The sequence below is a fragment of the Gossypium raimondii genome, chromosome 7 (assembly GCF_025698545.1).
Source record: "Gossypium raimondii isolate GPD5lz chromosome 7, ASM2569854v1, whole genome shotgun sequence".
Classification (NCBI taxonomy): Eukaryota; Viridiplantae; Streptophyta; class Magnoliopsida; order Malvales; family Malvaceae; genus Gossypium; species Gossypium raimondii.
In genome coordinates, this window is record NC_068571.1 from 49003268 (window position 1) to 49064215 (window position 60948).

General features: G+C 32.3%; 6 protein-coding genes and 1 pseudogene across 9 annotated transcripts; 4 read left to right on the forward strand and 3 right to left on the reverse strand.

Moving 5' to 3' along the window:
* Positions 1 to 17281: 17281 nt before the first annotated feature.
* On the reverse strand, positions 17282 to 18645 carry LOC105784269 (transcription factor bHLH118). The gene is made up of 3 exons (XM_012610137.2): positions 18284 to 18645; positions 17780 to 18124; positions 17282 to 17661 (listed from the first exon to the last, which is right to left on the reverse strand). Exons 1-3 carry the CDS (start codon positions 18587 to 18589, stop codon positions 17569 to 17571), a joined length of 744 nt encoding a protein of 247 aa, XP_012465591.1. The 5' UTR covers positions 18590 to 18645; the 3' UTR covers positions 17282 to 17568.
* Positions 18646 to 25806: 7161 nt separating this feature from the next.
* LOC105784038 (cytochrome P450 704C1) lies at positions 25807 to 28311 on the reverse strand. The gene is made up of 6 exons (XM_012609843.2): positions 27844 to 28311; positions 27542 to 27754; positions 26943 to 27227; positions 26523 to 26858; positions 26232 to 26435; positions 25807 to 26160 (listed from the first exon to the last, which is right to left on the reverse strand). The coding sequence occupies exons 1-6, from the start codon at positions 28300 to 28302 to the stop codon at positions 25978 to 25980; spliced, it is 1680 nt and encodes a 559-aa protein (XP_012465297.2). The 5' UTR covers positions 28303 to 28311; the 3' UTR covers positions 25807 to 25977.
* A 1006-nt stretch (positions 28312 to 29317) lies between these two features.
* LOC105784204 (uncharacterized) lies at positions 29318 to 32351 on the reverse strand. Its single transcript, XM_012610039.2, has 3 exons — positions 31287 to 32351; positions 30657 to 30805; positions 29318 to 29798 (listed from the first exon to the last, which is right to left on the reverse strand). The coding sequence occupies exons 1-3, from the start codon at positions 32223 to 32225 to the stop codon at positions 29549 to 29551; spliced, it is 1338 nt and encodes a 445-aa protein (XP_012465493.1). The 5' UTR covers positions 32226 to 32351; the 3' UTR covers positions 29318 to 29548.
* Positions 32352 to 35243: 2892 nt separating this feature from the next.
* LOC105783910 (K(+) efflux antiporter 5) lies at positions 35244 to 42010 on the forward strand. 2 transcript variants are annotated; one of them, XM_012609654.2, is made up of 20 exons: positions 35244 to 35705; positions 36220 to 36263; positions 36738 to 36805; positions 36898 to 36982; positions 37119 to 37180; positions 37413 to 37488; positions 37656 to 37730; positions 38173 to 38244; positions 38345 to 38428; positions 38523 to 38591; positions 38695 to 38772; positions 38885 to 38973; positions 39106 to 39202; positions 39296 to 39349; positions 39454 to 39549; positions 39935 to 40123; positions 40217 to 40294; positions 40860 to 40904; positions 41016 to 41111; positions 41700 to 42010. In XM_012609654.2, exons 1-20 carry the CDS (start codon positions 35477 to 35479, stop codon positions 41739 to 41741), a joined length of 1728 nt encoding a protein of 575 aa, XP_012465108.1. In that variant the 5' UTR covers positions 35244 to 35476; the 3' UTR covers positions 41742 to 42010. The 2 variants fall into 2 exon arrangements, with proteins under 2 accessions (XP_012465108.1, XP_052489149.1); XM_052633189.1 differs by lacking the exon at positions 36220 to 36263 and having other exon boundaries at positions 35549 to 35705.
* Positions 42011 to 44889: 2879 nt separating this feature from the next.
* Positions 44890 to 47817, forward strand: LOC105784115 (probable aminotransferase ACS12). The gene is made up of 4 exons (XM_012609943.2): positions 44890 to 45410; positions 45507 to 45641; positions 46189 to 46349; positions 46437 to 47817. The coding sequence occupies exons 1-4, from the start codon at positions 45054 to 45056 to the stop codon at positions 47290 to 47292; spliced, it is 1509 nt and encodes a 502-aa protein (XP_012465397.1). The 5' UTR covers positions 44890 to 45053; the 3' UTR covers positions 47293 to 47817.
* A 3947-nt stretch (positions 47818 to 51764) lies between these two features.
* LOC105803361 (copper-transporting ATPase RAN1-like) lies at positions 51765 to 53253 on the forward strand (annotated as a pseudogene).
* Positions 53254 to 56498: 3245 nt separating this feature from the next.
* LOC105783698 (protein trichome birefringence-like 18) lies at positions 56499 to 60588 on the forward strand. Of its 3 annotated transcripts, none has more exons than XM_012609471.2 (5): positions 56499 to 56590; positions 57039 to 57726; positions 57964 to 58104; positions 58793 to 59067; positions 59458 to 60588. In XM_012609471.2, the coding sequence occupies exons 2-5, from the start codon at positions 57240 to 57242 to the stop codon at positions 60262 to 60264; spliced, it is 1710 nt and encodes a 569-aa protein (XP_012464925.1). In that variant the 5' UTR covers positions 56499 to 56590; positions 57039 to 57239; the 3' UTR covers positions 60265 to 60588. The 3 variants fall into 3 exon arrangements, with proteins under 3 accessions (XP_012464925.1, XP_012464769.1, XP_012464851.1); XM_012609315.2 differs by having other exon boundaries at positions 56528 to 56754; XM_012609397.2 differs by having other exon boundaries at positions 56536 to 56765.
* Positions 60589 to 60948: the final 360 nt, after the last annotated feature.

Consider the following 60948-nt stretch of genomic DNA (forward strand, 5'->3'; position numbering starts at 1 on the left):
TATTTCACATTTCATTATACAATTGCAATGTCCATTTCATAGTCATTTCATGAGTATATAACTCATATATTCCATATATTTACAACATATTTCACATTCTATTTTCAATTCACTATTTCACTTCCATTTCTCATACCATACTATTTTAATATCCAGTATAAAACTTTATTATTCATTTACCCTTATTAACACGACTAGACTCGGACGGCTACACAGATCCAACCAAAACACACCAGTTTGGCACCTAGTGCCTCATCGGATAATTCGAAGTAATAAATTGACACACAGTGTCTCATCGACTAAACCGAAGTAAATTAGCACTCAGTGCCTCCTCGAATTAATCCGAAGTAGTAAATTGACACCTAGTGTTTCATCAACTCGAAGTCCAAGAAATCCCTGAACTCTTCCAATCCTATGGCATGCCATCTATATCCGACTCAGCCCCATACAGTTAATAGGGTTTCAATTTACTTTTCAAATACAACTAATATTCAATTCAATTCAAATAATCAATATGTATTCAATATATATACCAATTCAATCAATATAAATTCAATAAATTTATCACATGCTAAATCAATCCATTTCAATTGCAAAACACGATAATTCTCACCTCAACACTTACCATATACAGTAAATTGAATTATAAGAATTAACAACTAAATTTGGATTATAGAAATACAAACCAGAAATTTCGAGCTATTCCTCGTCGACTTTATATTTCCCCTTTTTAGTCGAAGATTCTGGTACGACGTTAGCTACGGAATTAAAACAATTAAAATTCATCAATACAATACAATTCAATTTTATATTGCACAGTTCAATTTTTGCTCAATATTTGCCTAATTTTCAATTTAGTCCCTAAATCGAGACTAACTTTATTTCTGATGGGTGTCGAATCCACCAATATAAACCTACGCTTAATTTGCAATTTAAGTAGTATAGGGAGTAGGGTCGATCCCTCAGAGACTGGGTTTACTGCAAATTGTTGCTCTCTTGACCAGATTTATGTCAGGGCAGTTGTCGTGCCCAAGAAGTTCAAGGGGATAAAGTTTGAAACCTAAAATAAATAAATAAAATGCGTAAAAAGTAAAAGCTGAAAATAAAATAATAAAAAGCAGTTAAATAAATCTGAAGAAAAATGAATTAAACTAAGCTCAGCTTTAGGCTCGAATTTTTCTCGTCTTTGAACCGATCGTCGAAATTAGATGAACCCCTCTTTCTAATAAGCTAGTTATAGCTACCAAGGACGCCTCGGACACCAACTCTTCCTTGTGTAAATTAGTTATGGAACGTCCAATAACTAACCCTTACCGATCGAACAACCAACGAAATGCTCGTGAATTAGAACTCCGACAGCTTTGTGTTCTAGAAGAGCCTAGCTCGAACCAATGCCTTCAACTGCGTGGGACATTTAAATCTAGTTACTACTTCCCTTGATGGAACCAAACAGCAATCCCCACTTGGCAGGCCAATGTGTTCACGGAAAACCAATCAAAAATCGATCCTTTCGAAATTCCAACTGTACGTCTAACCACACTAACTCAAACGACGTCTTTTTGACTTAGTGTTGATCTGACTTTGTGAATTGACAAAATCATACTCTTAATCCGGAAAAATAATAAGCATTGGAATTTAGGAGTTAAATTGCTTGGGTTCGTAATTCACGGGTTTTGACGAGGCTAACTCCGACCTAAAGCTGAAAATGGATTTAGTTAACTAAGGTTTGGGGCATGTTGGTATTGGATAAATTAAATAAGGTAAAAAATGGGTGAAAAGGATGGGAGGCGTGATTAAGTATGGGGGCTGGAAATTTAGTAATATATTAAAGTGGGATGGTTAGCTATAGGAAATGAAAAGGGAATTTGAAAAAGGAATTGCAAATGGTTTAAGCTGGTGGCTAACTAGAAATTAATAAATTGAAGAAAAAGAAACTAAAAACAACAAAATGCTACGTGAGAAATGAAGAAAAGATGAAAGCTTGATTTCTGACTTGATGATTAAAATGAACAAAGTAATTCACTATTTATTCTAGTGGCTTTGCTAAATTAAGAGCCAACTAGTCATAGAAAATCAAGGAAAAAATATTTCATTATATAAAAAAAATCCCAACATAATCTCCCACAAAGTCAACAAAAATTTCAGCTAATTAATCTTGGAAAATTTTTGCTTTGGCCCATCTTCTTTGCTCATTTCTTCAATCTAGCCCAATTGTTTTCTTTTTCTTCTATTTAGCCCCAAATTGTACCCCTGCACAAAATTCAATATAAAAATGGAAAAATTAGTGGTGCACTCTCATAAAGTAACCAATTTAATTACATAAAATATGTAACTTTAGCATTTAATCAATTTCTTTACATTTAATCCTATATTTTCATTCAATTTCCACTATAAACTAGATTTAACTCTCTAATTTCACTTAAATCCCTAAATTTCAAAATTTTCATAATTTACTCCATATTACTCAAAATTTACAATTTGTTCTACAATTTAATCCTTTTTCATTTCTAGCTTAAAAATCTATCAATTTAGTCTCCAATACTAAAATTATTCAACATAGACAACATTTAAAAACTCAATAATTTCTAAAATTTTGACATGGGTCGGGTAGTATTTAACGCTGGAATTTCAAAAACATAAAAATTACAAGAAAAAGAGACTAAATTGACTAACCAATTGAACTTTGAACAATTGAAGCCCCTAATGCCGTGGCTTTCTCCTTCATTTCTTTCCCTTTTCTTTTCTTTCTTTTCTTTCTTTTTCTTTCCGTTTCGTTTCTATCTTGCTTTCTTTTTATTTATAATATAATATATATACTTAATAATTTAGCATAATATTATAATATATATTTTAACTTTAAATTTTACAACTATTTTCATCCTTATGTGACCTCATTTAATGCCAATGGCATAATTACTTATTTAGACCCTTAAATTTTTCTTTAATATATAATTCAACTTCCACCCTATATGCAATTTAGTCCTTATACTTAATTACTTTTAATTCAAGCAAATTCACTTAACCGAAATCTAATTAACTACAAAACTAGCTTCATAAACATTTTTAATAAATATTTACAAGTCGATTTACGGAATAAAGTCCCGGAATGTACTTTTTAATTTGGTCCTTTTAATTAATTAACCATCAAAACGTTAAAATTTCTTAACGAAACTTGAATACCACCTTAATGACACTCCCTAAATATTTATAAAAATATTTACAGCTCAGGTTATAAAAAAAGGTCCCGATACCTCATTTCTAAAATCACTTGAACTTAATAAATCACTTATATAACATAAATTATCAAATCAAAAACATTTTTAAAAATCACATTTGACTCATAAATATAAAATAATAATATTTACGATCTTACTCTTCAGATTTGGTGGCCCTGAAACTGCTGTTTCCAACACCACTAAAAAATGAGTTGTTACAATGTTAGTCTGATTTCTCCTGTTTCGTGCGAGGTTAGTGTACGAATCGAGTTGGAATTGCGTCGAATCTTTGGACATAATCTTAGCAGTGGGTTGATTTTTCTAAATATTGAAATTGATGGTGTGATTGGTTGTTGAATGATTAATTAGGTTCCGGGTAGTCTCCGTGTTGTTTCCCCGTCAAAACGAAATCAGGTGCTTCTCGAAAAATTTAATTTCACAGGATTAGGATTGCCGAAAATGGTGGCTATCGACGCCACACGGCCAACCACAAGGGCGTGTGACTAGGCTGTGTGAGCCACACGGGTGTGTGGCAGGTCGTTTGAACGGTCATGTAACTCACTATTTACTAAATTGGGGTCACACAGGAAACCACACGGGCATGTCTCTAGGCCGTGTGTGGCCATGCTAGTGCTGGGTTCACACGGGCAATAGACGTGGGCGTGTGTTTGGGTCGTGTAACTCACTATTTGTAGCACAAAAGCCATACGGACAGGGACACGAGTGTGTACCCGAGCCGTGTAACTCACTGTTTATGCTTAAAAACCACACAGCCAAAGCACACAGACGTGTGACCAGGCCGTGTGGTAGGTTATCAGGCCTGAAAACTGTCTTTTGAGGCTGAGAATGTTACTTAACCTTGATATCTGTTTCCTCAAAGTATGAATAATCGAATTTGATTATGTAAGAACTGTCTGATACATTTAGACTGATCCGTGAGTAAATAATATTATATGTGCACTGTGATATCTACTCTATTTTGAAACTATCTTAGTTAATTATATAATGAGTTAGAATGACTGATCATATGTTACGGGTATTTGTGTTCTGCATTGGCATGTGTTAGGAGGTTGTGAAGAAGGATGGAGTTTGTACTGAAATCGTGGCTATGCCAAAATGAGTATTACTCTGATTCTGGCGCTTGTTGCATATTAATCTAGCAGCTAAGCCACGTTTCTATGATAGTGTCAATGAACACTCTAAAGGTGTGCAGGGATGAATGGGCATTAAATGTCCATAATGGTGTGTTAGAATGGCTGAAGATGGTGTGTAGCGGACGAAAATAGGAATATTGCATCTGAATCAGATCTGGACCATATTTGAACTAAAATTGTATATATGTACATATGTGTAACATCTCTACTCTAAATCTGGACTGAACATACTTCTATGTCAAACCGAATCTCTGAACTGGAATTTCTTTATAACCAATCATTGTTGAATTACATTCCTTTTACACATTGAGTTCACAACTCACCCTTTTATTGACTGGATTTTTGGTGGTTCCAAATCTTGATAAGGTCAGTTTCGCGGAAGCTTAGTCAAACTATTATCTTTTCTTTTAAGCATTACTATTAGGGACTTATGTTCTATGATGTTATGGAATTTATGAAGGTTATATGTTTTAAATTATTGTTGTGATGAATGTTACGTAATGAATGGTTCAATTCGACTGCGTTATTGTAATATCCCGAAAATTACTACTGTAATACACCAAAAATTACTACAGTAAGAAAGTAGGTATCCTTGATATAGTAAAATAAGGAAATAAAGTGAAAAAAGGGGAATTTTTGAGTTATGGCAACATTGGGAAGTATATTATGATATATTAATTCAAGAATGGATTAAATCGCAAAAGTGAGAAAAGTTTTATTGATTAAGAGTAAATACTCAAAATTTGAGGGGATAAAGTGTAAATATGAAAAATTTGAAGGACCAATGGTGCAAATATTTTAAGGGTGGAATAATCTAAAAACTAAGGAAAATGGATGAATTAGGACCAAATTGAAAAGGTGAAGAATTTTGAGGACTAAATCATAATTTTACCAAATTAAGTGATGACTTAATAATGGAATTTTCAAAGATTATAAAGGGTAAAATGGTAAACTAGAAGAGAGAGAAATCTAGAAGGCAATGATGATGTTGGAGATATTTTAGATTAATTAAATAAATAAATATGAGTTTATTAATATTTTAATTTGATTTTAAATATTATTTTATTATTTTATTATTATTTTATTTAGTATATATATAAGTAAAGGAACATGAAGAATCTCATCCCACCATTTTTCCCATGCACCAACGTGAGAAGAAGAGAGAAAGAAAGAAAGTTTTGCTTTCTTTACAATTTGGTCCTTCTGCCAAAACCTCACCATTTTCACCTAGAAATAAAAAGAATTTTCATATCCATCAAGAGAGAAAGATAACAAGAAGACTATGGGGAGCTAGAATATCAAGTTAGATTCAAGAAAGGGAAGCTAGAGGAGAGAGAAAATCAAGTTAAAGGTTGAAACTAATAGGACAAGGTAAGAACATAAGATTTCAATATATTTTAAGTTTGATATTATTGAAAAAGCATGGAAATGATGTTATAGTAGAGTTTTCTTAAATAAGGTATTATGTTCTTGATATATTAGTGAAGGGAAATAATAGAAAGTGATGGGAGATATTATAGAAAAAAAAGAATAAGGAAGTTTAAACTCAGTAATCAACATCTTGCATTACAACAGTTTTGGATAGCAGCAGTAATCTAACTTTAAAAATCACCAAAATTGTGGGAATCAAATTAGAAGATTAATAAAATATGAAATTAAAGCTTAATGAGTCTAGTTTCTCATAGAAGAAACAGTGTAAGCAATGGAGTTTTAAATCATGAGATATAATAAATTTTGTGAAATAAGGTTAGAATGATTTCGGGTTCCCTTGTTCTGACTTTGGAAAATCATAAAAAATTTGAGAACAATAATTATGGGTTATTATTTATATTTTTAAAATCCTTAATGAGTATATTTTCAATAGAAATAAACAAGGACATCATCTGAATTCTTTACAAAGAGATAATTAATTTTTAGTGAAGAGGAATCAGAACTGCCGAATAGTGAAATAGGGGAAAATTTAAAGAATAAACTGTACTTATTGGGTAAACCAAAAATTTTGAAAATTTTACGGTAAGAAGATATGTGAGTCTAGTTTTATATAAAATTTACGGATTTCAATTCGGAGCTCTGTAGCTTAAGATATAAATTATTTAGTGACTATGTCTCAAGTGAACAACTTGTTATGAGTAAACAATTAAATAGTGGTATTATGTATATATCAAGGATGTGGAATGGAGTGGAGGAGGAGGAAAAATATATGTGAATATTCAGCTAATATGGGTTTATTTTTAAAATAGCTAATTTACATGTTTTAGATTCAGTGACTAAATTGAATAAAAGTAAAATTTTTAGGGTAATTTTGTAAAAATGTCAAAAAGTGACCAAATTGCATGAAATAAATTTTTTATTATTTAAATTAATAAATTGAATGAAATATTAATTTAGATCAAGATTGGGTGGAAATTTAAGGAAAATAGAAAATTACCAAAATGTCCTTAAATTTTGGTATTTCGCAATTTAGCCCGGTAAGTTCGTATAAACTATATTCGTATAATTTAATTAAAGTGAATGTTATTTGGTGATGAATATTATATAAATATGTGTTTTATTATTGGAATTGAATTCTTATTGGTAATATGTATAATTATTAGATGCATTGAAATGATTATCGGAAGTTCGATTGGGTTGGAAACTTGTCGGAGATATATTACACTATCCATTGGTTATATAGATAATTTTGAATGATTTGATTTTGGTTATAATGGCATGTGTAAGTTAAATTGGCCAACGTTAGTTCATTAATGTTTTGATTTTGATTGGTTATAAATATGAATGCTTGATGAAATGAATTCTCTGTAAATTAATTTGTAAACTCCGGTAATGCTCTATAACTCTATTCTGACGATGGATACGGGTTAGGGGTGTTACAGTTATGATAGTATTGATGCGGTCATTGAAAGCACCAAAAATATCCTACCCCTAATAAATAATGAAAAAGAATAGTAAAAGGGGAGTAGGGTCAATCCTCAGGGACTGGATTTGCATAATGTCTTGTTCTGTGAAATCCCAAGTAGAAATTTGCCTAAGAAAACCTGCATTCCTGGAAAAATAAAAAAAAAACAAAATTAAAGGTTTGGATCTGGAAACAAAATAAAATAAAATAAAAATAGAATTAATAATATTGAATCGAAAATTCGATAAATTAAAAATAGAGTTGAGAGAAAGGAAATTCTTATACGAGATTCCAGCCTCCAGTTGTCTCGTTCCACCTTGGGTTCAATCCTCGGATTTTAGATGATCCTTCCCAAACCGAATAAGCCAGTTATAGTGGAAGAGGACGCCTACGACCACCAGCTCAAATGATTTAGACTTACGATTTGGTGGAACCTGACTCTAGCCAACAATCGCTTCTGTGGGATCCTCTTATGCTAGATCAACGCTTCTCAATGGCGAATCCCACGCCATTTTGTCTCTTCGGCTCGCCAACCTCTGACGCAGTAAGCTAACGAACCGACTGTGCAACCTTCCCAAAACATACAAAGCGACCGCCTTTGCATACGTTGAAAAGCTTACTTCTTAAGGGACATGGACGGAAGCGTCAGCCTCGTAGTACGGAGAAATGATGAATACTCATTGAGAAGGCTAAGTACGGATTCTAAGCCTCATGAACCATTTTGGGGATTTTCAACAACCTTTGGCTAGATGGGTTTAGTGGCTCATGGTTGTGGTAGAAAAGAAAATAAATAAAATAAAACTGGAGATTTTATTAAAAGGAAATATGAAAAGAACAAAAGTCTAAACTTTTGTGATAGTGTGTTTACAGAAAAAGATGGATTCCCCATTTTTGAGTCACTTCACCCCCTATTTATAGTGCTAGGGGAGATAGTCTAATCCTACTTAAATTCCTAAAAGATAAATACATTTAATTGAAGATAAATAAAGATAAATAAAATAAAATCCTAAAAATAATCCTTAATAATTATCTCAATATTAATTATCCTAATATAATTAAAATAGAGTTTAATACAATAAAATCTCTACTTTTTTCATTTCAACCCTTGTGTTCTCCATGCTTGCACTTTTGGCACCAACTTTTTCTTGTGTCACACATTGGCCCATTTTGTCTCTAAATTCACGCTTTTGGCCCTTAATTTTGCTTTTGCCTCAAATTTAGTCCCTATGAGATAAAAGACCATAAATAGATCAAATTAGCAGGATCATACTCAGAATAAATACATAATTAATACATAAAAATACGTTATTCTAGAATGTTATCAAGTATGAATTTTAATACGGATGACGTGACTCTGCAAACTTGGTCTGGACATCTAGGCCATGTTTAGGGTGTTACATAAATGTTCTTAATTTTTTCTTTGTTCTTTTTTATTTGCATGTCTTTTGCTTGAATTACAATTGTTCAAGTATATTAAATATTTGACCAACATTTGATAGCTTAGAACAATTGCATTGTCAATTTTAAATTTAATCCATTGATTGATTCTAATATTTGTAATGAACTGCATAATTGTTTGTGTAATGTAGGCCTGCGATCTAACTTAAATAAACTCTGATTATGTGTCTGTTGGTTAGGATTAGGTTTTTTCCGTTCTTAATGCTATTGATAGATTAAATCTTAAGCGATCATTATAGGGTTGTTTGTCAATAAGGGAAGTAATTAATGGCGATTATCTTGACTATTAAGGAAGTAAGATGAGATTAGGTTGTTATGCAATCGTCTGAAACTATAACGAATTTATTAAAAAGCATTGTGTATTGATCCGGTTTCTAATGGTATGGGGAAAGACAATTTCATGACCTTATTTTCGTAAATTGAGTCTGTAAATATTTAATAAGAATATTTATGGAGTTAAAGTATAGATGAATTGAAATTTGAAAGGTCAATTTAGTTGAAATTATAGTTAATTAAGGCTCAATGATTAAATTATAAAAGTTTAACCGCTATAGATTTTAATTAGAAATAGGTTTGTAGACTTAAATTGCAATATACAAAGGAGTTAAAATGGTTAACAAACCGCTCTTATGGATGGTGGTGTATGTCTTAATTAAGTTAAAAAGTAATGATTAATTAGTTAAGAAAACATAATTAATTAATTAATTAAAGCTTAATTAATTATTAAGTCATGTATAAAAGCTAAAGATAGTGAATGTGCCATTTTCTTCATCTATTTTCCACCATTGTCGTCTCAAAAAAGGAGAAAAACTAAAGAAATTTTCATATCTTTCAGCAATAAGTTGGTAAGCAATTTTAAGTCATTTTCTTGTAATTTATATATATATTTTGTGAAAAAAACAAAACCTAAAATGAACTTGCTAAATTTAGCATTCTAACTCCCTACCATTCCTAAAATTTCCTAAAATACCTTCAAAAACTAAGCTACTATTCCTATAGAATACCCCACTGTTAATTGTACTATACTGTTTTTCCCAACTAATCTTCACTTTAATAGTTTCTGAAAGGCTCTAGGATAACCCTTGGAACATAAAAAGATTCCTATTTTTCCATAACAGCCAGGCTGTCAAGCCAAAAAAGGTCAACCAGGGGACCTTTAACCTCGGTAACCACCTAGAATTTCCTAGGTTTGTCTTGACCCATTCTAATATTGTAGGTTTGAGGTTTTGGGAGCTTAATTTAGCTAGCCTATGTACAAATTTATAAAATTGTTAGAGTTTTTGAAAGGTTCCATTGTTGAGAAATAGATGAAAATGGTGTGAAATTGTTAGAAATTAAGCTTAGTTTATAAAAAGGATTAAATTGTAAAGCTTAATTGTTAGTTTCATACATTAGGGACTAAATAGAATAAAATGAAAAATGGTCATGAATTGCTGGTAAGAACATAAATAAGAGGGTCCCCAATGAGTTTTGGTGAAATCGTATTTTAATTTGAAGCCCTAAATTGAAAGTTATGTTTCTCTTGATTTTAAGGACTAAATTGAATAAATTTCAAAATATGTGAAATTTGGTATTTGATTCTGATTTGACGGAGATTGATAGTGTGGTATATTTTTATGATTATTTTTAGCTAACGACAACACCGAATAATCGAGAGGGAAAGGAAAAGCGAAAATAATCAACGAGTGACGTACGAAACCTCGTTTTGTACATTTATGATTCGAGATAGAAATGTTTTATTTTGTGTGCATGTTTATTGATTATTGAATCATTGAGGTGAATCTATTATCATGATTTACTTTAATGAGGTCGAGAGATAAATTGGATTAAATCGTCTAATTGGATAAAATGGTGATCGAGAGGTAAAATTAGACCAATTAGGAGTTTAAGCAATTTAGATCTCTAATTCGAGAATGAATTAGTAACATGGATATTAATTCACCACTCTATTTCATCAAATTAATACTTTTGTAATTTTGACTTTTGTTCAATTTAGTCCTTTTAGGTGTAGTTTAGTTTAATCAACCTTGAATTATGTATTGTCCTAATATATCACTTAGTCATTAGCTAGCTAGACTTATTAATTGCATGTTTCGTTGCCCATTCACCTTATCTAACACACAAATACTACAACTGTCATGTCACATATACAATTAAATCTGATTTTATGCTAATCCTCGACTCAATGTTCATAAATCGACATGAGTGGTCAAGTTGTTGGTGTCGTTGCCGAGGAGATTTGGTGTGTGATAAGTTGAATTGTGTTGATTTTTGCATGCTTTGTTAGGGAGATAATTATTGAAAGCTAAGTTTATAAATACAACATTTTTTTTTTGTTTTAATGGTTTCCTTAATATTTCCTTATTGATAATTGATTAATAGTAATGTTTAATAATAACTATAAGTGGCCTGAAGATCAATTCGTGTTTGATGCAAATGGTATTTCAGTGCCTAGCTAGGGGTATGATGGCAACTATTGGGGACTAGGATATGAGTCTCCTTATGATTCTCATGGTTACACATGTGGAATGGATAGTTACAATCAGTGATGGTTAAGTAGTAGTTCAACATATGATTCATATTCCTCATATTTTTATTATGATGGGGGTATGTATTGTGAAGAGTCTAGTGAAGATCATTATTTAATCACTCGGGTTGGCACACTTGAGGATGACATGTCTCTATGCTACGACACTATGAAAATCATGCAGAATCAATTAGATTTATTGTTCGAATTTGTCTAACATCAAGTTGAAGAGCATGTTCCGGTGGAAGAGTTTGTAGAGCCAGATAATTTTGAACTTGAGGAGAAAGTCCCCTATACGATTGTTGAACATAAAAACTGATTTTCAACAAGTGATAGAGATCAAAAAATTGAGTGAAGTGTTGGATATCCCATTCAAACGCTCTCTAAAAGTGATGCCGAAAAAATTGCACAAATTTATAATAATAAAAATAAATAAAATTATAGATAGAATGAAAAGTCTCCTCATGCATCACCTTTAATTTTCTATAAAAACAATTAAAAATAATATTATTTATTTGGTACCAAAATCTGAGTTTGGATTAGAAAAAATAAATATCAAATTTATACATGAATTTTAATTTAATATGTAATTTAATACATGAATTTTGATTTAATGCAAGTATACACATGAAACTTGAATTGGGGTTTATATCTATATATGAAACTTTGATTTTGATTCAATTATACACATTTGAAAAAAAGAATAAATACATTTATTTTTATATTGTTAATAATTTGTGAAAATTTAATTAATTTAAAATTCCATGTATAAGATCACACAAAATCAAAATCCATGTATAATTTTAATATTTATCCTAAAAAACGAGAATGTTTTGTTCACAAATTTAGAGTTTTTCAATTTTTATATTAAATAATAATTATTTATTTAGATGTTTATTAATTTCTATATATTTATGTAAAATAATTATACCTTTGTTATAAAAATTAAATGGTTGCAGTTATTTATGTACTAATTAAATAAATTAATTGCATTTAAAAATACCTTAAAAAGTTCAACAATTTTATTTTTAAAAGTAATTTTTCGTTTTTAATAATTTTATTATAGGTTTTGATTATATATGCTCTTTTGATACAAAATTTAAAATTATTTATAATCTCTCCAAAATTCATAAATAAAAGGATAGTGTTTTAAAACACATTCAAACTTACATATTCCTATATTAATAATAATACTTATAGCAATCGAGGTATTTAGAAAACGAAACTGACCAACTACCTCTATCCATATATCTTCACTTAAAAAGGTAAAAGATAATTGGTAATTATAAAAAAGTTGGCATGATTGGTGCGAAGTGTCTAAAAGAAAGAGGAGGCCTGGTGGTATCGCATACCCAAAAGTCAGTGCAAGAACACTAAACCCAAGGACTCTGAAAAACAAGAGTCAACACACACAAGCCTCATACATTGTCTTACCACAAGCCCAACTACAAGCGCAGGCCAGCCAGCAGTCAGTATTTGAATTCTTACAGGATGATTTTTATATTTGTGTTAGGGTGAGTAAAATTCGATTTAATTAAAAAAGAAATTTTAAAATTAAATTTTAAGTTAAGTGAATTATGTTATTCGAGTTAATTAGAAGAAGTAGTTCGAGTTTCATGTTCGAGTCGAGTTGAATTTTACAATTCAAATAACTCAAATAATTTGAATAATAAATTGGTGTAAATATCTCTTTGGTCCCCGATAATTTTGAAAATAAACAAATTAGTCTTTCTCAACAAAAATTACAAAAATAATTTTTTAAATTTTAAAATATTTATAAAATTTCAAAATTTATATTTTTAAAAGAATTTTAAAAATTATAAAGAATATATAAAGAAAATTAAAATTTTAAAATTTTCTAAAATAATAATTTTGAGACTTAAATAAGTTAATTAATGATTCGAGTTTATCATACTAAACTATTTTTTCATTATTTTGCTTTGAAAAAGTTTTCAAATATATATGGTTTTAAATTTGACATGTTTAATTTTTAATTTAACTCAAATAATTTCACTCGATTCAATTCAACTTGAATTTTATTTCACTCGACTTGATTTGAAAAAATTCAAATTGAGTTATGATGATAAAATAGGAGTCGTCAATTCGATTAACTCAAAACTTTTTTATTCGATTCGACTTGACTCGATTCAATCGAATACTCACGCCTAATTTATATGGATATCTATATCTTACATAAATCATATCCATGATACATGGTTTGAAATATTATATCTCATTTCTTGAAAAAAATTATTATATCTTATAGTTTAAAAAAATTATTATCTTTTAAATATAGCAGAAGCACCCATAAATCTACCTTTTCTAATTCCAACCACAGTGCATTCGTTTTTTTTATTGAGAAAATTTATTATTTTTGGCCATCAAATTAAAATATTTCAATCATAAGTATTTTGAAAATTCAAGTTTGAGGACAATCTCTAGCCTATTAGGAATTTTAGGAATCAGAAATAAGGATGAAAATGAAGTAGAGCGGGACATGTTTTCAATCAACTTATTGTTCCATAGTTGGTATATTTTACTTTACCATCCGCTCTGTTTTATAATTAATGTATAAATTTGAAAACAATATCACCTTCATTGATGTTGGATGCATACATCATGATTCTATCCTGTCTTGCTCTACTTTAATTTAATTTTTACAAAATATTTTTAATATTTTTAAAGAGGAGTAATATTTAAACATAAAACTTATGAGTTACTTTATAACACATTAGAGTAAAATGATAATTTCATATACTAGGCAAAATGATTAATACAGGTAAGTTTGGTAACTAGATTTGAGGATTTATATTGAAGAACGGTCTCTCAAATAGTTTACAAGCTGAGTTCTAGGCTATCCATGAGAGCTTGTGGTGTAACACTTCTTACCCGTGTCTGACGCCGGGACAGGATACGAGGTATTACCGGTCTTAAACACAAGTCATATAAAACCGGGCCATAAAATTTCATTCAATTTAAAACTATTTATACACATGCATACCGTCCCTGATAAGGGCCTACGAGGCCCTAAACATACGTTGGAAGTGGTTCGGAACTAAACCGAAAACTTTGAAACACTAAGAAAATTTTCATGTTTTGGAGGGCCACATGCCCATGTGGCTCGGGACACGCCCGTGTCCTCAGCTTATGTAACTCTCTACTTATGACGTCATCAACAAATAAGGGTCCCACAACTCATCATGTATCATGCAAACACAACTCACATCACAAGACTTTGACAAATAATTAATATATATATAGGCTTACAACCAATTAGCCAATATAAGCCAATTTACGTGGCTACACATAAGTCAAACCTTTAACCCTTACAAGTCAAAACATTTGGCCAAAACATAATAACTCATGCACAAAATGACTGAGTCCCTACACAAAATGATTTCTTTGTCTTAACATTTATTTCGACACACATAACACCAAAGCATATCAATAACTAGTCATTCAAATAGCTAATCATGATCGTATATTCACATGCCATTCATTGGCCAATTTCACCCATACATCAACAAGAAAGACTTAAACTATCATGTCTCAATTTAATTTGGCCTAAAAGCCTCACACATTCATCAATCAAATTTACCACTTATTTATACCTCATAAGTATAGATCTATAATCACAAGGTCATCACAAGATCATTCTCATAAGTATGATTTACTCATTTACATTCTTGCCAAAATGTCCAAAATATATCGAGTTCATTACTCAAGAATTTTTCGCACATACCTGTATCCTTTCAACATGATCATAACTTGTCTTTTCTTTGACATATTCTTTGGATTACCCGTTGAACCACTTGGAACACTAAGGGTACTTGGGAAAACTCGTACATAATGTATCGTACCAATGCTATGTCCCAGACATGGTCTTATATGGAAATCTCGTATCGATGCTAATAGTCCAACTATGGTCTTACACGAAATCTCAAATCGATGCCAATAGCCGAGCTATGGTCTTACACGAAATCTCAAATTGATGCCAATAGCCCAGCTATGGTCTTACACGAAATCTCAAATTGATGCCAATAGCCCAGCTATGGTCTTACACGAAATCTAACCTCGGAAGTCCTAATATCATTACATCAATATCCAATACATTTACTAAGGTTCATTCGGAGCTTTCGACTTCGTAATTAAATCAATTCATACACGAAACTAGTCATCCAATGCTCAAATCAATTCGGCAATATATATCCATATACGAATCAAATTCGGCAATGTATATCTACATACAAATCAATTCGGCAATGTATAAAACATATACATTTAAATTCAAAAACGTTTAGTTACTTATGAACTTAACTCGTACGGAAACGAACGGATCGGATCAACTACTCGTCAACTTTCGACTTTTCCCGATCTAAATCCGATTTCTTTCTTTCTTGATCTATATGAATTCAAATTTAACTCATTTAATCACCTATTCATTCAATTTCATCCAAAAATACCTATTTGGACATTTTTCACTTTAGCCCCTAAGGTTTCACATTTATTCAATTTAGTCCCTATTCCACAAATACACAAAATTCACACAATTAAATATAACCCAAGCTTAGCCGAATTACTATAGTGCCCCTAGCAGTCCAAAACTTTCATTATTTCACATTTCAACCACTCAATTTGCATATTTTACAATTTAATCCCTATTTGACATTTTCATCAAAAAAATCAATTTATAAAATATGAAAATCTAACATCAAATATTCATATTTCACCATTAAACATCAAAGAACACATAAGCTCATCAATGGAAACTATCAAAATCTTTAACAGTTTTGAAATCGAAGACACGGGCTAGCTAGTACTAGTTGCAACGATCACAAAAACATAGAAATTATAAAAAATCGAGCAAAATTGCCCTTACATGCAAGGGAGAGAGATGGCCGAATGTTCAAGCTCCTTCCATGGAGTTTCCTAGGTCTAATTTCGGTGGTGGATGAGGGAAAAAGATGACAACCATCTTTTATTTTACTAATTTATCATTATTTACCTATTTACTAATTTAACCTTTAAAAACATTAAAATTTACACAAATGCCAAGCCATTATCATCCACTAACATATTAATGGTCTAAGTTATTTAATATCTTTAGCTATTAGAATTCAACTTTTACGCTTTTCGCGATTTAGTCTTTTTTACCGAATTAAGCATTTAAACAGTAAAATTTCTTTACGTAACTTTCACACATATATAATTACATGCTATAAATACCAAAAATAATATTAAAATAATTTTCCTCGTCGGATTTATAGTCTCAAAACTACTGTTTCGACTAAACCTAAAATCGAGCTGTTACATGTGGTAGCTATGTTGGTTGGTATCTAGAGGTTGATAGTCGAGATTGATGCAATGTTAGTGGTCCAGTTTTAACCAAACCACCTGATGAGTGTCATCCGTTTGGCACCCTTATTGATGACTATTTAACGCTGATAAATGAATGTTGGGTGGTCAAAGTTCGAAATATTCTTCGTAAGGGGAAAATGTGTGCTTATCACTTAGTGAAATTGGTACACAGGTCCAATGTGGGTTCGACTTGGCTCATTACTTCTCCAAAGAGTCTCCTACCCTTTCTACAAGTAGACTCTTATGGAAATATATATAATGGGCAGGGTAGAGCGGGGCAAATAATTACCGGAACTGTTTCATATTTACTGTTCCCTCTCTCATCTGAAAAAAAACTCTCTCCAATCGGAACAAATTGGTTTGAAATTCGGATTTTACCATCCCTAGCGATAATAAAAGCAAATGAAATAAAGAGTTACGTTCTGACCTTTTTCAATCTTCCTATCATCATATGCATAAAAGAAATCTGAAACAACCCAGTAAGTTCATCACAACTCAACACGTAAGATTTCTTTAAGGAACTGAAACTCAAACCCTCCCAACAGCAACCCGGAATTCCTTAATCCACTTTATTCTGGATTTCTGCTTCCATATTGTTCCTATGAGCAGCCCAGACTGCATCTTTGTCTTCAATTTAAATCCTACATTTCTAGTCTTATTAAACACATCAATATTTTCTTCCATAGCAATGCTGTCTATAATAGTACCAAGGCAAACACAACTAGGTTCGATTGTTTAACAAATGTTGTATTAGTAATCAACTTAACACAAAAAGTTACCATATCTAATGTCAGTTGAATACTTGAATACAAATCCTTGTTCCAAAATCCACACATAAGCCCCCACCAACAACACTAGTACCGAATAAGCCAAACAAAGCACCGAAGTGAACCCTAAGTTTATCTACTAGATATGGCAGTTCACAATACGGAACTCCCTTGCCACTTGCAAGCCAATAAATCAGCGACCGCAGCCAGCATTATCATAGTAGGATATCAAATCATTTAGCTTGGTTTGCAACCGGGATAGATCAATTTGTGTTGGATCAGTAACCTGCAAGACATGTTCAATAAAGATATTTGTGGTAAGAATTAGATAGTACTAGGAGTTAACAATGCTAAAATAGTACTAGTAGTTAACAATGCTAAAACTTGCATGTGTAAAAATACACCTCTGACTGAACAGTATGCAACAACCCTTCAATTGTTTGGCTGGAAACACAACGGACAACGTCAAGCCCCTCTTCAAGGATAGCTTGCAGGACCGTGGAGAGATGCCAGCTTTGGTCTCCAAAGCCACTACTTATCATAATCTCTACTCCGCCCCGGAAAGGATGGACTACAACACATGAGTTGATACCTGATGAACTAGCACTACTACTCCCTAGATCCAAGGCACTCCGATTAGATAATTTTTTGACCTTATCTCTTTTGATACTCAATTCTCCGATCCTCTTTTTCATATATGTTATGTAATTCACTGCCTCGTTCATGTGATCGGACGCAGCTCGCTTTCCCTGTAAAAAACCTCCCCATCAAGAAAACCCTAGCTAGCAATATATAATTATTTTCATTAAGAAAGATCAAACTCGAGAGAGTGCTACCTTATGTACCAATGTGCAAAATGGAACTAGTAAAATGAATAGACAAATGAAAAGGGGGGGGAGGGCATTGACCTTTATTGACTCAGGAGGGAGCAGTGATCTAAGTTTCTGATAGAGTTTGCCCATTTGCTGTCTCCTTTCCCGTTCGATTTCCTTGCGAGCTATCTTCTTAGCATCGTTGGCAGAAACAGCATAATTGGCATCATTATTGTTGGCCACCGCTAAACTTTTAAGTCCTCTGCCTTTTCCCGTTCTCCGTGTTAGATGACTTCCCTCTACGGATTCCCCAGATGTGAGATTTTGTCGCACAAAATCTTCATGATGGGGAATATCAGAGATTTCGTACAGATAGTCATCAATCTGATCCGAAGGAAACATTGAACAAAGACACAGTGTTTAAAGCCGTATCTTTCAGAGATAATGGGAGCTAGGCCAAAAACTTTGATTGTTTTAATACATTCTTTATTCTCATGTATTTATATATTCAGGTGTCGTTTTGTACATTAAAAAAGTTTGCGGTTTGGCCAAAAAAAAAGTGTTGAAAGGTTGGTGTTTAAATTTTAATATGATATTATAAACTAATTTAATTTTCTATTTTTTAAATTTTGTATAATTTTTATTCATTAAATTTTGATAATTCTCCTTTCTTTTCGTAAAAAAATTTTGAATTATTCTCCATCATCATATTTTTTGAAAAATGAAGGTAACACTAAATGGATCGATTGTATATTTTTATAATTTGAATTTAAATTCTCTCTTCAACAGTGCATTGCTTTGGGGTAATATTTTCTATCATTATTATATATACCGGATGGGTCTTGAAATTTTGGTATGGTTTTCGATCCATGCTTTGGGGTTAATGGTTTTGTTTTGGGTTGAATTACAGAATTAAAAAAATAAAAGTTAAAATATGCTCTAAGTCCCTAAAATTTTATATATTTGGAATTTAGTTCCCACTTTTAATTTCAGAAATTTAGCTTTTCTACTTTTTGGATTTAAAATTTTAGCTCCAATTGTCACTAACATTAAAACTCTTCTATTAAATTCACTAGTATGGCATTTTAAGATTAAAAATATTAACTCTGTGATCATGTAACAAAATAATAATTTAGAAAATGCTAAAGTTGATTTTTTCCTCAAAAACATATATTTAAACTCGTCATGCTAAAATAAACTTTTTGTTGGAATAGTGTTTTCTTTTTTAAATTGGCGTCAACATTTTGATTGAAATAGTTGAATGATATTAGCTATTTTAGACTAATTAATAATATTATAAAAATATAAAAATTAAAATATAAAGTTGAAATCACAAATTTAAACATAACAAAAGGACTAAATTTGAAATTTAATATTTTATAATATTAAAAGGAGAGAACAAATGAATTAGTGGGGCACATGTCAATGAAGGAAGGTCCTTAGAGCTTTGTATATGGATATTAATTGTATGCTAATTAATTTACAGCCATGGATGTTGGTACCTTTTCTTAAAGTTTCAGTACTAAATTGTTAAAGAATGAAAAGTTTTGAGTATTGAATTTATATCATTAAAAATGAAGGATTTACTTGTATCGATGTAAAACTATACTTTTATTACATTTTATACGATTAATATATATTTTGTCAATCTAACTGTCATATTTCATATTTCATTCATATAGATCATGCATGTTAAATTTGAAGTAAATTAATTAAAATTTTCTAACAAGTTGTTTTATGTATGAAACTATCAACCGTTCAATAAATAGTAATATATACACTATTTTAAATTGTTATGATGGATATATTAGATCGATTTGAAAATTTACATGCATGACAAATACAATTATATCAATAATTCAATAGCTGGATCGTTAAAATATTAATTTAACCAATATATGAGAAAAGTGTAGTTCTGCATTGGTGTAAGTAAATTTATTCCCTTTAAAAGTTAGTAAAAATATTTGATACACTGCCAGTGGAATTTTTAGACTACATAAGCGAAGGTAGGAGGTTGACAAGTATCCTATAGGGGTATAATAAAATACTACAAAAACATGTGATCATTTTTTAAGGCTACTTGTAGAATAAAAAATGTATGCTATCAATATATCAAATACTAACCCTAAAAAATATTTTAAATGCGTAAATATATGCTAGATTAGGAAAGACTTATAATGTGAATGAAAAGAATATAACAAATTTATAAAAAAAGGTTGATATAAAAAAATGTGTTTTAGTTGAAAGTTGATATAATGAAAATTATAAATTTTGGGTCAAATATTGTAATTCTATTATATATAATAGAAAAATATATAAAATATTTTTAAAATAATATTTATTATTTTATAAAAAATGAATTTTGAATTGAAAATCCATAGAAGACATTATAATTGTATACATAGATGAGATAACTATAATGGTGGAATTTTAATAATTATATTTTTCTTATTGTGTGGAATTATTTATATTAAAATTGGAAAAAGAATATATGATTTAAGTATGAGCCGACACTTTAATTTGAAGCCTTTTCATTTTTTGTGGACATATAAGAAAAAGATTCTCCACAATCTTGTCAATGTCAAGGTGTGAGATGGCATAACGTGGCAGTGGCGTAGCGTTTTTAAGTTTCGGTTTGTGCCCACTTTCTTTTATATATATATATATATATATATCTCCAAAATTCAAAAATATAATATTATTTTAAAAAGAAATCTCTCCTTTTGTTTTAACTGCAAATAAATTACATCAAATGATCAAATCCAAACCCTTTGTCTTTTATTTTAGAAAACAGTAAGTCGGCAGGTGTCTCTCTGTGCACCCTGCAGGTTTCATAACGATTCATTGGCTCATTAAAAGCTTTAGGAGTTCCCGCTTTGGCGGATTAATCTAATCTCTCTTAATTACAAGATGAATGATTAAAGTTGGTGGGACCTTCTAATTAAGTGGATAAAATTATAAAATAGACCATATGTAATGATAATAACAGTAAATAACTTTTTTCTAAAATATCAATTGAGTGAATCTTCTTCAGTTACAAAAAAAATTCACTTAGGATTGATTAGTTTAACATTTAATGAGTGTTGATATAATTATGGATGCAACAAATTGATATGAGACAACTATATTGATAATGTATTTGGATAAATGATCTTCATTTTATTTGTACGTGGATAATCATTTTGGACGTGTTTCATGATATTATAGAAAATATTGAAAATCTAAAATTATTCAAAGAATTAAATATTATAATAGTTATTAATAATTAGTAATATATATATATGTTTTGAGGAAGCAAAGGATAGATGAGTAAGGTTGATGTTTTGGTTTTTGTTGTTACTAGAAAAGGGATTGTAGAAAATAAACAAATCAAAGTAAACAATTTCGACCTTTTCAGTATTCTTTGTAGACATCTGAATTTCTTAGTTTTTTCTTGAATTTCTTTGGCATGTAAATCGAGAATTTGTGTTAATTGGGATACGGACTAAGTTGTATGAAGGGTTAAATTGAGGGTTTATTAAGGAAATGCAAAAAGGACTATTATTATTCCCTAAGAAAAAAAGACGTGGATTGTTCTCTTCAAACGATAATAAAGGAAAGGGGAAAACTATTGTCTGTTCATTCTTTGTGCCATTCAAGATTCATCATTTCTTATCCAATAAAGCGATTTTTGGTCATCATCTTTGCCATCCAATCATAGTAGGGAACGGAAGAGTCCAATTTCTACTGTTTCTTTGAGAATTTTGAGTGTCTTCACAATTCGTAGTAATCAGTTTAATGGAGTTTGAAAAGAAATTGAATGAGAATTTCGATGGGTTGATGGAAGAGATTAGTTTTTATTCATATAAGTTTATTAAGGTTTTTAGATATTAATTTTTGTTTGTATAGATAGTTTTGTTGTGATGTTGAAGTGAAAGTGATAATGATGTATGTAGAATCGGGTCGAAAGTTTGTTCAAATCGCAGAATTTAGAGTTTAACTAAACCTGAAATGTAGACAATCCAAATTAGATCTAATTACATAAAAGCGCAAGTACGCCGAATCAAAAGTTAGGGCTTTGAAGAGTCTAAGTCAGTTCATGAAAGGAACTTGTTCTTGAAGAAATCCAAGTGAAGTCAAGCTGCCAAGAAGGGAGAACAATTGATTAAGAACAGATTTGAAAGATTAGGTACTAAAACCGAATGAAATCAAAAGAAAAGGAGGAGGAGTGATTTGGCCAGCCAAGAACAATGAAGATCCAAGTATTTGGAGGTGTTTTGGTTCATTTTTTATTGAGAAGAAGCTACTGAATTTATATCTAAGCAAAACAAACAAAACATATTAGATTAAGAAAGAAAACCAAACAGCAAAGAAAGAGAGAAGCAAGTAGGAGAAAGTCTATGAAAGATTAGAATAGAGTTTCTTGGAAGGAAAGACATCGTTCTTTAACCCTAAACAAGCCTCCAACTAAATCTGAAATAAAAAAAGAATAAACAATTTGTTAAGATAAAATTTTAAGCCAAAATAAGATTATTTTGTGTAAGAATTGGCTCGTTCAAACTCATAAATTTAATCCATCATGCACCAGCTTCGAAATTTGGTTTCTTGGATCAAGAATTACAAGATTTGAAATCATGATTTTCTTAATTCTTAAAATCACTCAAAACAACAAAATTGAACTAAGATTCGGTTTCTTGATTTTCTTGATAACAAGAAAGTATATATTGATTTTGTTTTTGCCTCATGTGCACTGCTAAGGCCTTCGTAACGAAGTTTTGTACAGCCCCATTCAATCTTGTCTTGATCAACTTTGTTTTTCACCTCATTATTGGGCCTTGAGGTAAAGAAAACCTATCTCATCCGTTGTCCACTTGTTGGAGGAATTCAACTTTATCAAATCAAGTCGAGTAAAAATCCGTCAGTTATAGATTTTGTTTTAATCTCTAGATATCAATTGGGCTTCAATTATTAAATCAAAAAACTAGAGGAACTAAATTTCTCAGATTAAATATAGAGGGACTAAATTTCATATGTGCAAGGAGTATAGGGATTGAAAGATAATTAGACCAAATATAAATATAATAGTTACATTTTAGGGATAAATATCAAAGTTACATATAAATTTTGATTTACGTGAACTTTAATTTATTGAAATTATACTTATGAAACTTTGATTTTTTTCATTTAAAATTTTGATTTTGATGCAATTGTATTTTAAAGGGTAAACTACATAGATAGTCACCGAATTATAAAAAAAATCATTTTAGGCAGCCAAAATAAAAAATTTGCAATTTAAGAACCAGCGTTACATAATTCAATCATTTTAATCACTCCCGTTAAAATTACAAACAACATGTTAACATTACACTTAAAAATTCAATATAATAACAAATTTAGTCCACCCGCCCCTCTCCCCCTCCCGTACTGGACCTCCTCCACCATCTTCCCCGTCCCCCTCCCTCCCCTCACCCCCAAATTGAAAGGGAAAACATTTGCAGCAACATTGTGGAATATGCATATTTTGCAGTATAAGTAGCATCTTTGGAGTAATCTGGTTTTGCAATGGATAGCATCCAATAATATTCTACCTTAATTTACCTCATAATCTTCGTTGCTCCAAGCTTCCAAGGTAATATTTTCCTGAAGATTTTATATATACACATGTGTAATATAGATGCTTAAATTGTAATTAGATGACTATTTGTATAGTGTAACCTATTTTAGAAGAACAAATAAATCCATGATAAACATAAATGAAACCTGTTAAAAATTCAAAATCACAATATTATTATAACATATATATCAAACCAAAACTCATATATTATTTTATAAAATATATTACATTTTATATTAAATCAATTTTAATAGTAGTAGGTGTAATCCTTCTGTGTCTCATACATCTCTTTTACACCTACGTCCACCTCTAAAATTTATTATTCACGTGATGAAATATAAATAGAATAGCTGAGTTCAATTGATGATCCATTAAAATATATAATTAAGCACCTTGAAAGAGTGCACTCGAGGCTGATATATTGCTGAATTGTTTATATGTTCCCTTGTATTACTCTCCCTCCCTCTCTCATCATGCCTAACCCCTCACCTTTTCAGATTCCCTTTCCATATGTTACAAACCATTCTTATATTTTTGAAGTTAAAAATCCTCTCCTACTATTTTAAGTTGAAAATTATAGTCCGACTATTATTATTGTTAGTAATTTTTGTCAGATTTATTAACTTAACATATGTAATGTTACACGAGAGTAATCTAATCAACATGTCAAGTTGGTAAATTTTGATGAAAAATACTAATACTGAGATTTTTAAATCACAAAAGTATAAGGACTTAATTTTTAACTTTTTTAAGTATAGAAACTAAATTTCAAATTTTACCTAAAGACAAGGACTAATAACATATTACCTATTGTTTTCAAGTGTTGTAGGGTCTTTTGTAGGAGTGTTTATGAGTTGTTCCCTAACTGCAAATAAAATCAGGGATCATGTTGAAGTGGTAAACCCCCACATAAATTGTGGTTTAGGACCTAAATCTTGCTTTTTGGACTTTAATAACTTTTCTTTTACATGGATTGTTGGGCATAGCCCCAATTAAGGATCCCGTAATGGGGAAAGTAGGCAATTCACAAGCTTTCCTCTCTTTTCTTTTAGTTTTCTTTTTAGTTCTTTTAAAGGAGATATCAAATAATTAATAATTTCTTGCATCCAACTTTATCAAATCCTTTTCCTATTGGTAAATTTAGGCATACACGTTATAGATCGAATAGCTCATCTAACTCAGTAAACCCAATTTTTTTAGTCAAATTTTAACAATAAACTTTCTATCTGTGAGGTACCATTCGAATTTAAATTAAATAAATTTAATTATAAAAAATATATATTAATATTAATCAAACCTAAACTCGACCCTAAAAATGTTTTAAATTGAGCCACAATTTAGCACATAAACACCTAGTGACAAATTAACAAACTTTTCTATTTCATAATATTAACAAATTATTTCAAGTTCTCTATCTCATGTCATCCATAGGCAGAGTTAAGTTTCACCCACTGCTGTTAACGGCACAAATTGAACCCAAGAGGATGTGGGTATGTTCTTACGAGCAGCTTCCTAATTTTCGGATTTGAGACCTTATCGGGAAAGAGGTAACTTTAATCTCCAACTACAGAATGCCCCTCACTATGTTTACTGAAATTGTAGTGAAGTTTTGGATATTATATTTTGTATTAATATATAATGCATGTACTAACAATAAAAGCTAAGCCTAAGTTTAATGTGTTTGCTTTCGGTAAAAGTATTATGGAGGCCTATTATTCATAAAATGGATAAATTAATTTTTGTATGTTAGATTAAAAAGTAGATCAATTTTTTAATTAAAAATTTCATCCATTTTTATGGTTAAAAATTAGTTCTGCACGTCAGCACAAGGTATATGGCCATGTCACGTTTACCGTCTGGTTATTTTGTCAACTTAGCCAGTTTTTAACAGTACAAAGAGAGAAAAAATTTTAAAAAAATGATCAATTTGCTCTTTGATCTAAAGTATATAAACTAATTTACCAATTTTTTTTTAAGATTTCCATGGCACTTTTATGGTTTGCTTGGGGAAGACTGGGATATAGACTATTGTTAAGGGGTCATTTTATCATTAAAGCCATTGTATTTTTTCGCTATAGTACACAAGTTATATCAATATATTTTGTATGGAGTTTAAGACAGTTCACTTCAAAGTAGAGTATATTTGACAAAGAAAAGCAATGAAAACCAACAAAGATTTTCCCAGTTGACAGCCAGGTTAGGTCCTGGGGAATGCATATACATGGAGCCCATCAGCCATGTGAAGGGTGAACATGGTTCGATACGTAGCCTCCTTCCTCTCATCCACAAGTCGGAATTTGAACAAGTAAAGGAGCACAGCAGCCATGATTTTCATTTGCCTGTATGCAAATTCCTTCCCTAGGCAGATGCGAGGCCCAGCCTAAGCATATAGGATAAATTACAATTCAATTAAAGTCGATTTGAGAGTATTAATTCAAGGTATCCTCTTACCTGAAATGCGGTGAACTGAAAAGGACTCTCCGGCCGAAAAATACCATCCTCATCAAGCCATCTTTCCGGCCGATATTCAACGGCATCTTCTCCCCAAATATATGTCATTCTTCCCATTGCATAAGCCATGTAACTAATCCCCTCTCCTTTCTTTACTTCAACACCATCAGGCAGAACATCATCCTCTACTGATATCTTCCCATCCTGCATCAGAATCACAACAAACGAATGTATATGAATAACAGATATGCCTTCACCATGTACTAAATGTGCTTTTACTGAAAATATTACCGTAGGAACTGCAGGATAAAGTCGAAGAGTTTCGGTTATTGCTGCATGAATATAATGCATTCTATCTAACACATCATCCGTCATCAACCTCGACAATTCTTTGGCACATATGTTATCCTTAGCTTGAGTTGCATCTCTGATTTCATGGATAACCTTGTCTTGAACAAGAGGATGTTTGTGAAGCATGTAAAAGAACCAAGTGAGTGTTCCTGCTGATGTATCTTTGCCCGCTATCATGAAGTTGAGAATTATATCTCTCAAGTATTGATCATTCATGTTTTCAGGGTCTCTCTTGCTTTCCATCAAGAACCTTGACAGTATGTCTTCCTTCTCTCTCTGTTCATTAGGAAACAATTCACAAGTTAAATTACTCGAACCACAAGTTTCATGAGTTTTTAATCAATGGAGGAATTTACTCACCACAAGCTTTTCATTTTCCATCTGCTCTCTCTTGCACCGAATCAAATCGAAAATGAAGTCATCAATGATTTTGACATTTCTCTTAAGAGCAGCTTCTAATCCTATATTGAAGAACCTTTTAACTTTCCAAAACATATCAACATATCTTCGAAACACGATAAAATTGGAGTCATCGAAAGCCTTGGTGAATCGGTTTGCGAACTCATCAGAGCCACTTAATGCATTTAACTCGACTCCAAAACCCACCTTGAAGATTGAATCTAAAGCTGATTTCATAAACAAATCCTGCAGATGGTGTAAAATTTAACACAATCAACACAAGGGACACTCTCTCTAAATAAGTGCCTCAGCTTTGCCAAGCTCTGGTAGATTCAAAGAGTGGGAGTGCCTCAAAGTGTGAATCCGTGTGAAACCGAAGAATTTGCTATATATAAGTCATGAGTCAAGTTCATCCATATACAAACTCTTTAGTTTCACACAGTTTCGCCTGTTTAATCATTCCAAAACATTCTTACTATATAAACCCACTAGGACTCTTGGCAAAACCGGGAGATAAAACCATAATCGAACACAATACCGAACTTGTTAGAGGGTTTAACCTGCAAATCCATAGCACCGTTAGCTACAGCTATAGTGGAAACTTTTGCAACCAATTTTGCAGCATTATCCCGAAATACAGCAGTACTATATTCTCTCAACACTCTAGTTGAAAATTCATAGCTTGCAAGCTTCCGTTGATGACGCCATTTCTCTCCATCTACAGCAAAGATACCATCACCAAACAGATCTCTCATTATCTCAATATGGGCACCCTGTATTTCCACAACACCAAAAATTTCACGTTCTCATAGAAAGGAAGATAATAGAAATTAAAACAAGGCTAAAAGAAAGATTTATATACCCTTCCATAATTAGGGAAGTTGGTTTTTAGTATATATTCGACATTAGCTGGATCAGTAGTATAAATCTCACTGTGCAATGGCATAATCAGTCGGTAAGTGCGATGCTTCTTAGCTAGGGATGTTTGGTAATCAGAAAGTGTATTGAAGTATAGGAGCTGGTGTAGCATTGAACCAGCTATGGGAGGGCGTTTGGCCTTGGATTTTAATTCTGGAACATGGAGGAATAAGAATAAAGCTACAAATATTACCAGAACCGAAGTCAATGCTCCAAGCAGAAGTAGAACAAAAGGGGTTGAGACGAAAAGGGATATGAGAAGTAAGATAACAGCGGACGAAAGCAAGAGCGATCCCATGGTGAACTGGGGCCTGTCCTTATATATTTCTTTTGAGAGTTTTTCTGATATATTTTTCAGATGGGTGTCTGAATTTTGCATCAAAGAAGTACAACACGAATACATAATGATGGGCATTGGGCATTCCGCATATTTAATAAAAGATAGGATTGGATATTTATTGAGATTAGTTAGTGGAAATTAGGCATATCTGCCGTCTTCAATAAAATAATTAGTGAGATACAATTTTTTTTTGAAATTTAGGAAAATAGAAAAAGATGTATTGTTAAAAAAATAATATTATATAAAACATTTTTTCTCAAATATTTTTGAAACACGGTAATTATTTTTGGATGAAAGTTGTTCTTAAATAATAGTTATTTTGACTTGTTTTAAATATGAATTATTCTCGACATAGTTATTTTTAATGTAGAAGTTATTTGAAAGAGTTGTTCTATGATAATCTTTTTTTGGTAAAGTTTGTTCTAAATAATGACCCTCCCAATAAAATACAATTATTTTAAATATAAATTGTTTCAAACAAGGATTGTTTTAAAATTATTTATTCCTAAACGCTATTATTCTAAACAAGAGTTATTTTGAACTTTCACCTCCTCAATAAGAGTTGTTCTAGTATAACAACTAGATTATATAATAATTGTTCTAATTAAAACTTTTTCTAAACATAACTATTTTAAACATATTTACCCTCCAACAACATTGTTCTAAACAATTATTATTCTAAAAAAAATATTGTTGCTCCAGAAGAAATTAAAAGAAATGATGATCTATTAATATTAGCACAATTTTTAAAAATATAATATTATTTATCTTAAAGAAGACATTTATAAACTATTTTAATGTCACATCAAGATCCCGTCGCTCAAGTATCCTATTACTTTTCAGCATTTGGCATTATTTTAGCAAAAGGTGATAAACGCTGTTTGTTGTTTGTGCTTATCGAGCTCAGCATGTTCAGCGGCAAGGTGATCCATCTTTTCAAAAGCAACACGGGGAAGACTGCAAACCTAGTTGGGCCATGATTTTATGTTAAGATCCTCTAGGAAGCGATGCCATGGCAACAACGTGCCCTGAGATTTAAGACCGCAAACCTCCTAACTTTTGACTTTAGCATGCACTGTTAAACAGGAAAAAACATGATTCGTCTAACAGGCTTACAACGTTATAGAAAAACACCCATGTTTCCAATTTCATTTACAGCGGGGAAAAAGGGAAATAGACAAGGATACTAAAAATAAATATTTCTGACAAAGATAAATACAAGTGAGAAGAATGGAGCTCTTAAACTTCAGAGGCTGGTCTGGCTTCCAAATGCACGAGGGAAGTAGCATCATGGTAGCAATGTGTGATCCTAAAGAAAACCTTCAACCCCACGTCCTGCACTAACTTCCTGATAGATCACGAGTGCTTCTTCCATTACTTGAGTTTGAGCCAGCAACTGAGCTCTTTTCCTCCCAGATGGATGTGTGGAGAGATAATCTTGCATCGGTGAATCCCCTGCAACCTTTCCTAACTTCTCAAACACTTTGGGAGCAACTCGAGGATCATAGCCAGCACATGCTAGCAACAATAGCCCAATGTAATCTGCTTCAAGTTCCATCCTATCAGAGATGATATAAGGGTTAAGTACTGAGAATGACTGTTTAAAACATGGTTGCTTTCAGAATATTAGAGTAATTTTACAGGTCAAGGAAAGATAGAAGGCAATAAAACTTTGAGAAGGGAATTCTTTTGAGTAAATAAATAAAACATAAACAACCTCACAAAAGCAAGAAATCCTCATATGTGCTTATTCGTGTTTTTGGTGGGATTTATGTTATCCAGACTCACACAAGTATCAAATATCAGTATGTGTCTTACATGGATGTACTATTTTTTTTCCTTTTTTTCATATATTTGGAAAATCATACTCTCCTTATCTAGATACAAATATGTTTCATCCTGACTCCAGAGTGTTGGATAGCAATACTTCTAAAAAGAACAAGAATAAAAACTTCAAGTAACATAGGTGAGGGATGACGGAGTAGATCAGTTGTATTTCAGCAAATCCAATTGCGTAGCCTATCGTTTAAGATAACAGAAAGAATGAAATGATCTTTCACCAGTCGTTGGCACGTTATAAAGAAGATAATGATGATGAGGTCAAAAGAGAAGTCATTCACAAGTAAAACCCTCAGATTCCATTTCTGAAAGAGATTCTATTTGCTTTGCAATTAAGCATAGTAGGATGCCGATGACAATTGCAGCATTTACGCCTTGGGAGAACTAAACTGGACCATACATTCAAGAATTTAGGCAGACAGGTAAAGAGGTATTGAATTCCGGGGGTTCCAATTATAGCAACAAGTTTTAGAGAAAACTCGATGTTTTCTCAATCCTTATTGAAAAACTCCAATTTCTACTTGTGTACTACATAATTCAATCAACATTCGACAGAAGAACTATAGGAACATACATACCTCCGAGAGAAGGGGAGCCTCAAGAGGAGTGCAGACATTTTGTCGGCTAAATCGGGCATAATGAACTGATAAAGTATCAATTGTAGGATGTCAAGCCACAAATCCTTTGTTATTGTTTCGGCTATATGTCGAGCCACGGTATGTCCAACCTAATCAGACAAACACAACAAACAAACATCATCCCCACATCCATAAAAGAAAAAGATAACAGCAATAAGGCTCTGCTTGGAATGGTGGGAAAAAATCGAAATGATGGAAAATTGAAGAGTAGAAAATTAGAAAGATGGAGGTGTGCTTGGTAAGAGAGAGAAAAAGGGAAAGAAATATACTCTTTTTTTTCTTTACATCCAAAAATAAAACTGAAAATGTTATAATTTTGAACTAACATCCATATCTCTATCATTTTCTCTCTCTTACCATTCCAATTTGTTCATTCCATTTTAGAAAGATATTTTTATGCATTGGGATGAAAATTGATTATCCTTCTATTTTCTTTTCTCTCAATTTTCTTTCCTACCAATCATAGTCAGAATTTATTTTCCTATCACTTTTTCACTACCTCCTCTCATCCCTCCACTTTTACACTCAACCAATCACACCCACACATATAAGCAATATATAGTTATATACCTCATGTCCAATTATGGCTGCTATCTCGGCATCAGTTCTCAAATGCTCAAGCAACCCCCTGAACACGACAATCTTCCCACCAGGCAAACAAATAGCATTAACAACAGGCTCGTTGACAACCAAAACTTCCCAATTCAATCCTTCCAAATGAGATGTTGTCGGTTGTGATCCTTTCACTTGGCTTGACTTCCTACTTCGCTGAACCCACTTATCGTCGAGAATCTCATCTTCACGAGACCAGTTAATCCCCAAGTTGCCTTCCTTCTCACTCAATGCCGCCATTGTATCATGTACACTCTCATGTTCAAGTGAACTCTCCGGCGATGCATACTCCAAATCACTCCATATTTGATCATGGCTCAACCCTCTTTGCAACGATTCAATAATATGCTTAGCTATCAGCGTCACTCTCACGCTTTCCGGGTGTATTGCAGGCAATATCTTACCCTTAAAAGCTGCTTTCAGTTCCTCAAACTGAGATTCCCCCATTTGTTTCTCCGTTTCTTCAGACAAGAGCACTAAATGTTTTCGTTTTGTATAAGGAACAGTTTCTAAATTCCCAAAATACACTGTGACCAAAACCCCTGAACCAACCAAGACAATAATCATCGCTTTCCTTGGATTCCAGTGGATCCACCTTCGCTGACCCCGTCGCCTAAAATGTTGAACACCGTACCAGTCGACATAGTAAAATCTCTTGGCACCATTAAGAAAGGGATCATAGGTATAGTTATTAGAAGAAATTCCTAGTCTTCGTGATATAGAAGAATATGAAGATAAGCCAGAAAACTTAGCTCTGGTAGAAGATGAAACCGAAGAGCCAAGGTTCCGGCTGATTATTGAAGACGAATCTCGGATCGGAGAACTGAAAATAGGCCGTGAAATGAAACTACTGCGCAGAGTATTAAACATAAGTTTTGCCCTTCTGCAGTATGGCATGAGGTTGGAAAATGGTAGTAAGTCAAGCCATTCGACGTTTGTTTACTATTCTTGAGAGGGGAACCGGAGAGAATTTGCTGAAAACTGAAATGTCGACTGTCTGGATCATGGACAATAACAAAAGGGCGATATGGATGAAAAAGTAAATAAATAAAGCGTCAATACGGTTAAGCTTAGTTAAAAAAAAATTATAATTTCATCATTAAATTATTTTAAAAAAATTATTTAAATTATTGAGTTATTCCTAAGTTTTTATTTAATTTATTAGGTTATTAAGTTTTTTTCTTTTAAGTTTTGCTAATAAGTTTCAAGTAATGATTCAACAATCGGTACGGTGAATTAATACTCATCAACGAATAGAATAATTTAACTTAAATCTAAGGCAATCTAATGGCTAATGTCGGGGATTGAAGAAAAAAATTATTTGAATTTCAGTTCGTAAATTCGTGACGTCCAAATCTATTTTATAAAAAAAATTGAACTGTAAAAAAAACGAAAAGAGAGATTTCGATTTGTGCAGACAGTGCATACAGAAAAAGTCATATAACATTAATTTTAATAGCCAATGGCTTAAATAAAAACTTTTAAATAGTTGAATAATTAAATTGTAACTTTTTAATTAAAGTAACCTAAACAAAAACTTACCCGTAATTTAGTGATTAATGGTATAGTTTACCATAAATAAACTATACCAACATAGCTTCAATTTTATTTAAATTTAGATTTCAATCACTTAATTTTTAAAATTATGTAATAACCATTAAAGTTATTGAATTCTCACCTTGGATCATTCATCCTTTAATTTTGGTTACAGGGATTAGATGCCATGTTGACTCTTGAAATCTAGTTAAAACTAGTTTTCATTCCCGTTCGATGCATGGGTTATTCTTGTGTTTTATAAAATTGTTATTTAAACAACAATTGAATAAACAAAAATTACAACGTATATTATAAGCGATAAAATATAAATTAGTTAAAAATAAAATATAATTATTATAAATGTAAATTAAAATAACTATTTATTTATAATGTTAACGGTTGGATGATAAAAAAATCATGATCTCAAATAGTTCAATGACCATATTGTAACTTTTTATAATTGAATGATTAAAACAAAAATTTATGCACATTTAAGTGACTAACCGTGTAGTTTAACCATCCAAAACAAATTTAGATTCAATCAATATTTTCTCAATTTTTATTTTTCAATTTTTACTAGTTCGGCGCTATTGAAAGATCTAATTAAATTATAATGATTAAATATTGAACCAATAAATTTTAATTAAACCGATTAACCTAATTAATTTGATCTAATTCTTACAACTATACTAATATTACATTAGGAAAGTAGGAAAGTTTTGCGTTGCTTTCTTAATATTATATTAGATAGAAATGTAAACAATACGGGTGGTCACTTAACTATTAATAAATTTTTTATTTTGTTTATCAAAATATAAAAATTACAAAATAATCATTAATATTATTAATTTATTATGTCTTGGTGGTTCACAAAGTCATAATGTGACACATTAACTCACTATTATGTAGAATCAATATCTAATTTGGCCCTAAACTATAACTAAATCATTAGTGACTAAAATGTAAGAGAAATAGTAAAAATACAAAATGAAACTCGACACATGTGAAAATCAAGGTCCAAAGTTAGTCTAGTCAGTTGAAATTCTCTTTCCTTGTTTAGTTCTTATTTCTGAAAAAGTTTAGGGTTTAAAATTTTATATTAAACTCAATACCTACCTATTGATTGTATAAATAAATAAAAATATACTATTGAAAATATTTTAAAAATAAATTATTTTGTAAATAAATAATGCCTTTTCACAATATTCCTAATGTAAACCCTTCATATTTTTTTACATAATGTCTAAAATTATCTATAACCACTTTCTTAATTCATAAATAAAAGAATAATATATTTTAATATATTCAAATTTACATTCTCCTATATTAATAATAATACACATACAAAAAAATTACAGTTGAATAGAGGTTTAACTCGAGGAAATAGAAGTCTAATTGAAGCCATTATTGACCTTGCCTTGTCAAATCATAAATGATAAATTGACTTTAATAAAAGCAACAAAATGTCCAACTTTTGAAATGTACATATTGTAAAAAGAATGTTCCATCTCATTTTCTTACAAATTGATTAACCTTTTCGAAAAAACAACCCATATTTATATTTTTAAAATAATTTATTTTATATTACATTTTAAAGATATTATTTCTTCGTATCATATTTAATTATCTATACTATATATTATGTCTAGAGTTACCTATGGACCTGGACAGCTTACTCGACTGATAAGCTCAACTTATTAAATTTATCTCTTTGACTAGATTGACTCGATTCGAGTTTAATTTAAATAATAAAAATATTTATAAAATTAAGTTTGATTAAAATATGTAAAATATTAATATAAAAACATTTTATTAAATTTTAAACAATAAAACAGAATTTTAAGCAAATTAGGATAAAACGAGTATGAGTTTGAAACTATTTTGAAATTCGACCGTGATCTAATTTATAGACAGGTCTAATTTAATCTTAATTGGATAATGACTAAAATACTATTATTTTACAAGATAAATTATATTTTTTTTGAAGGTGTTAATAATTATTACATAATTGTATTATTTTACATTTCTCATCTGTAATTTATATTATTAATAAACATTTTATTAAAATGATGTCGTAAGTTAATTGAACACAAACTAAATTAAGAAAATTATAGAAATAAATATTTCGTATTTAAAATAAATTATATTATTAAGTTTACCACATGTATATGGTGTAATAATTTTTATAATTAAGATAAAAACAAAATTATTAGGGATTGAATCAAAACTATCGTGCTAAATCAAAAGTGTGATAGAATTAGTTTTACGTAATTATATTATTACATAATAAATTTTTTTTTCATCGGTAATTTATTTACATTTCCCGTTGTTCTTCGTATCTAGTAGTAAACATAATACGCCGTAATAATAGTAAGGTCTTTTTATTATTGACGCGCCCGGCTATTTTCACAAATATGATCTCCGCCGGACAGTTAAATCCCAATTAACGAACCCCACCTACATCTATAAACCTCCCTCTCTTCATCCAGATTTCAAATTCCCAGAACATCCCCTTCTGCATTGTTTTTGTGTTTTTTAATCCTGCAAATTTGCTTTAAAAAATTTGAAAGAAAGGACAACAAAAAAGGAAGAGAGAGAGAGGGATTTACAGAATGGCGATTTGCTCCTCGAGACGTGGAGTGCTTGGATCCGTTTATTGTTTGGTGGTGGTGCTATCATACGCGAGGATATGTCTATCGGCGAGATCTGATAATGAAATCCGGGAAAGGTTTTACGGTAACCTTGTGAATTCGTCGGCGACGGGTACCGGCGAAGGGAGTATTGCCAAAATGTTCGATCGGGTTCTTGAGAAGGAGTTCTCCGAAAATGATCAAACTGAAGGTTTGCCTTTTCTTTCCCTGTTCATTATTTTTATATGTTGGAATCCTTTAATAGGCCGAGAAAGCACAGGGATTATTTTTTTTTTTTTGAAAAAAAACGAATTGCTGGATCTTGATCTTTATGCTGGAGGTCTTGTTATTTTACAAAGCTGCAGGCTCAATTTTAAGTTTAAACGTTCAGTAAAAGCGCAAACATATTCTATTAGTAGTTAAAATAAGTTCCACATGAAAGGACACTGAAGTAAAAACAATATAGCTAGAAGACTAGTTTGCTTGCTTTTGTTTTAATTATGAACAAGAAGGAAAAATATCACAATATTTGTAGCTTGACTTGTATGGCATCGAACTGAAATTTAAGCAAATTAGAATCTTCATTTCCCTTTTTACATGAATCTTCTATGATCATCATTTAGATCTCTGAATGATCTAGGAGTTGCGGTTAATTTATGCACAATTTATTGGCTCTTTAATTCTTTTAGCTGATACTCTATTTTCCTTTTTTCTTCTTTTGTTAGGAACTGATGCAAGCAATTTCAATACTAGTGTAGCTGATCAGCAAGTAGGTTTGGCTCTCTTTTGAAGCCCATTGCTCCGACTGAAATTCTTTTTTTTTTTCTTTTTATTGTTTTGATACTAAGGAAAGCTGGATTATAGTGTTTCCTCTGTAGGTTCACTCTTTTACGAGTATATTGTTGCCAAGGCCCAATTTCTCATTTTGATTTTTAGTAGATTTATGGTTTTGGCTTGAGCTCAGATATATAAGCCTGTTACATTTGTTTTCTTCAAAATCTTTTTCCAAACTTTAGTAGGCATCCGATTTTAAAGGAATAAATAAAATAATCTACTGAGTGATCTTGGTTATGTGTATGATCACTCAGGATCCTATAATTATTGAGGAAAGGTTGGGTTTGGATATCATGCATATTGGAATTATGTGCCCTTTATTACCTTTGTTCCTAGGTGACCCGTGTGCTTACTGTGTAGTTTTCCTTTTGGTGTCTGTTTTAAGGATGCTTCCTTATATGTTTTTCAGGCTGTACTGGAGACTGTAGCTAAAATCACTCATGAGAAGGGGAAGAGAAATGATACACAAGAGACAAAGTATGAGAATACATTTATTTTTGGAGGAATAAAAATTTAATAAATAATTTTTTTTTTTGTGAGTTGACTTTTTTTCCCAACATTATCAACAGTGGTACAAGAGCATTCCAGATTCAAGATGTCTTTTCCCTGGAAAATGAAGATTCTGATGAGACGACAACCTTGATTGATAAAAAGGTGGGTCAAATGTTAGTTCCTCCCCCCGGCCCCCCTCTCTCTCTCATGTGTAGCAGGATTAACTATGCAGTTTTATGTTGATTGCTTTTGCTTTTAATTGAATCCATTCTAATTTGCCTTTCTCATTTGATGTTAGGATAATGTGTTTGTAATGTCAAATAGAAAATCCAAGTATCCAGTGCTCCAAGTTGATTTGAGGTTAGCATCTTTATCTCCTTTATCCTTGCACTATCTGATACAGTCTCCGGTTCCATATTACTACAAGTTGGTTGGCATTGTGATGAACAATTGAAAACTATTCCTGTTTGGTTCTGGTGCTGCCATTGAGTTTTGATTATGAATATAACATACAACTGAGATTTATGGTGTAGTAAATTGTCCTGTTATCCAATAAAAATTATTTGTAACATACTGTATCACCCTTGTGCAGATTGATATCAGATTTGGTGGTTGTCATAGTCTCTGCTGCCATTGGTGGTATTATCTTTTCATGTCTGGGGCAACCGGTATGTTTATCTAAAATTAGCATTTATTTACTTTGCGTTCAACAGTTGTTTTTCTTTTTCTTGAGTTTGATATGCAGCTCTATCACGAAAGTTGCAAGAAAGAAGTTGTCTTTTTGCAAGAAAGAAGTTGTCTTTCTTTACTTTTCCTAAACCTATGCACATGATAGGTTATTGTGGGCTATCTTCTGGCGGGTTCACTTATTGGACCAGGGGGTTTGAAATTCATTAGTGAAATGGTACAGGTATGTTGTTTATAATAGCTCGAGCTTCTTGTTTCTTAATAATGGAGTTTTGTATGACTTAATGTTTTAGTACACGTTATTTTCTAGTATTCAGATAGCTTCACTGATGGTACCATGGAGGGGAAACATGCCTTATGATCCATGTTAAAGATTTTGTCTGGGAAAATATTTTATTTTTCTTTGTTAATAAATTCCTGAGACTTGCTTGGAATTATATCCCAAAAATGTGACTTTTCCCTGTTCATTTATTATTTAAAAAAATTTCAGCTGATAGCAGGTAATAATGCCTAAATTATATCATCTAAAATTCATTCTCTGATGTCTTTTGCAAAAAACAAAACAAATAAGAAAGAAAAAATAAAGAAAGAAAAGAAAATGCAATTAGTGATATGATTTTCTATATTTTTAATATTTTGGCGATATGCTCGTTCTTTTTTCGTAGGTTGAAACTGTTGCACAGTTTGGTGTTGTCTTTCTTCTTTTTGCTCTTGGGCTGGAGTTTTCTTTGGCAAAGGTTGGATGTTTTGGGAGTGAATTCTTACTTTCAGATGCTTTAGCATAGAAATTTCCGTATTTTATTTAATGAAAGCTGTTTCAACTAATTCTTTCTGCAGTTAAAAGTTGTGGGGCCAGTTGCTGTTTTTGGAGGACTACTTCAAATTGTTATATTTATGTGCTTGTGTGGCATAATTGCAGTGGTAAGGTCTTCCTAGCACTTTGGTCATGTCTCCAACTAAGAGCACTTGTAATTGTAAGATGGACACTAAAATAAGATATCTCTTAATCTTGCAGTTATGTGGAGCAAATTTATCTGAGGGTGTATTTGTTGGCTCCTTCCTCTCAATGTCATCAACAGCAATTGTACTTTACTATTCTCGATTATGTTGCGAGTATTTTTCTTTTATTTTTGGTTGCTGTTTGATGCACTTAATGGTCATCCATTCTTTCTTTATATTTTTATCAGGTTGTGAAGTTTTTAGTAGAACGAAGTAGCACTAATTCTCTTCATGGTCAAGTTACTATTGGGACTCTAATTTTTCAGGTTGAAGAGAAGTGATGACCTATCAAGTATCTATAATTTATTTACAATTTGGATTCAGAAACTTGTTCTTGTTGCTGCATATCCATTCATCCCTTACCTCTGGCCGTTTCAGGATTGTGCTGTTGGTTTGTTATTCGCTTTGCTCCCAGTTTTGGGTGGTAGCAGTGGCTTGCTACACGGGATGGTTTCAATGGGAAAGCTGTAAGTTCCTTACCTATCCTCTTTTACTTTTTGTTATCCTTCTGTTTCTGCCCTTATTTCCAAAATTAGCTTTTGAGCTGTTGTTGGTGGTTGACTTAAATGGATCTGACTCTTGCTGATGATCAATGTCAGGATATTGGTATTATCAATTTATCTTACTGTTGCATCACTATTGTCTTGGTCATTTGTTCCTCGATTCCTAAAGTTAATGATGCAGATATCATCTCAAGTAAGTTGTTAACATATTTTATCTCTTTTATTATGTAACTTGATTTGAATAAGTTCAAAATTTTAGTTCATTTGGTTTCATTTTGTTATCCAGACAAATGAACTTTATCAGCTTGCTGCTGTGGCTTTCTGCTTATTGTCTGCTTGGGTAAGTTTTGTGCTTGAAATGATTACAATACAACTGCTATATCGCTGCATGCAAAATTTCCCCATGACCTTTTTAACACTCTTGAACTTCTGTAATCCTCACAGTGCAGTGATAAGATGGGTCTCAGCCTTGAGTTGGGTTCATTTGTTGCTGGAGTTATGATATCTACTACTGACTTTGCGCAACATACACTAGACCAGGTAATCACTGATTATTGGCAAGGCCTCTTACCTATGTACTTTAGTGTATATTCTTATCTTTGCCTTGAAGGGGTTTATTCTATTTAACTTTTCAATTAGTGTCTTAAGAATTTTCAAGGCTTAGCTTGTTTACATTCTTATTTAGTCTGTTTTAGGTCATGCATTGTTAGTCCATGGGGGCATGAATGAAAATCTATAAATGCAAGGTCTATTCTATTTTGAGTCAAGGCTCAAGGGTTCATTCTTAATATTGGAATTTATGTACTGGTTAACGTTTTGTTACGCATTGGAGAGTGTGCTGTAGGAGATTTGAGCCTAAAATAGGCTAAGTGGATATATTTCTTTGTTTTGCCAGATTATTTTATGAGCTGTGTTTCTATTCTAGGTGGAACCAATTCGTAACCTATTTGCAGCACTCTTCCTTTCTGGTATTGGGATGCTCATACATGTACATTTTCTGTGGAACCATGTGGATATACTACTGGCCTCTGTTATACTAGTTATTGTTGTTAAGACTGCTGTTGTCTGTGTGGTTGCCAAGGCTTTCGGATATAGTGTTAGGACATCTTTCCATGTAAGTTTGTTTTCCCACTCTTATGCACAAATAGCGTCTTGTTTTCTTTACATAATTTGTGCATTCTATGCACTTTGTACTTTTATCATATAGGTTGGAGTGTTGCTTGCTCAAATTGGAGAATTTGCTTTTGTTCTTCTAAGTCGTGCCTCAAATCTTCACCTTGTTGAGGTACCTCTTTCTTCCTTGCCTTTTTAAAATGTGAACGTTTGTATCTCTGCATGTCTACAATAAAGTTTTTTGTTTCTTGACGATTGATCTCCTCATCCTTTGAACATTATTCTCATTTTGTCATGCCCTTACAGTGGTTTTCAAAAGAATGTTTCTTAATTCTAGAAAAAGGAGGAAAGATATCATGTGCATGAATTGCTGATGTGCTTGTTGGTCTTCAGTGAAAGAATGATATGCTGGTTAACAAATGTAAAGTATTGTGGTCTCGTATTATTTATTTCTGAAGCAGGTGTGCTTGGGTTGGTAGGAAAAAAAGGGGGGGGGGGTTCTCGCACAGAAAGAACAAGAATGACTACTTTCTTGTTGCTTCAATTATGGATGAAACAGTTCAGCAACATTTTCCATTTATATGAACGCATTTTGCCGTAAAATTCTTAGCATTAAATATCTTTTCCTGTTGCTTCAAGCTTGAAATTTCTGATGCTTTTAATTTGTTTGAGCATGTTTTCATCATCATTGTAATTGTTTTGTTGCAATTGTTGACTTCATTTTGGTTGACATGAAGGGAAAGATGTATCTTCTTCTTCTTGGAACGACAGCTCTCAGTCTGGTAGGTTTCACTGATCTGGAAATTACACTTTGAAGGTTTATAGTATGCTTTTCTTTGTCCCTTTCATGGCTGGAAGCCTGCAACATTAACAATAGCAAACTACTTATGCAGGTAACAACACCTCTTATGTTCAAATTGATACCATATGTCATGAACTTGGGGGTTCTTTTGCAATGGTTTCCCTCAGAAAGCAGCTCAACAAATGAGGTCTCTTTTTCCATCTTCATGGAAATACATTATTCTCACATATGCATGCACATAGCTTTGCATATAGACATGAGCGATCATTAGCAATCTCTAAATTACCAACCTTCTCCCTTAGCTTATAGACTTTTATCTAAACAAATTTGAACCTTACATGGAAAGTGGGCGTCTTTTCAAATCTGTAATGGCATCATGACACTCATCTACTCTTTTGTCTACCGAAGTCCTCATGCCACTAGTCAGGCGAGGAACCATATTAAGAGAGCAGTATTTGAAACATGCTAAGCTAAAGCGGACATAATGTTTTTAATGCATTTGTAATTATCGCATTGCAACCATTTTCGATGTAAACATTCTCTAGCATTGAAAACCTGAGCAGTTGCACAATAACTGAGACTTTACTTGGTATGATGGAAAAGAGCGAGGAAGGAAAATTTATTAATCATTTTATGAACAAATTTTCCATCCTCGCTTTATTTCATCATTCATACAAAGCAAAATCTAAAGTTGAATATTCTGGGAGGGGTGGGGGGGGGGGGGACATTTTGATGTAATACTAATTTGTTTAATTTTGTTTTTTGTTTTTGGCAGGAGAAGGTTTCCATAATTGAAGCACATAATAGGTTACACTGACCTTCAAGTGTTATGGTAGTCAGGTTATACGGGTATTACACTTTGGATCATAGTCATTTGCAAGTATTAGGGTTTAATATCGCGCCAAATGTAATTGCTGGGGTCTCTGTTAACACGTGATAGTGTCAGTTCCATTGAAAGTCAGCTGAAGTCTCATGCACGTTCATATATATATATAATATTCTTTGTGATTCTTTGTATAGTATATATTGATTTTGTATTTTGTAATTTGTATTTTGAGCACTCAAGAGCCGATTCTAATCTTCTCATGTTGCGAGTTGTAACCCTATACACTAATTTTGGCTGGAAGGTTGATTGAGCTTTGCATGGATTCATGCCCCTTTGGGGCCGAAAAGGAGAAGTCATGAAATCTCTATCTTGATGTTGCTACATAAGACGTTGTTTTTCTTTTTGTACTGTAAAATTTTAGAGTATTAGTACTCACAAATACTGTGCACACACACGGTAGGACACACGCACTACGTCTAAAAAAAACAATTGCCTAAATAAAGACCTGTTACTTGTTTCGAGCTTGGCGGCTCAAAATCAGGGTAGTTTTATAAGTGAACAGCTTTTGGCCGCCTGACCTGACATGGGAGTTTTAAAGGGTTATTAGTTTTTGATATTATTTATGTCTATTTTATAGTTTATGCTTGGAGTTCGTTCTAATGATATTGTCTTTAAGGTTTAAATCATTGCATCTAACACTTGTTGGTCCAAAGGGTTATTTAATTTAAATTGGTTTTATAAACTTTTTTTTCGAGTGCAGGTATACAATTTTTTTTATTCTCAAATGAAAGGGAATTTTATTTCAATAATACAAAAAATTTTATTTATGAAATTGGAGTGGAAAAAATTATTTATGAGAATGGATTGAAAAGAACAGTAACGCCACTAATACTTGTAATATTTTGGTACATAGCCTATGGAAAGAGGCTAAAATATTGGAGGAAGAAGAGTAAGGGTATTTTTGTCTGTTAAAAATACCAACAGTTGAAATCTCCATTGCTGTTGAAATCTCCAGCTGATTTTCAGCTGACCAGCGTGGTGAAGATGCCTTCTCACTAGACTGACCTGCTGAACCAAACAACATACCAATGAGGTTGGCACCATATTTTCCCCCCAACTACACCTTACTGGCATTAAAAGCCAAATCAAAGGAAGCATTAATTTAAAGCCTTAATTTAATCACTTTAAATAAGACAATTGATTTCTTTCAATTAATTGTTACGTAATACATTAAGTGATTGACATGGAATATTTTTTAATAACTTTTACTAAAATTTAAGGATATCTTTATAATTAGTATTCTTTCTAGAAAGCTAATGTACGTACACCAAAAATTCTGCATTAAAAAAATCAACACTCTTCGGATTCTCGCCTTTAGAGAGTTGATGAATAAGCAAAATGCAGTTGTAGAAGAACCACGAGCCCACAGAAATCATTCTCCGTAAATCCACCGAATAATAAACTAAATCAAATATAAACCCAGCTTTATGCTCACCTTTTGGAGACGTCTCCATAGTGACAATAGAGTTGGTTCCATAGCAGCGAAATGAATCACCCTTTCACCGGCCAATCAAAGCTCATAACTGATGTTGTCTTCCAGAGCCTCATCCGACCCAATAACTAATTCTGCCTCTTGAATTGAAAGCCCTTGAAAAGCCGTTTCCATAGCGCAAAATCAAAACTGACTGACGCAAGACTCAAAACATGCAGGATAAGCCGAGAATAAAAACCCTCAGTGGCGGCGCCAATACTTTTTAGAATTAACATTATCAAAAATACATTAAATAATATTTTTACAGTATTATTTGATAGAATTTGTTATCACCAAAAGTTCATAACATTCCTTATTTAATTAGATAAAGTAAAAATACTTATGTGGAATATAAGCAACGCACGTGATTTTAAATTAACAAAAAATAATTAATCACATATTTTTAAAGAAAGATTACTAATATTAATTAAATAAAGGATAATCTATAAAAATAAACACTTTTATCTACTTCAGGTTAACATATTTTAATATTTTAGTCACTGAGCGGTTAATTGCCATTAACGGTGTAACGGTAAACTTACGTGGCACGTTAAATCATCATTTCAAATAAAAATTTTAGGTTAAATTATATAATTGGTCCCCATATTTTTTCGTTTTGAGCAATTTAACTTTTTTTCTTTTATGTTCTTTTAATTTTCTTTATTTTCCATACTTTCCTAATTCTCCTTTATTTTCCTCCATTCTCCATCTCTTTTAACATAATTTTTCTATATTTTCCATTTTTAAATCTAGTCCCTATACTTTTATTTTTGAACAATTTAATTTTTCTTTTTATTTCTTTATTTTCCTTTTCTTCTTCCCTTTAGTTTTAACAGATGGAAAACATAGAAAACCACATTAAAAATATGGAGAAGGGAGGAAAACAGAGAGAGAAGCAAATGAGAACGAAAAATAAAGAAAAAAAAGAAAGTTAAAGGAACATAAAAAAATTTAAGTTGCTCAAAACAAAAAATATGGGGACCAATTGTATAATTTTATCTAATATTATTGTTTGAAATGATGATTTAACGTGCCACTTCAGCTTACCGTTAACGATAACTAATGGCTCAAGAACTAAAATATTACAATACATTAGCGTAAGTGACTAAAATATAACCTAAGAAAAATAAAAGTGGCTATTTTGATAATTTACTCTTAATTAAATAAAATTTAATAAATACATTAGAGATTAGGTCTCCATAAAATATAATGATTTGACTTGAAAAAGATTTAGAAGAAAACGTAAATAAAAATATACTGTAAATTATAGTAGTCTATCGATAATTTTGTCATCTAATTATAAAAATTATAAAATAATCATTAATTATTTATAAATTTTATTTGATCACTCAATTATAAAAAGTTAAAAATAATCATTTAATTATTTAATTTTATCTTCTTCTTTTTTGTTACCGAACTATCTTGAATTTTTGAATATTTTCATTTTATGAAAAAACTAAATAGTTTTAATGATTATTTTGTAATTTTTATAATAAAATGATAAAAAATAAAATTTATTAATAATTGGATGAGCAGTAATGTAATTTACCCAATAATATATAAAAGAAATTCAGACAGACTCGCTTCAACAAGAAAAGAATACTAGAATAGAACAGAAACAAGAAGAAAAATATGTTTTGGTTTCTCATTGTGTCTTCCAAGGTCTAACTCTAAGCCATCAAAACAAAATCTATTCTGAAACCACAAGCAGCTGCTGTCGGGTGGGTGGGTCATAACCCTCACCCGTAGCTCGTACCCGAGAACCCACCGCCATGCGTCTCGTTGTACCTCTCCAAGGTGTTGCCCAAGGAAGAGGAGGCCTACTCCTCGGATCTCTTATCCCATGCGCCCTCTTTTACTTCCTCCAACTCTACCTCAAACGACGTCGTTCTCCCTCCGATCCTTCTCCTCCTTCCACTTCCTCATCCAACCAGCCGGGGATGACCAGACATTCTTCACTCTCCAATTTGCTTTCACGCGGACCGCTTCGGATATCTTCCCTCGCCACTTCCATTGCTAAACCCGACGACTCCCCTTATTATATGGGGTTGGATAGGGCCTCGGGGGATCCCTATCACAGAATTGCTAACCCTGATGGGGTTATCCAGCTCGGCTTGTCCGAGAATAGGGTAACCCCTTGCTTTTAAAAGATGCTTCCTCTGCCTGCCCTATGTTACTTCTTCAAATATTTATGTTGCTGTTTCCATGCTTTTTTCCTTTTACAGTTGTGTTTTGATTTAATTGAGAAATGGACGTCGGAGAATTTGAGGGATTGGGTAATGGGAAGAGAAGTGGGCGATTTGAGCATTAGCGGGATTGCCACTTACCAGCCTTCTGATGGTACAATGAAACTCAAAATGGTATTCTCCACATCTGTATGTAATTTAAGTTTCTGTTCATTTTAGAGTGAATTTGATGTGTGGTGCTGAATTATCTGTTGTCTGTTTGTTGGTGAAAATGTTATCAATCACAAGTAAAAATAAGCAATTTCTGAGTATTTTGTGTGTGTATCAACGTTGTGGAAAAACAGAGTTTCATGTTTTCATGCCTTAATTGTTATCATATAAGGCAAATAAATAAACTTAATTGGTTTAAGAGCTTAAGAGTCAGAGATGCCATGTAATCTTCTTAGTTTCGGACTATACGGCTTTTTTTCCCTTAACTGTGAGGTACATACTATTGAGTGCTGTGGAGGCGTGGAGCTAACTTTAATCTCTTTTTTCTGCACATTTGTTCATATTGATGGTGCAGGTTAAGAGATGTGGAGCTACGATGGGAGCTCTATGCTTTTGTAGTTTATACTTTTTGCTATCATATTATCACCAAGCATAATGCAATTGGAATGTCGTATGCCTTTTTGAGACTGTCTGATCTATTTCTATGTATTCATTTTTTCGTATTTTACAGGCTATGGCAGGTTTTATGTCACGTGTTATAGGAAGAGATGTGTCATATGAACCATCGCAGATGGTTTTAACTGCTGGTGTGACTTCTGCAATTGAGACGTTATGCTTCTGCTTGGCAGATCATGGGAATGCGTTTCTTGTTCCCACACCTTACTATCCTAGGTAATTATTCGTCCTTCATCCCCCCCCCCCCAACGCACACACAAAAACAATGGTCCTATTGGTTTAATTAGAAAAGAATGTCTTCAGCTTTGACAGGGACATGAAATGGAGAACAGGAGTGGAGCTAATACCTGTTCATTGTCGGAGCAAAGACAATTTCGTGTTAAGTATCAGTGCGCTTGATCAAGCATTCAATCAAACAAGAAAGCGAGAAACAAAAATTCGGGGAATTCTCCTTTCAAACCCTGCAAATCCTGTTGGCAATCTACTTTCTCGGAAGATGCTTGAAGCTCTTTTGAAGTTTGCCGAAGAAAAGAACATCCATATCGTATCAGATGAAATATTTGCAGGGTCTATTTACGGGGAGAAAGAGTTTGTCAGCATTGCTGAAGTTGTTGGTTCTGAGGATTTTGATAAGAACCGGGTTCATATTGTTTATGGGCTATCAAAGGACCTCTTTCTTCCGGGAGTTAGGGTTGGAATGATCTATTCTTTTAATGAGAATGTTTTGGCTGCTGCTAGAAAGTTAACTAGGTTTTCTTCTGTTTCTGCTCCGACCCAAAGACTACTAGTTTCAATGCTTTCAGATACAAGATTCATTGTGGAATATATTCAGACCAATAAAAAGAGGATACGGGATATGCGTGATCTATTTGTGGCTGGTCTGGAAGAATTAGGTATTAAATGTACAGATAGCAGAAGTAGCTTGTATTGTTGGGCTGATATGAGAAATTTAATCCCTACTTATGGTGAGAAAGGGGAACTTGAGCTATGGGAAAAGCTATTAAATGTGGGTAAGATTAATTTAACACCTGGTTCAGCTTGCCACTGCATAGAACCAGGATGGTTCCGGTGTTGTTTCACAACCTTAGATAAGGATGATGTTCGTGTAGTCATGGAACGGATTCGAAAAGTTGTTGGTAGTCGTACATCATGCGGTTGAAATTTCATTGTCTGTCATGCTCAGATGGACAGTTTCTAAGTTGGATTTTAAACATGGAACAGCAGCTTAATTAAGACATTGTTGCATTGGAGGCTTGTAAAATCATTTGGAATGGTTTTCATGGTAGTCTCTTCTTGGCCTGGTTCTACAAGGATTTTGGTCTTGGTTGGGGAATTACTTCATTTACGTTGCAATCCTTGAATCAAATTTATGGTTGTTCCAAAGGCAAAGATACAGCAGCATGAAGGAGGTCTTTCCTTGAGAAAATCCTGTCACACATTCAGCCAGGCAGAGAGTAGATGGAATAGCATGGTAGATAGATGATAATGTTGGTTTTTTTATTTTTTGGGCAAAAGGAAAAGAAAGAAGATTATTTGAAAATTACGTAAGGAAGAGGAATTGGAAGATGAATTTTATTTCAATCATGACTTTCACAAGGATAACTTGGCTTTTACTTCAATTGTGAAATTAGGTATTTGAACGGTTATGAAATTGAACAAGTTTAAAATTTTCGATGACTCGAAATTATATTGAATTTTATTTTTATTTGATATATAATATAATTAAATTTATTTTATGATATAAACTAAATTTTCATATTTAAAGTTTTAAAATAATTTAAAAGTTCTTGAAAAATTATTTATTTTAGAAATATTTATGAGAAAAGTAGGAATCCAAATTATAACAACGATCCAATTTCCGAAATTTAAATGGAGGAGTTTTCAAGATGAATACGGAATTAATAGAATTATGAAGTAATTAGTTGGATAAATTAATAGTTAGTGAATTAGGACTAAATTGTTGAAAGGGAAAAGAAATGAAGGAATATAATAGAGAGGGACTTGTAGGTAATTAAAACAAGGCCTTAATTATAATTTGGCCATCCTTAATATATGGTTAATGGATGAACTCATTTTCATCCATTGATTTCCACTAAGTTTAGTAACCATAATTCATCACCATTAGATTAATATTATTAAATGTAATTATAGTGAAAATATAAAACAAAAGATGAAAGATGTTAGTCGATTATCATCTTCTTTCACCGTTTGAAGAAAGAAAGAAAATTCTCAACAGTTCTTTCGTTGTGTTGGCTTTGAATTTTGTTAAATTATTAGATACAGCAGATGCGAGAATTATGAAATTCGGTTTAGTTTATCATTGTTAAATGTTTAAAAGTTAGTGAGAGAATGATGATAATTTTGGAAAACACATCCTCGAGACTCTTAGATTATTCATTATAATTCCAATATCATAATTAGATTGAAATGGGAGAATGATGAGTTATACAAAAATCGGATGTTAGGGTTCTAAGGGGTTAAAGTTTATATATATAGGGACAACGTAGAAAATTACTTTAGGAGATCATAAATGAATTATAAATTATTGGGGGTTAAAATGTAATTTTATTATTATACTAACATGTAAATCCATAAAAATTTAAGGGACTAAATAAAAAATCTACTATTTAGGGGAGGGGAGCAAGGCCACTGCTTGCCTCCCTCTATCTTCGTCCCTGTGCATATACATGACGTGTTTAATTTAAATGACATATATGTATGAATGTGCGAATCTAATATTAATCCATATTTGAATTATCGCACGTAACTAAATATAATGTAGATAAATCAAAAGGCAAAAGAAAGAAAAAAGCGACGCATAACGATCACAATTTATGTTAATATAATCTGCTTTTCTTACACGATTCTATTGAATAGTTGTACAAAACGAATATGAAAAAAAAAACTATAAAATTTAATATTTCTTTAATAATTTACTTTATATTTAAAATGTTATTTTGACCAAAAATATGTCATTAAATTTCTTTAATAATTGAAAATGGATAGGAGTGATGTGAAATCACAGTTTCGTATAATCCATTCTCTGATTACGAGTGTGTTGGTTTTTAAAATTGTTTTGATTTTTCTATTTTTATAATGCTATGGGTGCAGTTGATGGGTTTAATAATTTGTATTGGGCAATCCGAAGAGTCAAAATCGTAGGCCTAGTAGTAAAAATGTGGTATTAGTATTAACCTGCTCTACAACTAATTCATGTTTCTTTTAGGACTGCTTTATGTGTTTTGATTTGGACTCAAATTCTATGAAGACCAGTCAAATACTGATGTGTTAGACCAGTTTAATATATATGATTTTAAATTAAATACAAATAATTTTATTTTTTTTAATAATCTCATTACAGATTTTAATCGTATCTGTTGTTAGTATAACTAATACACAGTTAGTTGGTTAATAGTAGTTAGCAGTTAGCAGATATTAGTTAAGTTGGTTAGTCTGTTATAAGTCTACTACTATAAATATGCTTGTTGTAAATGTGTTGAATATGTGAGTTTAATAATACTTCTTGGTATTATATCATAACATGGTATCAGATTTTCTTTTATTTTTGTTGTTAGATCCTAGAGGTCCTGTGTTCTTTATGGCTACCAGTCCGTCTGTTGTGCAGTCTGGGATGGCTTCAATTGTGTCTGAAGCTGTTGTTGATAGTCGATTCTTTGCTATCAAGAAGATTAGTATTTTACTTGATGATACTAATTACCTGCTATGGTGTCAACAGGTTCTTTTGGCTGTTAAAACTTACAATCTGCAACAATTTCTTGACTCTAGCACGGTTCCTCCTCTTCGACAGGTTGTGAGTGAAGAAGGAATTCTTCAGGATAATCTTGCGTTTTCAAGATTTCAGCAGCAAGATTGTGCTTTGGCTTCTTGGCTATTGTCCTCTGTCAGCCCAACTGTTTTGCCGCATCTAATCGGGCTGGAGTCTAGTGCGCAAATATGGAGTGCAATTGTTGCTTTGTATGGTAGCAAAACCACTTCTCGGTTGATGTTCTATCGAAGGGCTCTTCATTCTCAGCGAAAAGGTGAGCTATCTATGAAAGATTTCTTGATGAAAATTAAAAGCTATTGTGACAGTCTTGCTAGTTGTGGTGAGGTTATTAGTGACCATGAGCATGTCACTGCCATCTTTAATGGTTTGCCACTGGATTATGAGGCAGTTATTGCTATTATTACTGCTAGTCAGGTGCCTTATAGTGTGCAAGGAGTGACCACAATCTTGCTTGATGCGGAAGCCCGACAAAATGTTATTGTGTGTGAGACATCTAGCTCTGCTAATCTAGTATCTCATCAAGCTCCAACCTTGGTGCCTGAGCCTGTCAATACACCTGCCTATCGTCCTTCGATAAATGTTAGAAGTAGAGGGCGTGGTCGCTCATTTGGATCACGTGTACAGTGTCAACTGTGTGGCAAATCAGGACATCTTGTTGATCGGTGCTATTATAGATTTGATGCCTCATACAAAAATGTTGGTTATAGACCCTCTATGGCTCTTCAAGCAAATCTCAGTACGTTTGGACATGGTGCTGCAGTTGTGTCTTAGCCACCATCTGTGCCTGCTGCATATGTATCTAGTCAGAGTTCACCATCTGTGCCTACTGCATATGTACCTAGTCAGAGTTCATCATCGGGTTGGTTGTGTCCACTTGTTTCAACGATATAATACCAAGAAGTATTATTGAACTCACCTATTCAACACATTTACAGCAAGCATATTTATAGCAGTAGACTTATAACAGACTAACCAACTTAACTAATATCTGCTAACTGCTAACTGCTAACTGCTAACTACTATTAACTAACTAACTGTGTATTAGTTATACTAACATTCTCCTGGTTTTGTTTATTTAAAAACTCGAAGAACATTCATTAACTAGACAAACTCGCAGACTTTGTTTGAACCCAGTAAACCGTTTTGGTGGAACAGCCTTGGTGAGACCGTCAGCAATTTGGCTTGCTGATGAAACAAAATTAACTTGAAGAACACCATCAAGAACATTTTCCCGTACAAAGTGATGATCAATCTCCACATGTTTCATTCGAGCATGATGAGTTGGATTTGCAGCCATGCTAACTGTGGAAGTATTATCACACCACACGACTGGTATCTGACACAGTGACAGCCCAATCTCATCTAACAACTGTTTAATCCAAAGTAACTCTGACATACAATTTGCTAGGCTTCGATACTCAGCTTCAGAGGATGACCTGGAGACCACTGCTTGCTTCTTAGAGCACTAGGCAATCGAATTTCGTCCCAAATACACAACATAGCCAGAAGTAGACCTCCGATCTTCAACAGAAGTAGCCCAGTCGACATCAAAATAGCAGACTAACTGAAACTGCCCTTCCGTGAAACATAACCCATGATTCATAGTCCCTATAAGATACCGTAGAACGCGCTTAACAGCCTTCCAATGATCCTCACTAGGAGCATTCATATACTGGCTTAGCTTATTGACAGAGAAAACTAGGTCAGGACGTATAACACACAAATATTGAAGCATACCGACTGTGCTGCAATACAGATGAATATTCGCAAACAACGATCCACTATTTGAAACAACAAGCTTTGGAGTACTCACCATAGGAGTAGGTGTGGGTGACGGACCCGACATGCCTGTTTTATTAAGAATCTCTTCAACATATTTCTTCTGAGTCAAACATAAGCCTTGACTTGTGTGTTGAACCTTAATGCCCAAGAAAAAATTGAGTCGGTATGCGCTGATGATCCCGACGACGTAGAGGAAGGTACTCGACTCTTAGATTCATACGAAATAGGAGATTATAAGTTGGAAAATATTGAAGAAGGTAGTATGCGGAGAATTTAGGTCACTGTAACGGGGATGACATGTGCCGCCTATTCCAATTCCGTTGAGGCTGCTTTGAAGAACATCAATGGGGTTTTAAGAGCATTCGTGGCTTTGTTGCAGAACCATGCTGATGTTGTTTTTTATCCTACTTTGGTTAAGGATGAAGACATAAAGAATGCCATTGAAGATGTAGGGTTTGAGGCAGAAATTCTACCTGAACCCAGCAATGTTGGAACAAAGCCACGTGGAGTGCTTGTGGGGCAGTTTACAATAGGAGGTATGACCTGCGACTGTGTCAACTCTGTTGAAGGCATTTTGAGAGATCTTCCGGTGTTAGTAGGGTCATTTTGTTGCTTTAGCCACTTCATTAGGGAAGTTGAATATAATCCCATTGTAATTAGTAAAGATGATATAGTCAATGCAATTAAAGATCTGGTTTTGAAGCCTCACTTTGCGGGGTAATGAGCGAGGATAAAATCATACTTGGGGTTGCTTGATGTTTTAACGAGCTAAATGTACTGACTTATCAAAGGCATACTTAGCGACTTGAAAGGGTTCGACAATTTCGTTTTGTGAAGTTCGGAGAACTTGAAGTTCTTTTTATCTGAAGTTGTCAGTTCAAGATCCTTGGTTGATGGAATTGAAGGAGGAAGTAAAGGGAAGTTCAAACTACGTGTTATGAACCCATATGCAAGATGACTACTAAAGATGAAGAAACCTCAATTATGTTCCAGTTTTTTACTTCCAGTTTGTTTCTCAGTATTCTTGTCTTTCTGATTCGAGTAGTTTGTCCCCATATACCCTTGTTAGATGCCTTCTTGCTCTGGAGATGTGGACCTTTCTTAATGGGTGATTGGTTGAAATGGGCATTAGTAAGAGTTGTTCAGTTTGTTATCGGGAAGTGCTTCTACGTGGTAGCTGGTAGAGCTCTTCGAAATGGTTCTACTAACATGGATGTTTTAGTTGCATTGGGTACTTCAGCTTCTTATTTCTACTCTGTTGGTGCTCTTCTTTATGGTACCATAACTGGGTTTTGGTCACCAACATACTTTGAAACAAGTTCCATGCTGATAACGTTTGTATTATTGGGAAAGTATTTAGAATGCCCTGCAAAAGGGAAAACATCAGATGCTATCAAGAAGCTAGTAGAACTTGCGCCAGCTACAACATTGTTGGTAGTTAAAAACAACAGTGGAAACATTATTGGAGAAAGGAAAGTTGATGCTTTGTTAATTCAGCCTGGTGATATATTAAAAGCTTTTCCTGGTGCTAAGGATCATAACATGCTCTGATACCATGTTATGATATAATACCAAGAAGTATTATTGAACTCACCTATTCAACACATTTACAGCAAGCATATTTATAGCAGCAGACTTATAACAGACTAACCAACTTAACTAATATTTGCTAATTGCTAACTAATATTAACCAACTAACTGTGTATTAGTTATACTAACATCTGTTTTTTATACAATGTCTAGAATTATCTATAGTCCATCCTCAACTTATAAATAGAAAAATAATACATTTCAGCACACTCGAATCCACATCATCCTGCATTAGAAGTGATTATCTCCAAACTACGCATTTTAATTGCATTCAAATATCCTTTAATTTTACTAATTGAGTCTTAACTCGATTGGCATTGATATTGTTGCTAATGCAAGAGAACATAGATTTGAGGACACTGTAACATATTATCCTCTTATTTAAAGATTGAAGAAGAACTATAGATAATTTTAAACATTAATTAAAAAAATTATCATTTAATTTTCATCTCAAATTATTGATGTGAGTTGCCTTCCAAATCAGCCACGTCTTTGCTTTAATTAGATTACAAGTCTTCGTTGTCTGGTGATTGCTTCTTCCAATGTAGCTTTTTAAATCCCTCCATTATATGGCTGCCATTATTGTCCCCTGCCAACGGCCTACTTGTCGTCCCCTGCTTAGATTTGCTTCAATTCTTTTACTTTTCGCCTACCACAATACTTGCTTCGTGGCTGCCTCTACTTGCTTTTAATTGCCACAGCCGTACATAAGCCAAAATTTCTTCAACCCCAACCCCCCCAAAACTCTCCAAATCGAGTTGCTGCTAAATTACTCTATTCGAGAGCTGTCTAATTAAGTTTAATTCAGGTATAGTTGACATGTCATAGAGTATTCCATTATTGCTTATTATTTATTGCGGACTGCTTTAAGCGTCCAAGAATATTGTTATTGTCGTGCTTTGTACATTTAGTGTACGGTTGGTCATTGATTAAGTGTGGGTTTAGATGGACATTTAACTTACTTTTTGGTTCACGCTTCAATATCACTATAGTATCTAATCTCACCTCCAATGCTATTTTTACACTTACCGCAGGTAAACACACCACCCATCCAAACATCCCCTAGTTAAGTTTATAGCTCAACAGAGTATTGTCATTATTAATACTTGTGTCATTTTTCATTGATCGTTTAGGGTTTGGTTGGACACTTGTGTGTTCAAGTATTTTTCCTCGTGTTACTTGGTCAAAATGATTAAATCAACTAAAACATTGAATTAAAATACTATTGTTATTTATTGAATGTTTTGATAATGTTTCCTTGTTATTTTAAATGTTATTTTGTGACTGATTTATGATTGTACCGCATCTTTGAAAAATTCTATTGAACATGACTTTCACTTCTTGAATTATTACATAAACATATATTATATAAATATAATATTTGTATCTGATTAGAATGCTTTTATTTTAACTATACACATTGGTAGTTTAAAATGTATTGGATCACCACTGAGTTGTAAGTATTGAATCATCATTGAGTTGTAAAAAGCTCAGCGTTTGGATTTTTAATTCCATGCACAGGTAAAAGGTAGTTCACGAGTTCGTGTTCGAGCAATATCTCCAAAGTGTCTCTGCAATCCATTTTTCATAAAGAGACTTTTCTCATAGTTTTAGCCTTGGCATATAGTTAGGACAATTCGATTAGTTGATCACTTTTATATTGGTTAATAGTTTGGTTATTTGACTAAATTGTGTTAACTGGTTTTATTTTTTTATATTTATTTTTATAAGCATGCTTTTTAATTTTTAATTTTATTTGTATGTTTTATTTTTATATTTTGATGTGTATTAAATAAATGATTGATAAAGAAAATTGCTTTGACTATCATTATAACGCTCCAATTTATTAACTTATTCTACCCAAAAAAATAGTTAAATGCTTTGCATCATTTAAAAAAGATATTGTGTGAATTATATACATTCTGTAACTACATATTACTATACATTTATAAAATTTTAGCAACCTAATTTTTTTGACCTTTAATATTTTTGTTAAAAATTATAAGTCAGTAATTTTTAAAAGTTAAATTAAATGGATAACAGTTAATTTGTTTATAGACCTATCAAACATGGTTCGATCTCTTAACATATTAATTTTAATTTTATATAATATAAACATTTTAATTTTAATTTTTATTTAAAAATTATATAATATAAACATTTTAATTTTAGCCACAAAAATAATAGTAGTAGTTATTTAATAAAAATGTATATTAATCATTTCCTAATTAACTTAGTATCCGGTTAATTTGTGACCCTAACTCAATAAAATTTTTAATTTAAATAAATTTTTTAAACTTATTTTAATCTTTGTATAACTGTTATAAATAATTCAATCACTTTAAAGTAAAATTTTCTAATCAAAACTGTATTGATATATAAGTTTCAAATTCTGCTTTAAAAATCTTTAATATTAATTCTGTTTTATTTGAAAATAATAATTTAAATTATGATAATAAGTTTTGATCATATCTTCTCTTTATAAAACAATACTTAAAACTATCCATAATCTCTCTTCAACTCATAATTAAGAGAATAATGCGCTTCAATGCACTCGAACTCACGTCCTCCTATATTGGGAACAATAACCGTGTCAATTAAACTAAAACTCAATCGACACATTTGTATTTAATATTTAATCTTTCACATAAAAATTAATGTTAAAAGTCTAAATTTAATTCAAAATATTTTGTTAAATAAAACTAATATATAACTTAATATATTTTTGAGAAAAATGGTAAATTTTAACTTATACAATGTCTTAATATCTTTTCGTTTTAAAATTTTAAATATTATTGCAATTTTAATTATATATTTAATTTTAACAAAATATATAATTAATTTTTAAGAATATTATTATAGGTTCTAATATATGTGTTTTTTAATACCATGTTTAGAATTATCTATTGCTCCTTTTAACTCATAAATAAAAGGATAGCCGCTCAAATTCATCGACAAAAATGCTTATGCCAATTGATAATAAAATATATAATTTTAAATATTCAAATTTTGTACCAAAGTTTTAACAAATAAATATAATATATTTAAATAAAAAATAAAACTAGTTTTACTAAATTGACTTTTGACTTAATTAAATATTTTTGAAAAAAATATCAAAGTTCATTCTTTAGTTATTTAACATTGTTTTATGGTAATGATGCATCGTAATTAGTAAATAAGTTTGGTTGTTAACCTTCTCTGTAATTTTCTTCGTTAGAAAACTCGAGGACAATCTCTGACAAAAAAAAATTGAAAAAAAAAGGGGTTGTAAATGGAAGTGTTTAATAAGAGAAATAAGGTGGAGCACAAAATCCCCAACAAATTTTTTTTAAAAGAAATTCTGTACTCCAAATTGTTTAATAAATTCCCTTCGCCCGATCCGAGCCAATTTTTTTCTCTCTCTAAGATCGCACCAAAAAAAAAAAAAAAGTTTTCTCCTTCCTCTCTTGTTCTATGAACATTGTAAGTTCGAGGTTGGATTTCGGATTTCTTTTTTGGAATTCCATATCGGCATTCAATTTTTTATTTTATATTATTTGGATTTTGATAAATTGGGGGGGGGGGGGGTTCATTATATTTAATTATGCTTTAATTGTGTGCTTATCTTCTTTCATCAAACACAAAAAAAGTTTCCCATTTTGAAAGTATGTTGAAAGATGTCTACTATTTCCTTTAGTAGTTTTATGATTTTCCTAATTTTGGGAATTTCCGTGTTTGACCACGCTTCTTGTTTTCTGATTTTGTAGGTTTATCTTTTTCTCAGGATTGGAGGAGGAATTCAACCCTTTTAAACCCCTAATCCTGCATTTAATTACCAATTTACAGGTCTGGTATTGGTGGGGCATTTCCAAAATCACAAATTCGAGCGTTTCAATCTATGACAGTTTAGTCAGGTTGCTGGTATTCAAACATTTCATGTTAAACGATTCTTTTCTACTACTTTTACCATGACATTGGCTTCCTCAAAAACTTCTCTTAAAATGGCTGCTTTCCCACGGGGCGTTTCCTTCATTGCAGCTTCAATGGCATTACTAGCAATGTTCTTAATTTTTGGTTCTTGGCTTCTGGTTTCATATCCTATCACTTCAACTGTTAGTGAGTATATTTCTGGTGTCAATAGGAAAATAGTTTTGCCTGCTAAGGATGTATCAGGGTCGAGTTTAGAACAGCTCACAATGACTTCAAATAGTTCTGGTGTTGATAATAGTGAAGATGCACAAGTATCCATTAGATCTTCTGTTGATAAGGATTCATTGCAATCGGAGTCTAACAAGCAACTGCCTACTACAAAAGATTCAGTTGATTTAAGAAGAAATGAGATACCGGAGGAACCTGTACAGCTTCCAGAATCTTCGTTTGGAGCAACAGAAAAGAAGGTGAGCACTTCAAGTTCTGCATCTAGCAATGCATCTGAGAGCAATTCAGTTGAGTCAGGTACCGTTCTTATAAACTTGTTTCAATCAACATTTTGTAGTTTTGCCTGCTTCTATTTCTGATCAAAGTGCTGATAAGAATGTAGATTAAGATCATATAATGTAAAATTGCTTACAATGAGTTCAAATAACTCTGTTGTTGATAATAATGAAAATGCACTAGTATCCATTATATCTTTTCTTGATAAGGATACATTGCAATCCGAGTCTAATGAAAAGCTGCCTACTTCTCAAAAAGGTTCTCTTGATTCAAGAAAAAATGGGGTGCTGGAGAAACCTGGACAGCTTTCAGAGTCATTGTCTAGACCAACAGAAAAGAAGGTGGACACTTCCAGTTCTGCATCTAGCAATACATCTGAGAACAATTCAGTTGATTCAGGTAGTATTCTTTTACTCTCAGTTTGATGTAACATCTGATTTTAGATCAATTATTACCTTGCATACTTCTTCTTCTTTTTTTATTGCTTTTGCTAAAGTAGAGCTGGAATCTGCATCTTTTACTGGTTCCATATAGGAACCTGGTGATGCTGGTTTATTATATTCTCTAAGAGGTTTATGGAAGATCTCTAACATGGGATCTTTCTATTACATGGTTTATTTATCAAGACTAGTGTCAAGTTTGTTCTACGCTTACGTCTTGCTTACCTTTTATTCCCCAGATTATGGTACAAAGTTTCTCAAAGCTGAGGGAAGATACGCAGAATGTGAATATTGAAATGTTTTGTGGTCAATTATCTATTTTGTGTGGCATTGTTCAGAAATTGATGCATTTAAATGTGGAAGTCCCAATTCTGTACTTGCTATTTGAAATATCTGATAATACTTCTTTTAATTTAATCATAATTTTCTTGATGTGCTAATAAACTGCTATTAAACTATATGATTATTTACAGAAGAAAATGAGAGAGATAAAGTTCCATAGGCATCTTGTCAGCTATATTGATCCCTGTTTTCTTTGTGTGGGAGACAATGTTATTTTTGAAGTCTTCCTTAAGTATTTGCATCCTATCTTCTCTTCCAGTCCCTCTTTGATGTTCTGATTCTCATTTTGATTGGTTGGTCTCTAGGCTGTGATCTGTACGATGGAAAGTGGTTCTATGATCCACAAGGGCCATCATACACCAACTCCTCTTGCCCTATCATAACACAGATGCAGAATTGCCAGGGTAATGGGAGGCCTGACAAGGATTATGAGAATTGGCGTTGGAAACCCTCTCAATGTGCCCTTCCCAGATTTGATGCTAAGAAGTTTCTAGAGTTGATGAGAGGAAAGACACTTGCTTTCATTGGTGATTCTGTTGCTCGAAATCAGATGGAATCAATGGTGTGTCTTCTCTGGCAGGCAAGTACCTTGAATTCTAAACTGCCAGTTATTTCTGAAGACAAAACATTGTCAAACTCTGAGATTGGTGCAAGTTTGCACCATAATTTTTCTAACAAAGGGAAGAACTCTGGTTTCTTTTAACTGGTTGTTTGCTTTCTTCAGATTTTTCTTAGCTTAAAAATATTAGAAAAATGGTAGCTTTGTGATAGGCTCTTGTGGCTTAGAGGTTTCATATATTATTAGCATTAGTAAAAAAAATTAGTAATTTTCTATCACTTTGTATTCTTCAAGTGTGAGAAACTAGATATGTACTCTGTGCACCTATTTTCATGATATAGATTGATCTTTTGGACTCTTTTCTTCCTTAGTACTGGTTTCTCATGAAAGAAAAATTTGGGATAATTTCAGGTTGAAGTTCCAAAAAATCGAGGAAATCGAAGAATGCATCGATGGTATTTCAAGTCTACATCTGTAATGATTGTCCGGGTATGGTCCTCCTGGCTTGTCCGTCAAACTAATGAAAAATTTGACTTTGCTCCCGAAGGTGTTACCAAGCTGCATCTCGATGCTCCTGATGACAACTTGATGGAACTCATCCCAAAGTTTGATGTGATTGTTCTTTCTTCTGGCCATTGGTTTGCCAAACAGTCTGTCTATGTATTGAACAATGAGATTGTGGGAGGACAATTATGGTGGCCGGATCGTTCTCGTCCTATGAAGGTCAATAATGTTGACGCATTTGGAATATCTGTTGAGACAATTCTGTCTGCTCTTGTTACACATCCTAATTACACAGGCCTGACTATTGTACGTTCCTTTTCTCCTGACCATTATGAAGGTGGAGCTTGGAATACAGGTGGATCATGTACCGGAAAGGTAAAGCCTCTTGCAACTGATGAACTAGTGGAAAATGGCTTTACGAGTATAATGCATAAGAAACAAGTGACGGGTTTTGAACTTGCTGTTAAGAAAGCGACGAATAAGTCCAAGTTGAGGATGATGGATATTACCAAAGTGTTCGGGTATCGACATGATGGGCATCCAGGCCCTTATCGAAGCCCTGATCCAAATAAGATCACAAAAGTTGGCCCAAACGGAAAGCCTCCACCTCAAGATTGCTTGCACTGGTGCATGCCAGGTCCTGTTGATACCTGGAATGAATTAGTGCTGGAGATTATAAGAAGAGACTTTGAGGGTCATCAAAACTTTCCATGACAAGGATAGATGTGGTTTCAGTGAGAAACTCCCACATGATTGTGCCTTTGTAAGTGAATGAAACAGGTAACATATTAGAGACAGAGATGCATGGCTTGGTCCGACTTGAGGCGATAGCTAGTCCCTTTGTTTATACCCTTTATTAGAGTCACAGAGAGAAATGAGCTGTTGTAGCGGATTGAAAGATTGATAGCTTGCTTTCTAATATATATTGATAGCTGTTCTACTTTTTGTGATATTGTATCTGAGAATATTTGATTGTTTTTTACAATAGGATTATTCACTATTTAAATTACTTAACATATCTTAAAATATGTTTCATTATCTTGTTTGATAATATTTTATTATTTTTAATAAAAGTACATTTTATTAAATTATTCTCGTAGAAATTGTTTTATTTATTTATTGTTTACTATATAATGTTATATTTCCTACCATCAAGAGTTGCATATTCACTAAAGTTCCTTGTCACACTTTTTTTTGGGGTAAAATTAAGCTATCTTCTATATTCATTTCATTATTTATGAATATTTAATTATTTCATCAATAATATTATTTTCGAATTCTACCGTAGAAGTACACTTTTATTATTATCATACCCAAATGAAACTTTTGAAGAAAATACAAAATTTTCGTTTTCTCCAATCATATGCTTAGTGTTGATAGATTGCTTTTCTTGAAGAA

Coding starts and splice junctions, on each gene's coding strand:
- LOC105784269 (XM_012610137.2), bottom strand. CDS start 18,589: ATGTTTCCTTCGGATCAGATTGATGACTATCTGTACGAAATCTCTGAT. Junction 18,125..18,283: donor TCCCTCCTGAGTCAATAAAG/GTCAATGCCCTC, acceptor GGTTTTTTACAG/GGAAAGCGAGCTGCGTCCGA. Junction 17,662..17,779: donor TGCATACTGTTCAGTCAGAG/GTGTATTTTTAC, acceptor CATGTCTTGCAG/GTTACTGATCCAACACAAAT.
- LOC105784038 (XM_012609843.2), bottom strand. CDS start 28,302: ATGTATTCGTGTTGTACTTCTTTGATGCAAAATTCAGACACCCATCTG. Junction 27,755..27,843: donor ACTTCCCTAATTATGGAAGG/GTATATAAATCT, acceptor GTGGAAATACAG/GGTGCCCATATTGAGATAAT. Junction 26,859..26,942: donor TGGAAAATGAAAAGCTTGTG/GTGAGTAAATTC, acceptor CCTAATGAACAG/AGAGAGAAGGAAGACATACT.
- LOC105784204 (XM_012610039.2), bottom strand. CDS start 32,225: ATGCCATACTGCAGAAGGGCAAAACTTATGTTTAATACTCTGCGCAGT. Junction 30,806..31,286: donor CAGCCATAATTGGACATGAG/GTATATAACTAT, acceptor TTGTCTGATTAG/GTTGGACATACCGTGGCTCG. Junction 29,799..30,656: donor AGGCTCCCCTTCTCTCGGAG/GTATGTATGTTC, acceptor CATCTCTGATAG/GATGGAACTTGAAGCAGATT.
- LOC105783910 (XM_012609654.2), top strand. CDS start 35,477: ATGGCGATTTGCTCCTCGAGACGTGGAGTGCTTGGATCCGTTTATTGT. Junction 37,731..38,172: donor TCATTAGTGAAATGGTACAG/GTATGTTGTTTA, acceptor CTTTTTTCGTAG/GTTGAAACTGTTGCACAGTT. Junction 41,112..41,699: donor AAAGCAGCTCAACAAATGAG/GTCTCTTTTTCC, acceptor TGTTTTTGGCAG/GAGAAGGTTTCCATAATTGA.
- LOC105784115 (XM_012609943.2), top strand. CDS start 45,054: ATGCGTCTCGTTGTACCTCTCCAAGGTGTTGCCCAAGGAAGAGGAGGC. Junction 45,411..45,506: donor TCGGCTTGTCCGAGAATAGG/GTAACCCCTTGC, acceptor TTCCTTTTACAG/TTGTGTTTTGATTTAATTGA. Junction 46,350..46,436: donor CCCACACCTTACTATCCTAG/GTAATTATTCGT, acceptor GAATGTCTTCAG/CTTTGACAGGGACATGAAAT.
- LOC105783698 (XM_012609471.2), top strand. CDS start 57,240: ATGACATTGGCTTCCTCAAAAACTTCTCTTAAAATGGCTGCTTTCCCA. Junction 57,727..57,963: donor GAGCAATTCAGTTGAGTCAG/GTACCGTTCTTA, acceptor CTTCTCAAAAAG/GTTCTCTTGATTCAAGAAAA. Junction 58,105..58,792: donor GAACAATTCAGTTGATTCAG/GTAGTATTCTTT, acceptor GTTGGTCTCTAG/GCTGTGATCTGTACGATGGA.